This window comes from Haematobia irritans, chromosome 1, assembly GCF_050003625.1.
Source record: "Haematobia irritans isolate KBUSLIRL chromosome 1, ASM5000362v1, whole genome shotgun sequence".
Taxonomy (NCBI): domain Eukaryota; kingdom Metazoa; phylum Arthropoda; class Insecta; order Diptera; family Muscidae; genus Haematobia; species Haematobia irritans.
The window spans coordinates 254,444,261-254,516,349 of NC_134397.1; the positions used below are offsets into that span (position 1 = coordinate 254,444,261).

General features: G+C 26.4%; 3 protein-coding genes across 3 annotated transcripts; all 3 read left to right on the forward strand.

Moving 5' to 3' along the window:
* Nucleotides 1-543: 543 nt before the first annotated feature.
* On the forward strand, nt 544-40,748 carry LOC142220744 (estradiol 17-beta-dehydrogenase 11). The gene is made up of 7 exons (XM_075290044.1): nt 544-1,125; nt 20,174-20,329; nt 28,428-28,604; nt 28,875-28,947; nt 29,258-29,435; nt 37,099-37,224; nt 40,234-40,748. The coding sequence occupies exons 1-7, from the start codon at nt 826-828 to the stop codon at nt 40,319-40,321; spliced, it is 1,098 nt and encodes a 365-aa protein (XP_075146159.1). The 5' UTR covers nt 544-825; the 3' UTR covers nt 40,322-40,748.
* A 9,446-nt stretch (nt 40,749-50,194) lies between these two features.
* Nucleotides 50,195-57,817, forward strand: LOC142235807 (17-beta-hydroxysteroid dehydrogenase 13). The gene is made up of 3 exons (XM_075307067.1): nt 50,195-50,500; nt 56,575-57,131; nt 57,558-57,817. Exons 1-3 carry the CDS (start codon nt 50,195-50,197, stop codon nt 57,643-57,645), a joined length of 951 nt encoding a protein of 316 aa, XP_075163182.1. The 3' UTR covers nt 57,646-57,817.
* A 5,484-nt stretch (nt 57,818-63,301) lies between these two features.
* On the forward strand, nt 63,302-67,553 carry LOC142219652 (peritrophin-44). Its single transcript, XM_075288536.1, has 2 exons — nt 63,302-64,049; nt 67,088-67,553. The coding sequence occupies exons 1-2, from the start codon at nt 63,411-63,413 to the stop codon at nt 67,337-67,339; spliced, it is 891 nt and encodes a 296-aa protein (XP_075144651.1). The 5' UTR covers nt 63,302-63,410; the 3' UTR covers nt 67,340-67,553.
* The last annotated feature ends 4,536 nt before the right edge of the window (nt 67,554-72,089 follow it).

Here is a 72,089-nt window from a genome sequence, read left to right on the forward strand (position 1 = left end):
CCCATATTCAGCCAGGCTGAATTAAAGTTGTCCTATAGAAAACCCTATTCAGCTAGGCTGACTTAAAGTTTTCCTATAGGAAACATTATTCAGCCAGGCTGAATTAAAGTTGTCCTATAGAAAACCTTATTCAGCCAGGCTGACTTAAAGTTTTTCTATAGAAAACCTTATTCAGTCATGCTAACCTTATTCAGCAAGAATGAATACTTTTACTTTTATATTTTTCCGCGATGCAACGGTGGCTTCCTTTAAAAAATCACTGTGCACTGCAATGCAATTTAGCCAATACGTACTGCCACTTACGCCAATGATCATTCATGATCATCATTGTTAAGTGTGCGAGCGAGTATCTGAGATAGCGCTCTACACCACCCCGACGTATGAGTATTTCTTTTGAAAACAAAAAAAAAACTTTTGAGTTAAAAACAAAACTACCTCTTCGCACACAAGCAACAACAACAACAAATAGAAACTTGGAAGTATTCGATTTCACGACGACAATAATAACAACACTCGTGTGCTACCATCAATGATCAACAGAGGAATGGAGAAATGAACAGCAAACGCGTTTAAAGCGTCGTTAGGAGTGGAAGTAAAAAATAACGAAAGGTCCAAGCCAAGTCTATTGCAAAGATTGTAAAGAAAGGAGAGCACGCGCGCGATTTTTGAAAAGTGAATTTTTTGTTGAAATAGAAAAAAAAGAAGGGAAGAAATTGTTTTTTTAAGTGAAATTTTATAGAAAGAAATATTTTTGAAAAAAAAGAAAATATTTTTGAAAAACAAAATTCAGTGAAAAGTAAAAAAAGAAAATAAAATTGCAAAAAAATGGTAGATCACTCAGTTACTGTAATGACACGATCCTCATCAGATGTGCCTGCAACAACTACAACGACTGTTACCCCACCCGTACGCAGCAGCACAACAACAACACGGGTGACCACATCGACCGCCTCCGCATCACCTCGTCAAAATGATGAAGTTACCCGGGGCATTTATAACTTGAAAATCGTAATTTTCCTACTCTTACTGCCCTTGATTCTATTTGCTGTCTTCTTAAAGCATCTTTTGGATTACCTTTTTGGGTTGGGGCTCAAGGAAAAAGATGTTATGGGCAAAGTAGCTGTGGTAAGTTATGATGACAAGACACCTATATAATACCTTAAATGGGAATAGGCCTAAATGTTAATGGTGATGATTTCTGGTTTGATGACAGGTATCCCATGAGCAAGTGTTGTTGTTTTTTTTTTGTTTTGTTTCATAATGCATTTCGGTTTCTTATCTTAATAGTATGGACGGAGGGGGAGTTGAGGTAATTTATGGGTAAACTACCAAAGTCATCGCCTACATTCATTCAAATTCAGTTAACACATATCTTCATTGCAAGGGAGAGTGTTGGAAGGGGGATGCTAAGAGAGGATCTTTTAAAAACATGATTTGTGATCGAAATCAAAACAAAATTTTTAAGCAAACGCCTACAAACTACAGAGGGTTCCAAAAATATTTTGCTCTAATCAATGTTTTGCTCACGTTGTTGTTGCTATTGTTTTATATGTTTTATCTCTCCCACTCTTCTCTCAATCTCCTCATTTTATCAATAACGTCATCAACAAACATCAACACCAAGAACAAGTTTTCTCTGACTGACTGTGTGTTTCTTTCTGAACCTAACTCATAGTGGTGAGCATATAAATAGCACTATTACAGTGAGGTGATGAGTATACCTACACACATACATGGAGTGGTGAATCATTTGTTTTGTTTTGTTGTTGGTTTTTATTGATTGAGAAGTGGTGATTAATTTAAATTCCATACATGCTAATGAAGAAATTTTATACGTGAAAGTATCTCAGTTTTTATTCGTTAGTTTTGAATGTTTAAAATATGCAAAATAAATTTTGAAAATTTATGCATATGGGTCTATTCTTTTTTGTATATCTGTATTCAAACTAAAATTATAGCAGGCATTAAAAGGGTGATTTATTTAAAAAAAATATGTACTCGTATGTATATAGAACAGAATTAAATAGGAGTGAATCCAAGGGAACAGATAAACAGCTAAATTCAGCCGGAGATATTTCACCACACCATTTACCTCACCAAAATTGCGATGTATGGTAAATTTGGAGTATTTTGTGGCAAAATTGAAATTGTAATTTTAAATTTAATTGAAAATTTAAATTTAATTGAAATGAAAATTTAAATTTAATTAAATGCAATATTTTAAATTTAATTAAAATGAAAATTTAAATTTAATTAAATTGAAAATTTAAATTTAACTCATTGATATTTTATCGAATGAATTTATATGGTAAAAATAGGCTTCAAATTTTCTTTAACTTGTTTGTATATTGCTTAGTACTAAGCTCGTTTCTGCGAAAAACGAATATTTTTTCGTGCGAAAAAACCCAGGGTTGTATAAATAAGTGTTTGAAAATGCTCAAAACAAAGATTTCGCATTTATTCTGCGCTAACGTTTTTTTATATAGAGTATAACAGTTTTTCGTGCGAAAACTAGATCTTAGTACTAGGCTTATGGGAGAAAAATTTTACAAATCGACAATCGGTGGCAACACTATGTCAAGTTGCACGGTTGCCACAGTTGGTAGAATTCTACCAAAAATGATAGGTTTTGTACGGTTTAGTAGATTGGTACAATTTTTGATGATTTGGTAGATTTTGCAAAATATTATTCTTCGCAAATTTTCTATAGAAATAAAATTTTGACAAAATTTTCTATAGAAATAAAATTTTGACAAAATTTTATATAGAAATAGAATTTTGGCAAAATTTCCTATAGAAATAAAATTTTGGCAAAATTTTCTATAGAAATAAAATTTTGATAAAATTTTCTATAGAAATGACATTTTGATAAAATTTTCTATAGAAATAAAATTTTGATAAAACTTTCTATAGAAATAAAATTTTACAAAATTTTCTATAGGAATAAAATTTTGACAAAATTTTCGATAGTAATCAAATTTTGACAAAATTTTTTATAGAAATAAAATTTTAACAAAATTTTCTATAGAAATAAAATTTTGACAAAATTTTTTATAGAAATAAAATTTTGACAAAATTTCTATAGAAATAAAATTTTGGCAAAAATTTTTATAGAAATCAAATTTTGACAAAATTTTCGATAGAAATGAAATTTTGATAAAATTTTCTATCGAATTTAAATTTTGACAAAATTTTCTATAGAAATAAAATTTTGACAAAATTTTCTATAGAAATAAAATATTTTCAAAATCTTCTATAGAAATAAAATTTTGACTAAATTTGCTATAGGAATAAAATTTTGGCAAAATTTTCGATAGAAATCAAATTTTGACAAACGTTTCTATAGAAATAAAATTTTGACAAAATTTTCTATAGAGATAAAATTTTACAAAATTTTTTATAGAAATAAAATGTTGACAAAATTTTCTATAGAAATAAAATTTCGATAAAATGTTTTATAGAAATAAAATTTTAACAAAATTTTCTATAGAAATAAAATTTTGACAAAACTTTCTATAGAAATAAAATTTTGACAAAATTGTTGATAGAAATCAAATTTTGATAAAATTTTCTATAGAAATACAATTTTGACAAAATTTTCTATAGAAATAAAATTTTGGCAAAATTTTTTATAGAAATAAAATTTTAACAAAATTTTCTATAGAAATAAAATTTTGACAATATTTTCTATAGAAATAAAATTTTGACAATATTTTCTATAGAAATAACATTTTGACAAAATTTTCTATAGAAATAAAATTTTGACAAAATTTTCTGTAGAAATAAGATTTTGACAAAATTTTCTATAGAAATAAAATTTTGACAAAATTTTCTATAGAAATAAAATTTTGACAAAATTTTCTATAGAAATAAAATTTTGACAAAATTTTCTATAGAAATAAAATTTTGACTAAATTTTCTATAGGAATAAAATTTTGGCAAAATTTTCTATAGAAATAAAATTTTGACAACATTTTCTAAAGGAATAAACTAAATTTTCTATAGGAATAAAATTTTGGCAAAATTTTCGATAGAAATAAAATTTTGATAAAATTTTCTATAGAAATAAAATTTTGGCAAAATTTTCTATAGAAATAAAATTTTGACAAAATTTTCTATAGAAATAAAATTTTGACAAAATTTTCTATAGAAATAAAATTTTAACAAAATTTTCTATAGAAATAAAATTTTGACAAAATTTTTTATAGAAATAAAATTTTGACAAAATTTTCTAAAGAAATAAAATTTTACAAATTTTTTATAGGAATAAAATGTTGACAAAATTTTCTATAGAAATAAAATTTTGATAAAATTTTTTATAGAAATAAAATTTTGACAAAAATTTTCTATAGAAATAAAATGTTGATAAAACTTTCTATAGAAATAAACTTTTGATCAAATTTTCTATAGAAATAAAATTTGACAAAATTTTCTATTGAAGTAAAATGTTGATAAAATTGTTTATAGAAATAAATCTTAAAATAAGATTTTTAGTTTTGTAGTTTTTTAGTAAACTTTTCTCCAATTTTCGTAGATTATTGTTAGCTCGACTGGCAAATGTGGTTACTAGCCGTAGCAAATCGAAGGCAATGTTGTACGAAATTCAAATTTCAAAATCGCAAAATGCTAAGAATTCCAACACTGCTGCTCTCCCAATTGCCGAATATTTAAATTGGGATATAATTACAAATATTTATCTAAAATTTTATTATGAAATGTTATCTCTTTAAAGATCGCATGTGTTTCGACTTGGAATATGGGATGCTTGTGAAAATAAAACCTTAAAGCGCTGTGTATATTGTTAATGGAAGTTTTGTTGCGTGACCCTGATGGGGTGAACTTTTTGACAACACACAACTTAGAATTTTTTTGCAGTTTCAAGGCTTCTCCCTAGTATTGGGTGCGGTTTGAGTAAAGACATCATTCATGGATTTCTCATTATTTTCAGTTGCTTTTAATATTATTGGTGTTTTTTTTGTTTTGTTTGTCGCTTAATCTTACACAAATACTACTGTATTTTGCTTCAAGATGAAGTGTTTATTTACTTAAGAAACAAAAAAACTATTTTATTTATTTTAAGTTTGTCACATTTTTCCACAATGGAACACGAGTCACATATATACACGAAAAAAACTGAATTCAAAATTCTGGATAAATATTAAACTGAAAATTTTACTTTTTATAAAATTTTGAAGGAATTTTATTTCTTTAGAGAAATTTTTAAAATTTTATTTTATAGAGAAATTTTCAAAATTTTATTTCTATAGAAAATATTATCAAAATTTTATTTCTGTAGAAAATTTTGTCAAAATTTTATTGCTATTTAATTGCATTCTATTTGTAGGAAATTTTTTTTTTAAATTTTATTCCTCTTGAAAATTGTGTAAAAATTTAGCTTCTATAGAAAATTCGCTCAAAGAATTTTTGTATAGAAAATTTTGTAAAAACTTTATTTCTACAGAAAATTTTCTCAAAATTTAATTTCTACAGAAAATGTTCATAAAATTTTATTTCTATAGAAAACTTGGTCAAAAATTTTATATCTATAGAAAAAGTTGTCAAAATTGTATTTCTATAGAAAGATTTCACAACTATTTATTTATTTAGAAAATTTTGTCGAAATTTTATATCTATAGAAAATTTTGTCAAAATTTTATTTCTATAGAAAATTTTGTCGAAATTTTATATTTATAGAAAATTTTGTCAAAATTTGATTTCCATAGAAAATTTTGTCATAATTTCTATAGAAAATTTTGTCAGAATTTTACTTTTATAGCAAATTTTGTTATTCCTATTGAAAATTTTGTCAAAATTGTGCTTCTATAGAAAATTCTCAAAAAAATTTTTTGTACAGAAAATTTTGTCAAAATTTTATTTCTGCGGAAAATGTTCATAAAATTTTATTTCTATAGAAAACTTGCTCAAAAATTGTATTTCTATAGCAAATGTTTTCAAAATTGCAGTTCTATAAAAAGATTTCTCAAAATTTTATTCCTATAGAACAGTTTGTGAAATTTTGTCATATAGAAAATTTTGTTAAAATTGTATTTCTTTAGAAAATTTTATTTTTTTGTCGAAATTTTATATGTATAGAAAATTTTGTCATAACTGCTATAAAAAAAAATTCTCAGAATTTGATTTCTATTGAAAATTTTGTCAAAATGTTATTCATATAGAAAATTTTCTCAAAATTTAATTTCTGTAGAATATTTTGTCAAAATTTTATTTCTATAGAAAATCTTCTCAAAATTTTATTTCCATAAATTCTTTCTTCAGAATTGTATATTCATTGAAAATTTTCTCAAAATTTTATTTTTATAGAATTTTGTCAAAATTTTATTTTTATAGAAAATTTTGCCAAAATTTGATTTCTTTAGAAAATTTTGTCATAATTTCTATAAAAATATTTCGCAAAAATTTATTTCTATAGAAAATTGTGTCAACATTTAATTTCTATAAGAAATTTTATCAAAATTTTATTTCTGTAGAAAATTTTGTCAAAATGTTATTCATATAGAAAATTTACTCAAAATTTAATTTTTATAGAAAATTTTGTCAAAATTTTATTTCTATAAAAAATCTTCTCAAAATTTTATTTCCATAAATTCTTTCCTCAAAATCGTATATTCATAGAAATTTTTCTCAAAATTGTATTTCTATAGAATTTTGTCAAAATTTTATTTCTATAGAAAATTTTGTCAATATTTCTATAGAAAATTTTCTCAAAATTTCTATAGAAAATTTTCTCAAAATTTTATTTCTATAAAAATTTTGTCAACATTTAATTTGTATAGAAAATTTTGTCAAAATTGTATTTCTGTAGAAAATTTTGTCAAAATGTTATTCATATACAAAATTTTCTCAAAATTTAATTGTCAAAATTTTATTTCTATAGAAAATTTTGTCAAAATTGTATTTCTATAGAAAAATTTGTCAAAATTTTATTTATATAGAAAAGTTTCTTCAAAATTTTATTTCTTTATTTCCATACAAAATTTTGTCAAAATTTTATTTCTATGGAAAATTTTCTTCAAAATTTTTTTTTCTATAGAAAATTTAGTCAAAATTTTATTTCTATAGAAAATTTTGTCAAAATTTTATTTCTATAGAAATTTTTGGTAAAATTTTATTTCTATAGAAAATTTTATTTCCATACAAAATTTTGTCAAAATTTTATTTCTATAGAAAATTTTGTCAAAATTTTATTTCTATAGAAAATTTTGTCAAAATTTTATTTCTATAGAAAATTTTGTCAAAATTTTATTTCTATAGAAAATTTTGTCAAAATTCTATTTCTATAAAAAAATTTGTTAAAGTTTTATTTCTATAGAAAACTTTGTCAAAAAAATATTTCTGTAGATAATCTTGTCAAAAGTTTATTTCTATAGAAAATTTTGTCAAAATTTTATTTCTATAGAAAATTTTGTCAAAATTTTATTTCTATAGAAAATTTTCTTCAAAATTTTATTTCTATAGAAAATTTTGTCAAAATTTTATTTCTATAGAAATTTTTGGTAAAATTTTATTTCTATAGAAAATTTTATTTCCATACAAAATTTTGTCAAAATTTTATTTCTATAGAAAATTTTGTCAAAATTTTATTTCTACAGAAAATTTTGTCAAAATTTTATTTTTATAGAAAATTTTGTAAAAATTTTATTTCTATAGAAATTTTTGGTAAAATGTTATTTCTATAGAAAACTTTGTCAAAATGTAATTTCGATAGAAAATTTTGTTAAAATTTTATTTCTATAGAAAATTTTGTCAAAATTTTATTTGTACAGGACATTTTATTTCCATACAAAATTTTGTCAAAATTTTATTTCTATAATAAATTTTTGTCAAAATTGTATTTCTATAGAAAAAAAAATTTGTCAAAATTTTATTTATATAGAAAATTTTCTTCAAAATTTTATTTCCATACAAAATTTTGTCAAAATTTTATTATTTCAAAAAAATATTTCTGTAGATAATTTTGTCAAAAGTTTATTTCTATAGAAAATTTTGTCAAAATTTTATTTCTATAGAACATTTTGTCAAAATTTTATTTCTATAGAAAATTTTCTTCAAAATTTTATTTCTATAGAAAATTTAGTCAAAATTTTATTTCTATAGTAAAATTTGTCAAAATTTTATTTCTATAGAAAATTTTGTCAAATTTTTATTCCTATAGAAAAATTTTTCAAAATTTTATTTCCATACAAAATTTTGTCAAAATTTTATTTCTATAGAAAATTTTGTCAAAATTTTATTTATATAGAAAATTTTGTCAAAATTTTATTTATATAGAAAATTTTCTTCAAAATTTAATTTCCATACAAAATTTTGTCAAAATTTTATTTCTATAGAAAATTTTCTTCAAAATTTTATTTTTTTGGAAATTTTAGTCAAAATTTTATTTCTATAGAGAAATTTGTCAAAATTTTATTTCTATAGAAAATTTTGTCAAATTTTTTTTCTATAGACATTTTTGGTAAAATTTTATTTCTATAGAAAATTGTATTTCCATACAAAATTTTGTCAAAATTTTATTTCTATAGAAAATTTTGCCAAAATTTTATTTCTATAGAAAATTTTGTCAAAATTTTATTTTTATAGAAAATTTTGTAAAAATTTTATTTCTATAGAAATTTTTTGGTAAAATTTTATTTCTATAGAAAAATTTGTCAACATTTTGTTTCGATAGAAAATTTTGTTAAAATTTTATTTCTATAGAAAATTTTGTCAAAATTTTATTTGTACAGAAAATTTTATTTCCATTTCAAAATATTATATATATCCATGTCAAAATATTAGTTATATAGAAAATTTTGTCAAAATTTTATTTATATAGAAAATTTTGTCAAAATTTTATTTATATAGAAAATTTTGTCAAAATTTTATTTATATAGAAAATTTTGTCAAGATTTTATTTCTATAGAAAATTTTGTCAAATTTTTATTTCCATAGAAAATTTTGTCAAAATTTCATTTCTATAGAAAATTTTGTCAAAATTTTATTTCTATAAAAAATTTTGTCAAAATTTTATTTAGAAAATTTTGTCAAAATTTTATTTCTATAGAAAATTTTGTTAAAAGTTTATTTCTGTAGAAAATTTTGTAAAAATTTTCTTTCTATGGAACATTTTGTCAAAATTTAATTTTGATAGAAAATTTTGTTAAAATTTTATTTCTATAAAAATTTTTTGTCAGTTAAATTGGCTACAAAAATTTCTTTATGTTTTTCTGGGATTATAATGAGAACCAAAAGTCAAATAGTCGATTTTTGCTCCTTTTTTCAAATTTTGTCGAGTTTCCAACCAACCAAAATTCTAATTTTTATTATACCCTGCGCCATACTATGGAACATGGTATTATATAGTTATAGTTAGTGCATATGTTTGCACCACCCAGAAGGAGACGAGATAGACGTATGGTGTCTTTGGCAATATTGCTCAGAGCCGGCCCCTGAGTCGATCTAGCCATGTCCGTCTGTATGTGAACATTTTTTGTTATGTTTTTTATTTTATTTTTACAGAAAATTTCTAGAGAAATTTCATTTCTGTAGAAAATTTTGTCAGAATTTTATTGCTTTAGAAAATTTTGGCCAAAATTTTCTTTCTATAGGAAATTTTCTTAAAATTTTATTTCTATAGAAACTTTTGTCAATATATTATTTCTATAGGAAATTTTGTCAAAATTTTATTTGTTATAGAAATTTTGTCAAAATTGTATTGCTATAAATTTTTATTTTCCAAATTTTATTACCATAGCAAATTGTGCCAAAATTTTATTTCCGTAGATTTTGTCAAAATTTTATTTCCGTAGATAATTTTGTCAAAATTGTATTTCTATAGAAAATTTTGTCAAAATTTTATTTTTATTGAAAATTATGTCAAAATTTTATTTCTATAGAAAATTTTGTCAAAATTTTATTTGTATAGAAAAATTTGTCAAAATTTTATTTATATAGAAAATTTTCTTCAAAATTTTATTTCCATACAAAATTTTGTCAAAATTTTATTTATATAGAAATTTTCTTCAAAATTTTATTTCTATAGAAATTTTTGGTAAAATTTTATTTCTATTGAAAAGTTTGTCAACATTTTATTTCGATAGAAAATTTTGTTAAAATTGTATTTCTATCATTCGTTTTGTTTTTGTTGTTCTTTAATCAGCTTAAAACCATACATTGACCAAACTACAAGTGTAGCTTAACCAACAGAGGAAAAGAATGTTTGTCAAATTTATGTGGGCAAAGCCCTATAGACTGCAAGATGGTTGGATGGACGCACGTTTCGGAATTACCACATTCTTCATCAGCATCCTCTACTTACAGCAAAACTATCAACAAATTATCAGAATAAATTCAGGCAGTTCATTAAACCCAACAATAAACCACACTTGAACCTTCTGAAAAAAGGCTTTACATTGATAGCCGGCTTATTCCGAAATAAATTCGTACAAACATCTCTCTTTTCCTTTGCCACCATCAAATCATCGACTTGAGTGAAATTGGCTGGGCTTTATTTTGAGCGTGCTTCCTCTTCTTTTCTTTGTCAAAATTTTATTTGTACAGAAAATTTTATTTCTATAGAAAATTTTGTCAAAATTTTATTTCTATAGAAAATTTTGTCAAAATTTTATTTCTATAGAAAATTTTATCGAAATTTTATTTCTATAGAAAATTTTGTCAAATGTTGATTTCTATAGAAAATTTTTTCAAAATTTTGTTTCTATAGAAAATTTTGTTAAAAGTTTATTTCTATAGAAATTTTTGTCAAAAGTTTATTTCTATCACTATCTATCAATTATCAGAATAAATTCAGGCAGTTCATTAACCCAACAATAAACCACACTTGAACCTTCTGAAAAAATGCTTTACATTGATAGCCGGCTTATGCCGAAATAAATTCGTACAAACATCTCTCTTTTCCTTTGCCACCATCAAATCATCGACTTGAGTGAAATTGGCTGGGTTTTATTTTGAGCGTGCTTCATCTTCTTTTCTTTGTCAAAATTTTATTTGTACAAAAAATTTTATTTCCATACAAAATTTTGTCAAAATTTTATTTCTATAGAAAATTTTCTTCAAAGTTTTATTTCTATAGAAAATTTTGTCAAAATTTTATTTCTATAGAAAATGTTGTCAAAATTTTATTTCTATAGAAAATTTTGTCGAAATTTAATTTCTATAGAAAATTTTGTCAAATGTTGATTTCTATAGAAAATGTTGTCAATATTTTATTTCTATAGAAATTTTTTTCAAAATTTTGTTTCTATAGAAAATTTTGTTAAAAGTTTATTTCTATAGAAATTTTTGTCAAAAGTTTATTTCTATAGAATTTTTTTGAAAATTTTATTTCTATTTTATTTCTATAGGAAATTTTGTCAAACTTTTATTTGTTATAGAAATTTTGTCAAAATTATACTTCTATAATTTTTTTCCAAATTTTATTCCTATAGAAAATTGTGCCAAAATTTTATATCTTTAGATTTTTTTTTTATTTCTATAGAACATGTTGTCAAAATATTTATTCTATAGAAAATTTTGTCAAAATTTTTATTTTATAGAAAATTTTGTAAAAATTTTGTCATATTTTTTTGTAGAAAATTTTGTCAAAATTTGTTTTCCTATAGAAAATGTTGGTTCTCTAAAAAATTTGGGCAAAATTGTGTTTTTTCTAGAAAATTTTGGTCAATATATTCTTTTTATAGAAAATTTTTGTCAATATTTTATTTTTATAGAAAATTTCGTCAAAATTTAATATCTATAGAAAATTTTGTCAAATTTTGATTTCTATAGAAAATGTTGTCAACATTTTATATCTATACAAATTTTTTTCAAAATTTTATATTTATGTAAAATATTGTCAAAATTTTATTTCTTTAGAAGTTTTTGTCAAAATTTTGTTTCTATAGAAAATTCTGTCAAAATTTAATTCTATAGAAAATTTTGTAAAAATTTTATTTCTATAGAGAATTTTGTAAAAATTTTATTTCTCTGGAAAATTTTGTCAACTTTTTATTTGTATAGAAAATTTTGTCAAAATTTTATTTCTGTATAGAAAATTTTGTAAAAATAATATTTCTATAGAAAATTTTGTAAAAATTTTATTTCACTGGAAATTTTGTCAAAATTTTATTTCTCTAGAAAAATTTGGCAAAATTCTTTTGCTAGAAATTTTGTCAAAACTGTATTCCAATAGAAAATTTTGTCAAAATTTTATTTCTGTAGGCAATTTTGTCAGAATTTTATTTCTATTTTATTTGTTAAAATTTTATTTCTATTTTATTTGTTAAAAATTTATTTCTTGTTTAAGGATTATGTTCTTATATAACAACATTCTTTGGGTGTAATATTTATGCCTTTATTATTAAGATTTTTATGCTGCATTTGGTAAAATTATTGCCTTATGGTATGGCATCCCCCACAAAAATAGTGATACTTTGTTGCAACCACATTAGGGCCAACGATTTACAATAAGAAGTTGATTTTCTGTTAATGTCCAATAAATGTTGTAATTAATTTATAATGGTTCAGTGGGTCATCATTCCATAGTTGAGATCGGTTGCAATGAATTCAAGATTTGCTAGGGGGAATATTAAAACACAGAGATCTGAGACTGTCTGGCTGGCTGCCTTACTAACTTGCTTGCTGGCTGGCTGTCTTGGCTATCACTTGTCCGCCTCTATATCTCAAAAAAATTATACTACGATGGGGTTACTAATGTCGTTAACATTTAATTAAGTTTTTGTTTATTATTGTTGTTGTTGTTATTATTAATTCGCCGCCAAATGAATAAATGAATGGTTGAGTCCGTATGGTTTTTAGTTTTTGTTTTTTTTGGAACAAGGGGAATTGTTTACTTTTTGGCTTTGGAATGCACTCATTCAACAATTCCAAGCTAACCATTATTGACTCGATAAAGACCGGTTCAATATCCAATGACCATATGCCAAAATGAGGGGGATAATGGGGTGTGATTCCAAAGATGTGATATTGAGTGTTTGTTGTATTTTGTGTTTTTTTTTTTACTTCAGTCCATTTGGAATGTTGGCAGACGTGTATGATCTGCTGTCGATTCTGTGATGTAATCCTCTATTCAAAACTAACCGCGTAGATATATATAGAAGCCTTATTATATGCGAAACACTTGTGGGGAACACATTTCGCTATTATTATTTTTTGTTGATTTTTTTTTTAATTTTTTGTTTTAGCATTGTTATTTATTAGAAATTTATTTAAATTATTTTAGTTTTGGTACAAAGTTTTTTCCTTTTGTTTTATAGTGTGGCAACAAAATTTTTGTGTGAATTAATTATGGGATGAATGAAAAATAGTAGTAAATATGAAAATTAAGTGAACTTCGGTAGCCAATTAACAAGGTACCCAATAAGTGTATAGTGTGACTTACAATAGAAAGAGGGGTCAATTTGCAATAAGCATGCATGATGCTTTTCCTTCCTGAAAAGATTGTATTATTATTCAGAAACGTTATTGTTTTTTTTTTTTTTTTTTTGATCTCAGCTTAAAGCCATGAATTGACTAAACTACAAGTGTAGCTTAACCAACAGAGGAAAAGTATGCTTGTCAAATTTATTTGGGCAAAGCCCTATAGACTGCAAGATGGTTGGATGTACAGCTGTTTCGGAATTACCACATTCCTCATCAGCATCCTCTACTTGCAGCAAAACCTAAAACACTATATATACATGAAATAACAAAAAAAATTCTCTCTTACCAAACAAATTTATAGACCGACGAATATAACCCGATTTCTTTACCGAAAAGCCCCATTTATCCACCTACTAATTTTAGCGGAAAACAACTGAAAAATATGTAAATTAAAATAAAAAACAAACTACGATTTTTTAACTCATGTTCCCACTTTGGGGATTTTGGGGATTTTTGATACGAATTTTAGGAATGGTATAATCAGCAATATTTCTTAGAACAATTTTTCCTGCAAAAATCAATAAAAACCATAATGTAATATCTTTCCGTTGAGCACTTCAAAGTAAAGTCTTGGCTTCTGGGGCCATATGAGTGCATATCGGGCGAAAGATAATATGGACGCTATTGAACCGATTTCAACCAAATTCAGTATGCGCTGCTAGAACATTAATTCTATTATCTGTGGTGGACATATGAGTCTAACTCGGGCGGATGATTTATATGAGAGCTATATCATCTTAACCGATGTTCTTTACATTCAGCACACTAGACTATATTACTAATTGTAATTCTTGTGAAAAATTTGAAATAAATCAAAGTGAAAAAACGGACCTTCTATGTCCAAAATACTGACACCACTTTGTTAAAATTAAAAAAAGTAAATAAATTGTGGGTCCAATACTCACGAACTTTAAGAGACATACGCACAAGCACGTAACCTTTTTTGTAGAGTTTAACAAGTTCTATCCAACAAAGAAAAAAAATCATCGAAATTAGTTAATAATTGCGAATTTGACAGCTAAAACAAAATTTCATACTACCAAGGTGATCAAATTTCAACCAGAGTTGGTAGAATTCTACCAAAAATGGTAGATTTTTTACTGGTTGGTAGAATCTTTGAAGTTTTGGTATTTTTAGAATTTATAGAAATAAAATTTTGACAAAATTTTCAATATAAATAAAATTTTGACAAAATTTTCAATAGAAATAAAATTTTGACAAAATTTTCAATAGAAATAAAATTTTGACAAAATTTTCTATAGAAATAAAATTTTGACAAAGTATTCTACAGAAATAAAATTTTGACAAAATTTTCTATAGAAATAAAATTTTGACAATATTATGTATAGAAATAAAATGTTGACAAAATTTTCTATAGAAATAAAATTTTGACAAAATTTTCTAACAAAATAAATGTTGACAAAATCTTCTATAGAAATAAAATGTTGACAAAACTTGTAGAGAAAACTAGTTTGACAAAATTTTCTATAGATTTAAAATTTTGACAAAATTTTCTATAGAAATAAAATTTTGAAAAAATTTTCTATAGAAAAAAATTTGGACAATATTTCTATAGTAATAAAATTTTAACAAAAGTTTCTATGGAAAAAAACATTTTCCAAAATTCTCTATTGAAATAAAATGTTGACAACATTTTCTAGAGATTTAAAATTTTTACAAATTTTTCTATAGAAATAAAGTTTTGACAAAAATTTCTATGGATACAATATTTTGACAAAATTTTCTATACAAATAAAATTTTGACAAAATTTTCTATAGAAATAAAATTTTCTATAGAAATATAATTTTAACAAAATTTTCTATAGAAATAAAATTTTGATCAAATTTCCTTTTGAAATAAAATTTTGACAAAATTTTCTAGAGATTTAAAATTTTGACAAAATTTTCTACAGAAATAAAATTTTGCAAAAATTTCTATACAAATAAAATTTTGACAAAATTTCTATACAAATAAAATTTTGACAAAATTTTCTATAGAAATACAATTTTGACAATATTATATATAGAAATAAAATGTTGACAAAATTTTCTATAGAAATAAAATTTTGACAAAATTTTCTAACAAAATAAAAGCTTGACAAAATCTTCTATAGAAATAAAATGTTGACAAAACTTGTAGAGAAAACTAGTTTGACAAAATTTTCTTTAGATTTAACATTTTGACAAAATTTTCTATAGAAAAAAAATTTGGACAATATTTCTATAGCAATAAAATTTTAACAAAAGTTTGTATGGAAAAAACATTTTCCCAAATTCTCTACTGAACTAAAATTTTGACAAAATTTTCTAGAGATTTAAAATTTTTACAAAATTTTCTGGAGATTGAAAATTTTGGCAAAATTTTCTAGAGAAATAAAATTTTCACAAAATTTTCTAACAAAATAAAATTTTGACAAAATCTTCTATGGAAATAAAATGTTGATAAAGCTTGTAGAGAAAACTAGTTTGACAAAATTTTCTATAGATTTAAAATTTTGACAAAATTTTCTATAGAAATAAAATTTTGAAAAAATTTTCTATAGGAAAAATTTGGACAATATTTCTGTAGTAATACAATTTTAACAAAAGTTTCTATGGAAAAAACATTTTCCAAAATTCTCTATTGAAATAAAATGTTGACAAAATTTTCTAGAGATTTAAAATTTTTACAAATTTTTCTATAGAAATAAAGTTTTGACAAAAATTGCTATGGATACAATATTTTGACAAAATTTTCTATACAAATAAAATTTTAACAAAATTTTCTATAGAAATAAAATTTTTTCTATAGAAATAAAATTTTCTATAGAAATATAATTTTGACAAAATTTTCTATAGAAATAAAATTTTGATCAAATTTCCTTTTGAAATAAAATTTTGATCAAATTTCCTTTTGAAATAAAATTTTGACAAAATTTTCTAGAGATTTAAAATTTTGACAAAATTTTCTATAGAAATAAAATTTTGCAAAAATTTCTATACAAATAAAATTTTGACAAAATTTTCTATAGAAATAAAATTTTTTCTATAGAAATAAAATTTTTCTATAGAAATAAAATTTTGACAAAATTTTCTATAGAAATAAAATGTTGATCAAATTTCCTTTTGAAATAAAATTTTGACAAATTTTTCTGTAGAAATAAAATGTTGATCAAATTTCCTTGAAATAAAATTTTGACAAAATTTTCTAAAGAAATAAAATTTTGACAAATTTTTCTAAAGAAATAAAAATTTGACAAAATTTCCTTGAAATAAAATGTTGACAAAATTTTCTAAAGAAATAAAAATTTGACAAAATTTTCTACAGAAATAAAATTTTGACAAAAATTTCTATGGATACAATATTTTGACAAAATTTTCTATACAAATAAAATGTTGACAATATTTTCTACAGAAATAACAATTTGATCAAATTTCCTTTTGAAATAAAATTTTGAAAATTTTTCTATAGCAATAAAATTTTAACAAAAGTTTATATAGAAAAAACATTTTCCAAAATTCTCTATTGAAATAAAATTTTGACAAAAGTTTACAAATAAAATTTTGACAACATTTTCTATAGAAATACAATTTTGTTCAAATTTTCTATAGAAATAAAAATTTGATCAAATTTCCTTTCGAAATAAAATTTTGATCAATATTTTATTTCTATAGAAAAATTTTGATCAATATTTTATTTCTATAGAAAAATTTGTCAAACTTTAATTTCAAAAAGAAATTTGATTAAAATTTTATTTCTATAGAAAATTTTGTCAAAATTTTATTTCTATGGAAAATTTGATCAAAATTTTATTTCTACAGAAAAAATGTGATCAAAATTTTATTTCTATGGAAAAATTTGTCAAAATTTTATTTCAATAGAGAATTTTGTCAAAATTTTTTGAAATAAAGTTTTGACAAACATTTCTATAGAAATAAAAGTTTTACAAAATTTTCTATAGAAATAAAATGTTGACAAAAATTTCTATGGATACAATATTTTGATAAAATTTACTATACAAATACAATTTTGACAAAATTTTGTATAGAAATAAAATGTTTTGAAATTTTGATCAAATTTTCTATAGAAATAAAATTTTGACAAAATTTTCGATAGAAATAAAATTTTGATCAAATTTTCTTTTGAATTAAAATTTTGACAAATTTTTCTATAGAAATAAAATTTTGATCAAATTTTGACAAAATTTTCTATAGAAATAAAATTTTCTAAATAAATAAAATTTTGACAATGTTATCTATAGAAATAAAATTTTGACAAAATTTTCTATACAAATAAAAATTTGACAATTTTTCTATATAAATAAAAGTTTGACAAAAATTTCTATAGGAATAAAATTTTGAAAAAATTTTCTATAGATATAAAATTGTGACAAAATTTTCTATGGAAATAAAATTTTGACAAAATATTCGATAAACATAAAATTTTGGCAACATTTTCTATAGAAATAAAATTTTATTTGTTGTTTTGATATCAGCTTAAAAACAATTGCGTTGACTAAACTACAAGAGTAGCTTAACCAACAGAGGAAAAGAATATTTGTCAAATTTATTTGGGCAAAGCCCTATAGACTGCAAGATGGTGAACGCACGTTTCGGAATTACCACATTTCTCGTCAGCATCCTCTACTTGCAGCAAAACTATCAACCAATTATCAGAACAAATTCTGGTGTTTCACCAAACCCAAAGTGAACCACACTTGAACCTTCCGAAAAAAAAATGTTTATGGTAGTCGGCTCTTGCCGAAATCAATTTTTTTACAAACATTTCTCTTTTCCTTTGCCAATTTCAAATCATCGATTTGAGTGCTTCTTCTTACTTCTTAAGAAGGATTTTGCCCAAATAAATTTGACAAACTTTCTTTTCCTGTGTTGGTTAAGCTACTCTTGTAGTTTAGTCAACGCAATGGTTTTTAAGCTGAGATCAAAACAACAAACATGAAATAAAATTTTGACAAAATTTTCTATAGAAATAAAATTTTCGATAGAAATAAAATTTTGATAAAATTTTCGATAGAAATAAAATTTGAACAAAATTTTCTATAGAAATAAATTTTTGTAGAAACTTTCTATAGAAATAAAATTTCGAAAAAATTTTCTATAGAAACAAATTTTTGTTAAAACTTTCTATAGAAATAAAATTTTGACAAAATGTCCCATAGAAATAAATTTTTGTAAAAACTCTCTGTAGAAATAAAATTTTTACAAGATTATCTGTAGAAATAAAATTTTAACAAAAATTTCTATAGAAATAACATTTTTAACAAAATTTTCTACAGAAATAAAATTTTGGTAAAATTATCTATAGAAATAAAATTTTAACAAAAATTTCTATAGAAATAAGATTTTGACAAAATTTTCTATAGAAATAAAATATTAGAAAAATTTTCTATAGAAATTAAAATTTTAACAAAAATTTCTATAGAAATAACATTTTGACAAAATTTTCTGTAGAAATAAAATTTTAGCAAAATTTTCTATAGAAATTAAAATTTTGACAAAATTTTCTATAGAAATAAAGTTTTGACAAAATTGACAATTGTGTCCGTTCAAAAGTTGCAGATTTGGAACCACAGTGCTTCGGCTCACTTTTGTGGCCCTGTTTCATTTGGGTTTTGGGTTCATTTTCCTGTTAAAAGACGTTTCGAACAATACTAGCAAATACCAAGTACGCCGAGAAATCAATCGGTACACTTTTCAATTATTTTTTTTTTTTGTAATTTCCATTTTTTCGTTGTCCTTGCTGTGTTTTGTACCCGGTAAACTTCAGAAAATCAAAGGATTTGTATACAACACCACGAATTTTTTATTTAAATTTATATATTTTGAATAACTTCACGCTGCGAAGAAACATGGTCACCCCAAATATGCTTCAAGAGTAAAATGTTATTTTTGGACGGTGAACTTGAAACATTTTTGTCGCAAAAAGTACAACATGTACAATTTAGTTAAATTTTGACTCGCGTTAGTTTATATTCCTATAAAACAGTTTAGTTTTTTTTCGGCGAAATTAAGGAAACGTTTAGATTTTTAAAATGCAATTTATTTTTTTATGAATACTTATGATATATCAAAAAAAAGGAAAACGAAAATTCCATAAATGAGATCTATATCCTAATTTGAAAATTGTATAGCCTAGATTTAAGGATAGATAGATCCCTAAAAAGTGTCTTCATTCGAAGAAGCAGCATCTTTGGCTTGGCATCACTACCAAAATCCCTAAAAGAAAGATAAAAATCTTTGACTACAAGTAAAGTTTTTTTTGAGTGTAAATAACTCATTGGATGCTACTGTTTAGTCCCTGTTGTTTTTTTCTTCTTTTCTTCTCTGTAAATGATGGACATGCTGATGAGAGGCGCATGCTAAATTGCCATTGTTTTCAAATTTGTGACAAATTGAATAACAAAAGCAATGTTGTTCACTCGCCTCGGCTACTTTAACATTCGAATAAATTTAACTCTAACCGTGTGAAAGGGGTCATCATTGGTGGGTCAGTCGATGGGTTGGAAAACAAAGCTTCGATGACAAAGTCACTATGAATTTTATTTGAATTTTCGGGAAATATTAATTCTATTATGAATTCATAACTAGCGTAGAAATTTGATTTCCCCTCCAAAGTAATATTATTGTATATTGGGCAGAATTATATTAACAAATACTTAATAATTTTTTTTTACAAAAAATATTAATTATGTAAATTTACATTCATTAAAAAATATTGTTTTTTTTTAAATTTTAGGTTACTGGTGGTGGCAGTGGTTTAGGTAGAGAAATTGCCCTCGAGTTGGCTCGTAAAGGTTGCAAACTTGCTGTGGTTGATGTCAATTCCAAAGGATGCTATGAAACCGTGGATATGATATCCAAAATTCCCCAAAGCATTGCCAAAGCTTATAAGGTAAGAACAATTTTTACATGATATTGGTATTATTATAAACAAGATACAGTGAAAAAAATATTTACTTGATATTAAAGATTGCGCAACCTTGAGTTTAGGATGGACAATATTAAGGACAAATTTCGTTAAAATAATGAAATATTAATTAAAATAAAGTTTATGATCTTTGCTTCAAAAAAAAAAAAATTGTTTATACCCTGCGCCACACTGTGGAACAGGGTATTATAAGTTAGTGCATATGTTTGCAACACCCAGAAGGAGACGAGATAGACACATGGTGTCTTTGGCAAAAATGCTCTGGGTGGGCTCCTGAGTCGATATAGCGATGTCCGTCTGTCTGTGAACACATTTTTGTAATCAAAGTCTAGGTCGCAGTTTTAGTCCAATCGACTTCAAATTTGGCACAAGTATGCGTTTTGGCTCAGAATAGGACCCTATTGATTGTGGAAGAAATCGGTTCAGATTTAGATATAGCTCCCACATATATCTTTCGCCCGATATTGTCTTATATGGCCCCAGAAGCCAGAGTTTTACCCTAATTTGCTTGAAATTTCACACAAGAAGAACAATTAGTACTATAGTCAAGTGTGCCAAATTTTATTGAAATCGGTTCAGATTTAGATATAGCTCCCATATATAGCTTTCGCCCGATTTACACTCATACGACCACAGAGGCCAACTTTTTGCTCCGATTTAGTTGAAATTTTAAACAGGGAGTAGCATTAGCATTGTAGCTATGCGTGCCAAATTTGGTTGGAATCGGTTCAGATTTAGATATAGCTCCCATATATATGTTTTTCTGACAAAAATGGTCGAAATATCAACATTTTCCTTGTAAAATCGCCACTGCTTAGTCGAAAAGTTGTAAAAATGACTCTAATTTTCCTAAACTTCTAATACATATATATCGAGCGATAAATCATAAATAAACTTTTGCGAAGTTTCCTTAAAATTGCTTCAGATTTAAATGTTTCCCATATTTTTTTACTAACATTGTGTTCCACCCTAGTGCATTAGCCGACTTAAATTTTGAGTCTACACAAAAAAAAAAAAAATTCTGATTCAATCACGAAATTAATTGATCCAATTAATTTTTAATTGAAATGTCTTCAATTAAAGAAATGATAGTATCAATTAAAAAATTAATTGAAGGTCATAAAAAATTAATTGATTCAATTAAAAAATTAATTGATACTATTAATTGTCGTGATTGATTTCTGTTTCAATTAAAAAATTTGTTGATTCAATTAAATTTTTAATTGAATATTTTTTAAAACTCAATTAAAATTTTAATTGGAAAATTTTTCGTGAAATTTTTTTCTGTGTATAGATTTTGTAGAAGTCTATCAAATTCTGTCCAGATCGAGTGATATTTAAATGTATGTATTTGGAACAACCTTTATATATAGCCCCCAACACATTTAACGGATGTGATATGGTATCGAAAATTTAGGTCTAAAAAGTGGTGCGGGGTATAATATAGTCGTCCCAGCCCGACTTTAGACTTTCCTTACTTGTTTTGTATTACATTTAGGACACAAAATTTGGAAATTTACGTCCCTTCGTTACAGTCGTATGTCTTTCAACTAAGGCAAATATTCATTAAAATAAAGAAACACATTTTTGATTTAAAGAAATCGTTTTTAAATTAATCGAAATATTGAATCTTTAGATTTAAATGTAAAACGTTTCAAATATGGGTTTATATTGAGGATTTAGCATCTTTGGTTTAATTTTTTTTTTTGAACCATTTCTTATTTTGAAGCATATAGTTTGGAGTTTTATACCCTAAACGCCATTGTGGTCAGGGTATAATAATTTTGATTTGCCATAAAAAGTGCTTACTCGATCGACTCACACTGAAAAAAATATTGTCGTGAGGTCAAAGAATTCATGTCTTTAAAATACGAATGCAAATTTTGCTTAGCATTGAAGACTCATTTCTCTAATATAAAGCTTTGTTCCTTGTCCAAAATCGATAAACTTTTCAATGAAGTTGTATTGTCTTTATAATTAAGTGATTTGACTTAACATGAAAGAAAAAATTTTGGGGCTAAGGTCAACTTGACTTTAATAACTCAGAGAATTTCTTTAAAATTAATGCACTTTTCTTTGAATTTGTTGTCTTTTTGCATCTTGACTACAAAGCAAAAAAATTTTAAAAAATAGGATATGTTTTTCAACACTTTATTTTATAGAGGTTTTTACTTGAAACTTAGCATAATTTCTACTGGAAGTCGAGTCTGAATATGGAAAATAAAGTTATCGTTAACTCGTTTTTAAAATGAACCGACTTTTTTTTTCATATGTTATATATGAAAAAAAAAGAAGAAAGAACGAAAAATTAAAATTTGCTTCCTAGAAGCAAGTACGCAAAACCCAAATTTAAAAGGCAATTGGGTCTTAAAAGTATCCTTACTTGTATTCTCAGCTTCTTTGGCTAGGAATCAATACCAACATTTTTAAAGTAAATCTTTGGAACCGGGCATGCTTTTTTTCAGTGCAGAATCATCAGACAGATCCAGACACTATCTGCAAATGCCTATTTTGATCTTTAAGGCCTATTTGTACCGATCCGATCGGACCAAAATTGTTCCAAAAAATTATTAAATTTTAAATATAGTCCGATGGTCGGACCAAATGGAATTTGGTTGATTTTGGTCAATTTTCGTCAAATCGTTAATTTGTCCAAATTTTTTTAAATTTTGACAAAATTTTCTGTAGAAATAAAATGTAAAATGGCAAAAATTTCTATAGAAATAAAATTTTAACAAAATTTTCTATAAAAATCAAATTTTGCCCGAAATAAAATTTAAAAAAAAAAAAATAGATACAACATGATGCAACAATTTTGTGTAGAAAGAAAATTTTTTAAAAAATTATATAGAAAAAAAATTTTGCGATAACTTTCTATAGAAATAAAAGTCTGACAAAATATTCTATAGAAAGGGAATTTTGACAAAATTTCCTTAAGAAATAAAATTTTGACAATATTTCTGTAGAAATAAAATTTTGACGAAAATTTTTATAGAAATAAAATTTTTACAAAATTTTCTATAGAAATTTCCTTAAGAAATTAAATTTTGACAAAAATTTCTGTAGAAATAAAATTTTGACTAAATTTTCTGTAGAAATAAAATTTTTACAAAATTTTCTGTAGAAATAAATTTTTGACAAAATTTTCTGTAGAAATAAAATTTTGACAAAATTTTCTATAGAAATAAAATTTTGACAAAATTTTCTATAGAAATAAAATTTTGACAAAATTTTCTATAGAAATAAAATTTTGACAAAATTTTCTATAGAAATAAAATTTTGACAAAATTTTTTATATAAATAAAAATTTGGCTAAATTTTCAATAGAAATAAAAATTTGGCAAAATTTTCAATAGAAATAAAATTTTGACAAAATTTTCTATAGAAATAAAATTTTGGCAAAATTATCTTTAGAAATAAAATTTTGACAAAATTTTCAATAGAAATAAAAATTTGGCAAAATTTTCAATAGAAATAAAATTTTGACAAAATTTTCTATAGAAATAAAATTTTGACAAAATTATCTTTAGAAATAAAATTTTGACAAAATTTTCTATAGAAATAAAATTTTGACAAAATTTTCTGTAGAAATAAAATTTTGACAAAATTTTCTATAGAAATAAAATTTTGTTATAGAGATAAAATTTTGACAAAATTTTCTTTAGAAATTAAATTTTGACAAAATTTTCTGTAGAAAAAAAATTTACAAAATTTTCTATAGAAATAAAATTTTGCAAAATGAGATTTTTATACAAAGGTCTAATTTGTAATCCGATTTAGGTGAAATTTTGCACATCAAGTAGAATTAACAATGTTACTACCCAGCAAAAAAAGAGCTTCCAAAAAAGTAGTTTGGATCCCCAATCTGTGATCCGGAAGTAGTGCAAACTTGGATCATTTCCAATGAATTTTACATGGGCTTGTCATAGGACGGAAGTACTCCCTTTTTGGATCCATTGCATTGCTTTAGAAGTTGTGCCCTGGAAGTTAAATAAAAGCGAAAAAAAAATTTTTTTCAACCAATTTTACTTTTTTTCATCAATATGTTTTATTACACAATTATTTTCATATTATCTAATTTTTACAATTTGAAAAACTTTTTCGCTCCGACCAGGTGTTGAACCTGGGTTTGCTGGCACCATAACAGAACGCCTTAGCACACTCAGCCACAAACGCCATTGAACATAAAGCGTCGAAAGGTCAATTCAAATGTTTGTGATATGATCGTAATACGACACCAAGGAATAACATTCTAATTGCTTCTCGAGATGTTCTTTATTAGTATGAACGAAAAAATAAGAAACGCAGGTTCAAATCTCACCAGCGGAAATTTTTTTATCAAACAATTTTCTAAAAAATTATTTTTTTACGTCATGCATCGTTTTTATTTTTTATTTTCGGTATATATTTTCGTATAAATATATTTTTCCCATTAAAAATCAACAAAAAAAAATAAAAATTCTCGTAATTTGCAAAAAACTTCCCAAAAGAATTTCCATGGAAGCGAAAAAGTCAAACGGCACAGGTTCAAATCCCAGAGGGGATGAAATTTATTTTTTTTTATTATTTTTTTTACTTTTTTTTATTAATTTATATTTTTTTAGTTTTTTATTAGTTTTCTTTTTTTTTTTGTAAAATTTAATTGTACAAAATTTGCACTTAAAATAGCCTGATTGCGTTCTTTCAAATACTTGTCCACAAGGACTGCATCGGAAGTAAACAAAAATTATTGGGGGATCCTAAGATGCGCTTTAGAAGAAATGTTTGTGGACTTGTCCAAAAGGACTGCATCGGAAGTGGAAAAAAATTATTGGGGGATCCCACGATGCGCTTTAGAAGAAATGTTTGTGGACTTGTCCAAAAGGACTGCATCGGAAGTTGAAAAAAATCGATAGGGGATTCTGCGATTGGCTTTTAAAGAAATGTTTGTGGAACAATTTCCAATTTTTTTTCCAATGCATGCCAAATTTGGTTGAAATCGGTTCAGATTGAGATATAGCGCCCATGTATATATTTTTCTGATTTCGACAAAAAATGGGCAAAATACCAACATTTTCTTTGTAAAATCGCCACTACTAAGTCGATCTATTGCGAAGTTGCCTAAAAATTGTTTCAGATTTAAGTGTTTTTTAAGGGATAAAAACCTTTATATATAGCACCCACATCATTTGACGGATTTGATATGGTATAGAAAAAGTTGATCTACTTAACTGGTGCAGGCAGTGTTGCCAGCATTGGGGATTTTCCCCCAAACTGGGGATATTTTTTCGTGAATGGGGACGAAATTTTTGAGTTGGGGACTTGGGGATTTGATGGGGAATTTCCGTAAATTTGAGAAATTTTGTGGGGATTTTTTCGAGAAATCGGTTTAATCTTTTTTAACAAAATGTTTTTCCTATAGCAAATTTTGACAAAATTCTATTTCTATGGACAGTTTTGCCAACATTTTATTTCTATAGAAAATTTTGTCAAAATTGTATTTCTATACAAAATTTTGTCAAAATTTTATTTCTGTAGATTTTTTATTGCAGCTTAAAACCATACATTGACTAAACTACAAGTGTAGCTTAACCAACAGAGGAAAAGAATGTTTGTCAAATTTATTTGGGCAAAGCCCTCTGTTGGTTAAGCTACACTTGTAGTTTAGTCAATGTATGGTTTTACAAAACCAACAATAACAAAACAAAACGAATGGAAAAATTTTAATTCTATAGAAAATTTTCTCAAAATTGTATTTCTATAGAAAATTTTATCAAAAATTTATTTCTATAGAATATTTAGCCAAATTTTTATTTCTATAGAAAATTTTGCCAAAATTTTATTTCTATAAATTTGGTCAAAATTTTATTTCTATAAAAAATGTTGTCAAAATTTTATTTCTATAGAAAAATTTGTCAAAATTTTATTTTTATAGAAAATTTTATTTCCATACAAAATTTTGTCAAAAATTTATTTCCATACAAAATTTTATTTCTATAGAAAATTTTGTCAAAATTTTATTTCTATAGAAAATTTTGGCAAAGTTTTATTTCTATAGAAAATTTTGTCAAAATTTTATTTCTATAGAAAATTTTGTCAAATTTTTATTTCTATAGAAAATTTTGCCAAAATTTTATTTCTATAGAAAATTTTGTCAAAATTTTATTTCTATAGAAAATTTTGTCAAAAATTTATTTTTATTGAAAATTTTGCCAAATTTTTATTTCTATTGAAAATTAGGCCAAATTTTTATTTCTATAAAAAATTTTGCCAAAATTTTATTTCTATAGAAAATTTGGTCAAAATTTTATTTCTATAAAAAATTTTGTCAAAATTTTATTTCTATAGAAAAATTTGTCAAAATTTTATTTCTATAGAAAATTTTATTTCCATACAAAATTTTGTCAAAATTTTATTTCTATAGAAAATTTTGTCAACATTTTATTTCTATAGAAAATTTTATTTCCATACAAAATTTTGTCAAAATTGTATTTCTATAGAAAATTTTGTCAAAATTTTATTTCTATAGAAAATGTTGTCAAAATTTTATTTCCATAGAAAATTTTGTCAACATTTTATTTCTATAGAAAATTTTGTCAAAATTTTATTTCCATAGAAAATTCTGTCAACATTTTATTTCTATAGAAAATTTTGTCAAAATTTAGAAAATTTTGTCAAAATTGTATTGTAGAATATTTAGCCAAATTTTTATTTCTATAGAAAATTTTGCCAAAATTTTATTTCTATAGAAAAATTTGTCAAAATTTTATTTTTATAGAAAATTTTATTTCCATACAAAATTTTGTCAAAAATTTATTTCCATACAAAATTTTATTTCTATAGAAAATTTTGTCAAAATTTTATTTCTATAGAAAAGTTTGGCAAAGTTTTATTTCTATAGAAAATTTTGTCAAAATTTTATTTCTATAGAAAATTTTGGCAAATTTTTATTTCTATAGAAAATTTTGCCAAAATTTTATTTCTATAGAAAATTTTGTCAAAATTTTATTTCTATTGAAAATTTTGCCAAATTTTTATTTCTATTGAAAATTTAGCCAAATTTTTATTTATATAAAAAATTTTGCCAAAATTTTATTTCTATAGAAAATTTGGTCAAAATTTTATTTCTATAAAAAATTTTGTCAAAATTTTATTTCTATAGAAAAATTTGTCAAAATTTTATTTCTATAAAAAATTTTGTCAAAATTTTATTTCTATAGAAAAATTTGTCAAAATTTTATTTCTATAGAAAAATTTGTCAAAATTTTATTTCTATAGAAAAATTTGTCAACATTTTATTTCTATAGAAAATTTTATTTCCATATAAAATTTTGTCAAAATTTTATTTCTATAGAAAATTTTGTCAACATTTTATTTCTATAGAAAATTTGATTTCCATACAAAATTTTGTCAAAATTGTATTTCTATAGAAAATTTTGTCAAAATTTTATTTCTATAGAAAATTGTATAAAAATTTTATTTCCATAGAAAATTCTGTCAAAATTTTATTTCTATAGAAAATTTTGTCAAAATTTATTTCTGTACAGAATTTTTCGAAATTTTATTTCTATATAGAACATTTAGTCAAATTTAGACAATTTTCTCAAATTTTGTTTTCTATATTCATTCATAAATACAAGGAACTCAAAACTCGCATTTTCATGTTGCCAACATTTGGAAGACGATCACCAGTCCCTTGGTGTTGTGGTTCGAAATATTGATCTTATTGCAGCTTGCTGCATTATTATTACTGATTGTCTACAGCACAGCCTTTTGCTTTATTTCTGTTTTTAAAAAATTGTCAAAATAGTATTGGGGATTTTTGTGAGGAATTTCAATTTAAATTTGGGTTTTTGGGGACGAAAACATCATAATTTGGGGACAAGGGCCAGAGCGAAATACTGGCAACACTGGGTGCAGGGTATAATATAGTCGGCCCTGCCCGACTTTGGACTTTTCTTACTTTTTCTTTTTTTCTCTGTGTATGGGGGCATTAAATAGTACCTCATTAGCATTTCACAATTTCGTTTCGTGCTATTAACAGTGTGTGTGTGTGTTTTACGTTTTCTTTCATTGACAACAGACTGATGTTTCATCGCCTCGTGAACTGCAATTAATGGCCGTTAAAATTGAAAAGGAATTGGGACCTGTGGACATTCTAGTTAACAATGCCTCATTGATGCCAATGACATCGACACCTCAATTGAAAAGTGACGAGATCGAAAAAATCATCACCGTTAATTTGGGTTCTTACATTATGGTACGTATGAACTACGAAACGAAAGAGCGTTGAAATGAATGAACGTGATTTTTATGAAATTTTTTTGGGGCCACCTGTAATGGCAAATGCAAATGAACGCATTTGCCCAGAGGAGGATTCGCATTGTTTTTTATAATGAGATATCTGTCTGTCTGTCTGTCTGTCAATTTTTCCCCATTGATTTTCATATTCTTTTTCATATCTTTACCTGTGTGCTGCCATATAATTGTCGTCGACTTGGGGCTGTATTTTGTTCTTAATCGATTGCAGACTACCAAGGAATTTCTACCAAAAATGGTACAACGTCAATCTGGTCATGTGGTTGCTGTGGCAGCATTGTCCGGTAAGTATGGAAACTGAATGAGTTCTCTTATGTTACTTCCATATAAATGAGGGGAAAACTTTGGTCAAGGGCCCTTGAATGAATGAGAAGAGAGGAAACAAAAAATTAAATCCTCTAAAATGATTCAATTCTTATTGAATCAATTAAAAAAATAGTCCAGGGGATATATTCCCCTCAAACAGGGAAGGCATCTCAAATTTGTATTAATTATCTCAAATTCAATTCACAATCATGTTCCCTTGGTCAAAGTCCCATTTGAAAGTTTTAAATTTAATTTTTTTTCTTTTCTCCCTTTTGCTACCCTTTGTAGGTCTGGTGGCTTTACCAGGTGCTGGCATTTATACAGCTACTAAATATGGTATTCTCGGTTTTATGGAAGCTTTAAGATGTGAATTACGTGAATCGAATTGTGATTTTATACGAACCACAGTGGCCAATACGTATTTCATGAAAACCAGCGGTGATTTACATTTACTCAGTGATGCCGGGTAAGTTTACAAGGGACAAGAATTGACTTCGACCTTGCCACATGTCTATATGTGTGTGTGTGTGTGTTTTTTTTTTTGATTTGGGAAAACAAGTAGTAGTCGTTTTCAGATGGTTCCGGGGGTGAAGGAAAATATATTTTATTTATTATCTTGAGGAAGTGATTGGGGTGACCAGATTCAGTGTTGCACCCACAAAGTTGAGATGCATTAATTAGTTTAATTCAATTTATTAATTTAATTAAGTTTAATACCAATTTTAATATTGCGTAGTATTTTCATTTTTTCAATAAATGTCGTTGGAGTCAGTCGTCTATCTCAGCGCTACCGATCACATAGTGGCTACGCTCAAAAAACAGTGAATCGAGCAGGAAGGAAAATTTTCGTTAATTTTAGAAAATTTTAATTAAACTCTATTTATAAGTAAATATTTTTCGAAAAAATTCAGGAAAAAATTCAAATCTATCTAATAAATTAAATTTAAATAATTAATTTTTTTCGCTTATAGAAATTTTCGTAGTTTGAAGGGAAAAAATTGGAGTTCTAAATTGCAAAAATGTCTATAGTGCCATACGAAGTTCAAGATGGGCACATTATTGGTACAAATTTAAAAATTTTAAGAAATTCTGAACTATTTTGTGTATAATTTTCCACTTTTTTAGTTCATTTAACCCTTTAATGCCCAAATAATTAATTTTTGTTTCACTTAAAGAAATTTTCGTAGTTTGAAGGGAAAAAATTGGAGTTCAAAATTGCAAGAATGTCTTTCGTGCCATACGAAGTTCAAGATGGACACATTCTTGGTACAAATTTAAAATTTTTAAGAAATTCTGAACTATTTTGTGTATAATTTTCCCCTTTTTTAGTTCATTTAACCCTTTAATGCCCAATCCCGCCTTTAGACGGGCTTCGTAGAAAATTTTACCAAAAAACTACCAAACAAAAAATGTTATTTTGCAAAATTTTATTTCAATTTATTTCTATAGAAAATTTTCTCAAAATTTTATTTCTGTAGAAAATTTTCTCAAAATTTTATTTCTGTAGAACATTTTGTTAAAATTGTATTTATATAGAACATTTTCTCAAAATATTTCTATAGAAAGGACGGACGGGCAGACGGCTATATCGACTCAGGGACACGGTTGCCACTCTACCAAAATTAGGAGAAAATTATTATTTCCTAAAAACTACCGAACAAAAAATCTTATTTCAATAGACAATTTGTCAAAATTTTATTTCTATATACAATTTTCTTAAAATTTTATTTCTGTAGAAAAATTTCTAAACAATTTTTTTCTATAGAAACTTTTCTCAAGATTTTATTTCTATAGAAATTTTTCTCAAAATTGTATTTCTATAGAAAATTTTCTCAAAATTTTATTTATATAGAACATTTTCTCAACATATTTTTTCTATAGAAAGGACGGACGGGCAGATGGCTATATCGACTCAGGGACACGGTTGCCACTCTACCAAAATTAGGAGAAAATTATTATTTCAATAGAAAATTTTCTTAAAATTTTATTTCTGTAGAAAATTTTCTCTAAATTTTATTTCTATAAAAAATTTTCTCTAAATTTTATATTTCTATAGAAAATTTTCTCAATATTGTATTTCTATAGAAAATTTGTCAAAATTTTATTTCTATAGAAATTTTTCTCAAAATTTTATTTTTTTGAAAATTTAGTCAAAATTTTATTTCTATAGAAAATTTTCTCAAAATTTTATTTCTATAGAAAATGTTCTCAAAATTTTATTTCTATAGAAAATTTTCTCAAAATTTTATTTCTATAGAAAATTTTCTCAAAATTTTATTTCTGTAGAAAATTTTCTCAAAATTTTATTTCTATAAAAAATTTTCTCAAAATTTTATTTCTATAGAAAATTTTCTCAAAATTTTATTTCTATAGAAAATTTTCTCAATATTGTGTTTCTATAGAAAATTTAGTCAAAATTTTATTTCTATAGGAAATTTTGGCAAAATTTTATTTCTATAGGAAATTTTTACAAAATATTTTTTCTATAGAAAGGACGGACGGACAGACGGCTATATCAACTCAGGGACACGGTTGCCATTCTACCAAAATTAGGAGAACATTTTATCAAAAAACTACCGAACAAAAAATTTTATTTTTATAGACAAGTATCCACAATCGAATTACTTGGACTGCGATAACACTTACCGATGACAACGTGTCCTAAAATTTCTTAACACCGTCTTCTCAATTGTAAGTTAGTCCATACGGGAATATATTAAACAAAAAAGGCCGATTAAATACGTATATAATTCAGTTTGACAAAATTAAAATAAAATGTTCACAAAATTTTCTATAGAAATAAAATTTTGACAACATTTTCTATAGAAGTAAAATTTGGAAAAAATTTTCTATAGAAATAAAATTTGGAAAAAAATTTCTATAGAAATAAAATTTTGACAAAATTTTCTATAGAAATAAAATTTTGACAAAATTTTCTATAGAAATAAAATTTTTACAAGATTTTCTATAGAAATAACATTTTGACAATGTTTTCCATAAAAATAAAATTTTGGTAGATTATTTTTGGCTCGAGTGGCAACCATGAATATGAACCGATATGGACCAAATTTTGTGTGATTGGGGATCGGCTATATATAACTATAGACCGATATGGACCAATTTTGGCATGGATAGTAGCGGCCTTATACTAACACCACCCCAGCAAAAAAAGCGTCGCCAAAAAAGTAATGAAAATGTTCTTTTTGGATCCGGAAGTGGTGCAAAATTGACGCAGAAGCGATGAATTTAACATGGGCTTGTCATAGGACGGAAATCCTCCATTTCAACAGCCGTTGCACTGAATTTGCATCACTTCTTTAGCTGTGATCCGATGTAAATTAAAAAATTCTGTGATATTTTGTCATATAAATAATTTTTATAATGTTTTATAATTTTAATGGATTCTAACGCCTGTCGAAAACGTTTTACCTCAAATATTTAGCATTTTTTTCGACAAAATTTAAATGATTTGTATCATTTTATGAATTCTTACTCTATTTTTAACATATTTGAAACAAAAAAAAGTTAAAATTACACATTAAAAGTATGAAAAAACCAAGTTATAAAAATTTGAATTATAGGGACTTCATGGGTAGTTTAAATAAAGAACATCATTGGGAGTGCATCTTCTGGAAGTGCTTTTAAAGTTGTGGCTTTTGAAGAACTTAAAAAATTTTTTGCTGGGTAATTATGGATCGATTTCGACCAATTTTTGCATGGGTGTTTGAGGCCATATATTAACACCACGTAGCAAATTTCAACTGAATCAGATGAATTTTGGTCTTCCAAGAGGCTCCGGAGGTCAAATATGGTGTTCGGTTTATATGGGGGCTATATATAATTATGGACCGATGTGGACCAATTTTTGCATGGTTGTTAGAGACCTTATCTCTTAGATAATCGGCAAGCCAAATTTTGGGGGTCCGTTTATATGTGGGCTATATATAATTATGGCTATATATAATTATTGAGGCCATATATTAACACCACGTACCAAATTTCAACTGAATCAGATGAATTTTGGTCTTCCAAGAGGCTCCGGAGATCAAATCGGGGGATCGGTTTATATGGGGTCTATATATAATTGGTCCGATGTGGACCAATTTTTGCATGGTCATTAGGGACCATATACTAACACCATGTACCAAATTTCAGCCGGATCGGATGAAATTTGCTTCTCTTAGAGGCTCCGCAAGCCAAATCGGGGGATCGGTTTATATGGGGGCTATATATAATTATGGACCGATGTAGACCAATGTTTTCATGGTTATTAGAGATCATATGCTGACACCATCAACCAAATTTCAGCTGGATCGAATGCAATTTGCTTCTGTTAGTGTCCCCGCAAGCCAAATTTGGGGGTCCGTTTATATGGGAGCTATACGTAAAGATGGACCGATATGGCCCATTTGCAATACCATCCGACCTACATCAATAACAACTACTTGTGCCAAGTTTTAAGTCGATAGCTTGTTTCGTTCGGAAGTTAGCGTGATTTCAACAGACCGACGGACGGACGCACATGCTCACATCGACTCAGAATTTCACCACGACTCAGAATACATATACTTTACAAACGGAATGACAAAGTTAATATATCCTATGGTGGAGGGTATAAAAATTGGAGTTCAAAATTGCCAAAATGTCTTTAGTGCCATACGAAATTCAAGATGGACACATTCTTTGTACAAATTTAAAAATTTTAAGAAATTCTGAACTATTTTGTGTATAATTTTCCCCTTTTGTAGTTCATTTAACCCTCTAATGCCCAATCCCGCCTTTAGGCGGGCTTCGTAGAAAATTTTACCAAAAAACTACCACATACAAAAATCTTATTTTGCAAAATTTTATTTCAATTTATTTCTATAGAAAATTTTCTCAAAATTTTATTTCTATAGAAAATTTTCTCAATATTTTATTTCTATAAAAAAATTTTCTCAAAATTTTATTTCTATAAAAACTTATCTCAAAATTTTATTTCTATAGAAAATTTTCTCAATATTGTATTTCTATAGAAAAGTTTTCAAAATTTTATTTCTGTAGAAAATTTTCTCAAAATTTTATTTCTATAGAAAATTTTCTGAAAATATTTTTTCTATAGAAAGGACGGACGGACATACGACTATATCGACTCAGGGACACGGTTGCCACTCTACCAAAATTAGGAGAACATTTTACCAAAAAACTACCGAACAAAAAATCTTATTTCAATAGAAAATTTGTCAACATTTTATTTCTATATAAAAATTTTCTTAAAAATTTATTTCTGTAGAAAATCTTCTCAAAATTTTATTTCTGTAGAAAATTTTCGCAAAATTTTATTTCTATAGAAATTTTTCTCAAAATTTTATTTCTATAGAAAATTTTCTCAAAATTTTATTTTTATAGAAAATTTTATTCCTATAGAAAGTTTTCTCAAAATTTTATTTCTGTAGAAAGGACGGCCGGGCAGACTCTACCAAAATTAGGAAAAAAATTTACCAAAAAACTACTGAACAAAAAATCTTATTTCAATAGAAAATTTGTCAACATTTCATTCCTATACAAAATTTTCTTAAAATTTTATTTCTGTAGAAAATTTTCTAAAAATTTTATTTCTATAGAAAATTTTCTCAAAATTTTATTTCTATAGAAAATTTTCTCAAAATTTTATTTCTATAGAAAATTTTCTCAAAATATTTTTTCTATAGAAATGACGGACGGACATAGGACTATATCGACTCAGGGACACGGTTGCCACTCTACCAAAATTAGGAGAACATTTTACCAAAAAACTACAAACAAAAAATCTTATTTCAATAGAAAATTTGTCAACATTTTATTTCTATAGAAATTTTTCTTAAAAATTTATTTCTGTAGAAAATCTTCTCAAAATTTTATTTCTATATGAATTTTTCTCTAATGCCCAATCTAGCCTTTAGGCGGACTTCGTAGAAAATTTTACCAAAAAAACTACCAAATAAAAAATCTTATTTTGCGAATTTTATTTCAATTTATTTCTAAAGAAAATTTTCTCAATATTTTATTTCTGTAGAAAATTTTCTCAAAATTTTATTTATATAGAAAATTATCTCAAAATTTTATTTCTATAGAAAATTTTCTCAAAATTTTATTTCTGTAGAAAATTTTGTCAAAATTTTATTTTTATAGAAAGGACGGACGGACAGACGGCTATATCGACTCAGGGGTGCGGTTACCACTCTACCAAAATTAGGAGAAAATTTTACCAAAAAACTACCGAACAAAAAATCTTATTTCAATAGAAGATTTGTCAAAATTTTATTTCTATAGAAAATGTTCTTCAAATTTTATTTCTATAGAAATTTTTCTCAAAATTTTATTTCTATAGAAAATTTTCTTAAAATTTTATTTCTGTAGAAAATTTTCTCAAAATGTTATTTCTATAGACAATTTTCTTAAAATTGTATTTCTGTAGAAAATTTTGTCAAAATTTAATTTCTATAGAACATTTTCTCAAAATTTTTTTTTCTATAGAAGTTTTTCTCAAAATTTTATTTCTATAGAAAAATTTCTCAAAATTTTATTTCTATAGAAAATTTTCTCAAAATTTTATTTCTATAGAAAGTTTTCTCAAAATTTTATTTCTGTAGAAAATTTTGTCAAAATAGAAAGGACGGACGGACAGACGGCTATATCGACTCAGGGACACGATTGCCACTCTACCAAAATTATGCAAAATTTTTACCAAACAAAAATATTATTTCAATAGAAACTCTTCGCAAATATCGGTATACTTGCAAAAAGTATATCTTGTATGGATGACAAGATTCCAATGGAATATGCCAAACTGAGTCGTTTACATAGCATAGTTGCTATATTTTGTATTCCAGCAAACGGGGAAAGGGGGACATTTATAAATGTGTATATGTAAGTTTAGTAGGTTAAAAGTAGTATTATGTATTAAATTTGTTTATTTCTATAGAAAGCCTTCTCAAAATTTTATTTCTCTACAAAATTTTGTCAAGATTTTATTTCTATAGAGAATTTTGTCAAAATTTTATTTTGCAATACTTGCAAAAAGTATATCTTGTATGGATGACAAGATTCCAATGGAATATGCCAAACTGAGTCGTTTACATAGCATAGTAGCTATATTTTGTATTCCAGCAAACGGGGAAAGGGGGACATTTATAAATGTGTATATGTAAGTTTAGTAGGTTAAAAGTAGTATTATGTATTAAATTTGTTTATTTCTATAGAAAGCCTTCTCAAAATTTTATTTCTCTACAAAATTTTGTCAAGATTTTATTTCTATAGAGAATTTTGTCAAAATTTTATTTCTATGAAAATTAAAAGAATATATATATATATATATATATATATATATATATATATATATATATATATATATATATATATATATATATATATATATATATATATATATATATATATATATATATATATATATATATATATATATATATATATATATATATATATATATATATATATATATATATATATATATATATATATATATATATATATATATATATATATATATATATAGATATATATATATATATATATATATGTATATATATATATATATTTTTTTTTTTTTTTTTGGTACTGTGGCAACCGTGCTCGAGGACCCGCCCAGATCATATTGGAAAAGACACCATATGTCTATCTCGTCTCCTCTGGGTATTGGAAAAGTATGCACCAATATGTATCTAGCGGTTAAACCAATAAGAATAATTCGTTTGTGTATGGCCATCTTTAGTAGATTTTTTTCAATTCAATCAAGTTTAATTGTAACGTCATTTAATTTCTATCGATTTAATAGAACTGATGAGGATACGACAATGCGATACTTTTTTTGTAAATTAATCCCACCCTATATCATACCAATCTGGCTACCTTTAATCGTAATGCTATGGATATTTTGCTGCAGACGAAAAGTATTAACATCAACTTACCGGATTGGGGGAAACATTAAATATTCCCCATAAGCTTTGGTGTAATTGATATGTTAATGATTTTTTATAACTTTGATATGCTTTACACTATTACACATTGTCTATCTGTTCTCACAGTTCCCCTTCTTCTTTTTATACTCATTTAAATTCTTTTTATTGTTTTTTTTTTTCTCTTTTCCACAGTATCTCGAGTAGCTATCCTGGTTTACCGGCAGCATATGTGGCAGAGAAAATTGTTCGTGGTATGCTACTCAATGAGCGTATGGTGTACGTGCCAAAAATATTTGCATTAAGTGTCTGGTTGCTCAGGTAAATATAAGAAAACAATACGCACACATACACATCCGCACTCAAAACACTTTAATATTAAATACAATGTATGTGAGTGGTGTGAAAGGGTGTAGATAAGAGTATGTAATGTGTGGTGAATGAATTTTATTAAACTCTGTGGTCTTTCGACGATGCTTATGGCAAAATTTGCTCTATACGCTGAGACGTAAAGTGTAGTAAACGTTGCGTATTCGTCTGTGGTGTGCATGACTGTGCGGTGTAAAGAGAACACTTGTTACTCACTGCACTCAAAAAAAAGTGAACTCTCTATTTCACTAAAGCCATATTAACTTTATATTAGTTCATATAATCATTATGTTTGGAAAAATTTTATTTTAGTCAAATAATTTTTTGCGTATGTTAGTTAAATGAACTAAAAAACGGGAAAAAGTTATACACAAATAAAGCATAAAGATTTCCTAATTTCGTATTTCTTACAAAATAGTTCATTATTTCTTTAAATTTGTAAATTTTACCAAAAATGTGTCCATCATGAACTTCGTATATCACTAAAGACATTCTTGCAATTTTGAACTCCAAGATTTCTCTTAAAACTACAAAATTTTCTTCAACTACTGAAAAAATTTAGTTATGTCTAATAAATTTTCTTGAATTTGTCGAAAAATATTTACTTATTTTTGCCATATCGGAGTGATGCCAGCGCTTGTAATACCGTTTAGTTAAAATTTTCTAAAAAAGTTCAAAATTTTCTAAAATTAATCGAAAGTTATCTTTCCTGGTGGGTTCACTGTTTTTTCAGTGTGCATTCTAGAGGACGAGAAGATCCACAAAAGTCCTCACATAAAATTAATATAGGAGCGTATACGAAATGTGTCATTAAAATTGAGCCAACGAAACAAATCCGTAAATAAAACGAAATTTTACGTTATTATTACGAATATTCTGTCAAACAACGAAATGTTTCATAGTATCTACGATCATTTTCAAAGTCTTAATGAAAGTTTTTCGTTATATCAATCAACTTATCATTAGATCAATTTTAATGAAATTTTCTTTGTATGGCGACTTCTTGCGACAATTTCTGTCATCTCAGTTGAGCGTAGGGAAAGCGGCAGTGAAAATATGGCAAAATCCCGGAAACTCTTGGCATCCTGTTTCCGGAAAAAAACCCTACTTCAGCACCATCAAGTAGCAGTTTTGTTAAAGATATTTGCATAAAATTTAAAAATTTTTCTTCTTTTTGGTAGTGAGCCACCATTGTTTGCCTAAATTTTCCAGAACATTGACTGTGTTGTTTGAGAAGATCAGATAACTATCAATTTTGATACCATGATAGTTCACTGTTTTGGTTTCTAGTGATTCAACGTTCTTTCTTCTTTGTATTTTAGTCGGTCGAAGTCGTCCATTTAAAATTGTGAGAAGCCTTGAAGTGTTCGCTTCTTTTAGTAATGTTTCGAGAGCATGACACAATACATCGTTATATACTGAAGAAATAAATCAGTCGATTTTTTAACGTCCGTTTTTTCCGATCTTGGGCTAGGTGTTAGGGTTTTAAGGTAATAGGCTATATTGTCGTGAGAAATTTTATGTTGAAAAGTCCTCCTGGGTGCGGTCATGATTGGTTTAGGATTTCTGGATGCGGTGAGAGCGAGACCTAACGGTCCTCAACTTAAAGTGGCAGCCCGATTATGTTTCAGGCTCACTTAGTCTATTAAGTCCATTATGACTCAAATCTTGCCAGACGACCTGCGGCTCTCCTCAGCTATGGTTGTGCTGTCGTATGCGAGTGGGGAGGTGAATACTACTCTCGTGATTTGGTTGCGGTCGGAGAAGGTCAGAGTCGGGTGACAGGAGTGGATACAAGAAAACCCGGTACCCTTACTTGCGCTGAGTGATAAGGAAAGTCACTAATGATTCGTGTCGATGGAGTTCGCACTACCCTAGATAGTGGTCAAGTGTGAGTCTTTGTCGGTGTTAGACGGAAGGATATGGTGGTACAGGAAAAGTCGGATTTCGGTCAAAGTGTGGCTCGAGTGATCAACACACCCCTAGCGGAGAAATAGGAGAGGATGAGAAAATGTAGGAACTCGTGGCTAGAGTGATCGCACACCTCTGAGGAATAAGAGAGAGTCAGGAAAAAGGAGAAGACGTGGCTAGAGTGATTGCACACTTCTAACTTTGGAATATGGGAGAATGAGGAAAACTGGTGGGAGCCGCCGTGGTGCTATAGTTGGATTCTCTAAGTGGTTTCACTACCACGTGAAACGTCGTTCGGACATCGGCTATAAAAAGGAGGACCCTTATCATTGAAGTAAACATGGAATAGAGCAGCATTCAGTGATAAGAGAGAAGTTCACCACTGAGGTATCACAATTGACTTAAAAGTCTATGTGAGCCTGAAATATCGGATTGAGATCAAAATATAATAAAATAAAAAGATAACACAAATGCGAAATTCTCGACTAACATTGTGGGTGGAAACGAGGGTATTCGACTTCCAGCCTTACAATTTTTGCAAGAGCTCTATATTACGAGTCTTGTTTCGTTCCGAATCGAACTATGAACGATTCACCAAATGGAATGACCGGTACTAGTTCCGATACTTTCGCTACTATAATTCCATAGTCCCGTATTTATTCATTATCTCGCTTCACTTTGGTCAACTGTTTGACACTATCAGTTACAAAGGCACTCTCTGAGAAAAGTTTAGAGAGAAAAAAATTTGCTAATAAAATGCTAATAAGATGAATGATTTAAACTGAATTTTAATTATGAATAATGCAATTAGTAGAAAATTTTAATTTAAGTTTTCACGTTGTTTGGGTGTGTATCAAAGTATTGCCTAATTTTTAAAATGCAAAAAAAAAAAAAAACAAATGCAAATATTTATTAAATATTTTCCACTAAACTACAAACATATATTTAAGCATTATTTTTAATTCTTCGTATTCTGATTTTGAGGTTTCTGTCATTTTTTATACTAATTTTCTATTTATAATTATCTTTATTTTTTTTTTATTCTTTCAGATTGTTGCCTACTAAATGGCAAGATTATATGCTGTTGCGCTTTTATAAATTCGATGTTCGCAGTACGCATTTGTTCCTCTGGAAGTGATTCCATCCATGGCAACGTGATTTCTGGACCCATTGTAAGGCATTCTACGACCTGCAAATTGTGTCCATGTGAATTTAGTGGACCAACTTACAAAATTTAATAACCTGTGGCAATTATTTACCAGCATGGAAAGGTACAATATCGATGCAAAATGCCATTTTTCAATCCAGCATTATATATTTTTTTTGTTTTTGGAAAAAGTCTCATACGTTTCCCTCTTATAAATTCCATACTTAGGTTAGATTTATAGACAGTATCTACATTTATTCACATCTATGTACTCGATTATTCATATAAGCATGTTTTATATTTTAGTATTTATTTGTAATATTTGTTAAATGTTAAGATGTGAGTGTGTTTTATTATATTTTAAATAAATAATAAATAAAATAAATAAAAAATAAGTAAATAAATAAATAAATAAAAATTATTATTTGTTAAGAAGTTATTGAAAATGGATTAGAAGTTCATTATTATCAAACGAATGGACATCGTTTAGCTGCCACCTACAGACGGTCTACGATTTCTAAGTTTTACAAACGAATCATGATGATGATGATGAAATAACAAAACCAGAATGAAACAAATTTTAATTTATGTTAAATTATTTGTATCAAATATTATTTCTTCACAATATAGAATCGATGAAGAGTATTATAAACGCGATTTCGCATTGAAAATTTTGCTCAAATTGATCATGTGCAAAAATTTATACGACTAGTTTTCATACACTGCACTATAAGATGGGGGGGCTATACTAACTTTGTCATTGCGTTTGTAACACATCGACATATTTGTATCAGACTACATAAAATGTATATATTATGGGTCGTGGTGAAATTTTAATACGATCTAGCAATGTTTATTTCTATAGAAATTTTTGTCAAAATTTTATTTCTATAGTAAATTTTGTTAAATTTTTTTCCTATAGAAAATTTTGCGAAATATTTTTTTTTATGGAAAATTTTGTGAAAATTTTATTTCTACAGAAAATTTTGTCAAAATGTTATCTCTATAGCAAATATTGTGAAAACTTTTTTTCTATAGAAAATTTTGCCAAAATATTATTTCTATAGAAAATTTTGTCAAAATTTTATATCTATAGAAAATATTATGAACACATTTTTTTATCGAAAATTTTGTCAAAATGTTATTTCTCCAGAAAATTTTGTCAAAATTTTATAGAAAATTTTGTGAAAATTTTATTTCTATAGAAAATTTTGTTAAAACTTTTTTTTCTATAGAAAATTTTGTAAAAATGTTATTTCTATAGAAAATTTTGTCAAAACTTTTTTTCTATATAATTTTATTTTTCTGGACGTTTTTTTCTAAGTTTTATTTCTATAGAAAATTTTGTGAATTTTTTTTTTATAAAAAAATTTTTCAAATTTTTTTTATAAATTTTTTTTAAAAATTTTATTTATATAAAAAATTTTGTTAAAATTTTATTTCCATAGAAAATTTTGTCAAAATTTTATTTTTATCAAAAATCATTGCAATGCTTGTCAAAAATATTTTTTTTTGTCAAAAGAAAAATATTTCAAAACAAATAGCGTTTGTCTTAAATTTCTGGAGGAAAGTTTTTTTGGAGCAACTCTGTTTTAGTTAGACCACTCAAAAAAGTGTTCGCGTTTTATTTATTTCTATAGAAAATTTTGTCAACATTTTATTTTTATAGAAAATTTTGTCAAAATTTTATGTCTGTAGAAATTTTTGTCAACATTTTATTTCTATAGAAAATTTTGTTAATTTTTTTTTTCTATAGAAAATTTTGTGAAATATTTATTTTTATTTCTATAGAAAATTTTGTTAAATTTTTTTTTCTATAGAAAATTTTGTGAAATATTTATTTTTATGGAAAATTTTGTAAAAATTTTATTTCTATAGAAAAATTTGTCAAAATTCCATCTCTATCGAAAATTTTGTCAAAACCTTTTTTCTATAGAAAATTTTGTCAAAATTTTATTGCTATAGAAAATTTTGTCAAAATTTTATTTCTATAGAAAATTTTGTCAAAACTTTTTTTCTATAGAAAATTTTGTCAAAATATTATTTCTATAGAAAATATTATGAAAATTTTATTTTTTGGAAAATTTTGTCAAAATTTTATTTCCATAGAAGATTTTGTCAAAATTTTATTTCTATAGAAAATTTTGTCAAAACTTTATTTAGAAAATTTTTTCAAACCCCCTTGTTCCGAAATTCGGATTTGCAAATCGCAAATTTTTCGTTTGGCCATAATTTATTATTCTTGAAACTTTAAAACTTATATCTTTATAGTTCTATTTAATGAGAAGTTCAAATTAAAAATGTGTTGAAGAGTATCTTTATTTTTTCGTTAGAAGAAAAATTAATTCTTGTCATTTGTGATTCCGAATTACGGAACATGTGGAAAATGTTATTTCTATAGAAAATTTTGTCAAAATTTTTTTTTCTATAGAAGTTGTCAAAACTTTTTTCTATAGAAAATTTTGTCAAAATCTTATTTCTATAGAATTTTATTTTTTTGGACGTTTTATTTCTATAAAAAATTTTGTTTAAATTTTATTTCTATAGAAAATTTTGTCAAAATTTTATTTTTATCGAAAATCATTGCAATTCTTGTCAAAAATATTTTTTTTTGTGAAAAGAAAAATATTTCAAAACAAATAGGGTTTGTCTTAAATTTCTGGAGGAAAGTTTTTTGGAGCATCTCTGTTTTAGTTAGACCACTCAAAAAAAATTTTCGAGTTTTATTTATTTCTATAGAAAATTTTGTCAACATTTTATTTCTATAGAAAATTTTGTCAAAATTCCATCTCTATAGAAAATTTTGTCAAAACCTTTTTTCTAAAAAAAATTTTGTCAACATTCCACCTCTATAGAAAATTTTGTCAAAATCTTATTTCTATAGAAAAATTTGTCAAAATCTTATTTCTATTGAAAATTTTGTCAAAATTTTATTTCTATAGAAAATTTTGTCAAAACTTTTTTTATAGAAAATTTTGTCAAAATCTTATTTCTATAGAATTTTATTTATCTGAGCATTTTATTTCGAACGTTTTATTCCTATAAAAAATTTGTCAAAATTTTATATCTATAGAAAATTTTGTCAAAATTTTATTTTTATCAAAAATCATTGTAATGTTTGTCAAAAATATTTTTTTTTGTGAAAAGAAAAATATTTCAAAACAAATAGCGTTTGTCTTAAATTTCTGGAGGAAAGTTTTTTGGAGCATCTCTGTTTTAGTTAGACCACTCAAAAAAAAAATGTTCGTGTTTTATTTATTTCTATAGAAAATTTTGTCAACATTTTATTTCTATAGAAAATGTTGTCAAAATTTTATGTCTGTAGAAATTTTTGTCAACATTTTATTTCTATAGAAAATTATGTTAATTTTTTTTTCTATAGAAAATTTTTTGAAATATTTATTTTTATGGAAAATTTTGTGAAAATTTTATTTCTATAGAAAATTTTGTCAAAATTCCATCTCTATAGAAAATTGTGTCAAAACCTTTTTTTTTATACAAACTTTTGTCAAAATTCCACCTCTATAGAAAATTTTGTCAAAATTGCATCTCTATAGAAAATTTTGTCAAAATTTTATTTCTATAGAAAATTTTGTCAAAATCTTATTACTACTGAAAATTTTGTCAAAATTTTATTTCTATAGAAAATTTTGTCAAAATTTTTTTCTATAGAAAATTTTGTCAAAATCTTATTTCTATAGAAAATTTTTTCAGAAACTTATTTCTATAGAATTTTATTTTCCTGGACGTTTTATTTCTAACGTTTTATTCCTATAAAAAATTTTGTCAACATTTTATTTCTGTAGAAAATTTTGTCAAAATTTTATTTCTATAGAAATTTTTGTCAAACTTTTATTTCTATAGAAATTTTTGTCAAAATTTTATTTCTATAGAAAATTTTGTTAAATTTTTATTTCTATCGAAAATCATTGCAATGTTTGTCAAAAATATTTTTTGTCAAAACAAAGATATTTTAAAATTATACCCTGTACCACAGTAGTGGTGAAGGGTATAACAAATAGCGTTTGTCTCAAATTTCTGGGGGAAAGTATTTTTGGAGCAACTCTGTTTTGGTTATACCACTCAAAAAAATTGTTCGTTTTTTTATTTATTTCTATAGAAAATTTTTCAAAATTTTATTTCTATAGATAATTTTGTCAAAATTTTATTTCTATAGAAAATTTTGTCAATATTTTATTTCTATAGAAAATTTTGTCAATATTTTATTTCTATTGAAAATTTGGTTAACAGTTTATTTTTATAGGATGGGGGTATACCAACTTAGTCATTGCGTTTGTAACACATCGAAATATTGGTGTCAGACTACATAAAATGTATATATTATGGGTCGTGGTGAAATTCTGGGTCGATCTGGCAATGTCCGTCCGTCCATCAGTCTGTTGAAAGCACGCTAACTTCCGAACAAATGAAGCTATCGGCTTGAAACTTGGCACAAGTAATTGTTATTGATATAGGTCAGATCGTATTACAAATGGGCCTTATTGTATCACTTTTAGGTACGTGTTTCATATTTTGAAGGAAAAAACTGGAAAATTATTAAAATTTTTTTTAAGATAGACACAAATCACTTAGTTTTGACTTAAGAAAAAATTGACTTAGTTTAGAAAAATTTTAATTTTTATCTCATTTCATGTTAAACAAAAAATAATAAAAATTGAATCACATTTTGCAAAATTTAACTAAAACAATTTTCATGAATTAAATTAAATTTAATGCGGCTATAGAAATGGTCGTTGACTTTTTTTCAGAAGGTATGCTACGAACTACGACTTTATCATTAGGCCAAAAAAGATACAAAGAGGATTTTATGTAGATATGGCCATGTTTATTGCTTTAAACAATAAATTTACATGAATAAGTTAATTAGTATGTAAATATTTGCCAAATTCATATATTCGATCACAATGAATACACCTACCATAAGCTGACGAAATTGAGAGTAATATTTAACATTTTGCTACTATTACACTATGTTACGAGTTTCTTTTGAACAAGGCAAAGTGGGATCCCTTACTTGTCCTAGGTTTTGAAAAGTCGGCTTAAGTCTACAAATTTCATGGACATGAAACGTTTATCCAAAAAAATTTTACCCACAATTAGCCACTACAACCAAAAATAATTTACCTAAAATTATAAAAAAAAAAACAAACAAACAAATATTTTGCAAAATTTTATTTCTATAGAAAATTTGGTCAAAATTTTATTTCCATAAAATTTTTTTTCAAATTTTTGTTTCTATAGAAAATTTTGCAAAATTTTATTTCTATAGAAAATTTTGTCAAAATTTTATTTCTATTGGAAATTTTTTTAAAATGTTATTTCTATAGAAAATTTTGTCGAAATTTTATTTCTATAGAAAATTTTGTTAAAATTTTATTTCTATAGAAAATTTTGTCAAAATTTTATTTCTATAGAAAATTTTGTCAAAATTTTATTTCTATAGAAAATTTTGTCAAAATTTTCTTTCTTTAGAATATTTTTTAAAATTTTATCTCTATAGAAAATTTTGTCAAAATTTTATTTCTGTAGAAATTTTTATCAACCTTTAAAATTTTATTTCTTTAGAAAATTTTGTCAACATTGTATTTCTATAGAATATTTTGTCAACATTTTATTTCTGTAGTAAGTTTTGTCAACATTTTATTTTAAAAGAAAATTTTGTCAAAATGTTATTTCAATAGAAAATTTGATAAAATTTTTATTTCTATAGAAAATTTTGTCAACATTTTATAGAAATTTTTGTTATATAATTATCCATAGAAAATGTTATTAAAATTTTATATATAAACAATTTGTCAAAATTTTATTTCTATAGAAAATTTTGTCAAAATTTTATATCTACAAAAAAATTGTCAAAATTTAATTTCTATAGAAAATTTTGTTAAAATTTTATTTCTGTAGAAATTTTTGTCAACTTTTAATTTCTATGGAAATTTTTGTCAAAATTTTATTTCTATAGAAAATCTTGACAAAATTTCATTTCTATTGAAAACTTTGTTAAAATTTTATTTCTATAGAAAATTTTGTCAAAATTTTATTTCTATAGAAAATTTTGTTAAAATTTTATTTCTATAGAAAATTTTGTCAAAATTTTAATTCTATAGAAAATTTTATTTCTATAGAAAATTTTTGTCAACATTTTATTTCTATAGAAAATTTTGTCAAAATTTTCTTTTTTAGAATATTTTTTAAAATTTTATTTCTATAGAAAATTTTATCAAACTTTGATTTCTATAGAACATTTTGTCAAAATTTTATTTCTTTAGAAAATTTTGTCAACATTGTATTTCTATAGAATATTTTGCCAAAATTTATTTCTGTAGTAAGTTTTGTCAACCTTTTATTTGTATAGAATATTTTGTTAAAATTTTATTTCTATAGAAATTTTTGTTATATTATTATCCATAGAAAATGTTATCAAAATTTTATATATATAAAAAATTTGTCAACATTTTAGTTTTTATAGAACATTTTGTCAAAATTTTATTTCTATTGAAAATTTTGTTAAAATTTTATTTCTATTGCAAATTTTGTCAAAAATTTATTTCTATATAAAATTTTGTTAAAATTTTATTTCTATAGAAAAATTTTGTCAACATTTTATTTCTATAGAAAATTTTGTCAAAATTTTCTTTCTTTGGAATATTTTTTAAAATCTTATTTCTATAGAAAATTTTATCAAAATTTTATTTCTATAGAGAATGTTGTCAAAATTTTATTTCTTTAGAATTTTTTTCAACATTGTATTTATATAGAATATTTTGTCAAAATTTTATTTCTGTAGTAAGCTTTGTCAACATTTTATTTTAAAAGAAAATTTTGTCAAAATGTTATTTCAATAGAAAATTTGATAAACTTTTATTTCTATGGAAATTTTTGTCAAAATTTTATTTCTATAGAAAATGTTGTCAAAATTTTATTTCTATAGAAAATTTTGTTAAAATTTTATTTCTATAGAAAATTTTTCCAAAATTTTATTTCTATGGAAATTTTGTCAAAATTTTATTTCTATAGAAAATGTTGTCAAAATTTTATTTCTATAGAAAATTTTGTTAAAAGTTTATTTCTATAGAAAATTTTGTTAAACTTTTATTTCTATAGAAAAATTTTGTCAACATTTTATTTCTATAGAAAATTTTGTCAAAATTTTCTTTTTTAGATTATTTTTTAAAATTTTATTTCTATAGAAAATTTTGTCAAACATTTATTTCTATAGAACATTTTGTCAAAATTTTATTTCTTTAGAAAATTTTGTCAACATTGTATTTCTATAGAATATTTTGCCAAAATTTATTTCTGTAGTAAGTTTTGTCAACCTTTTATTTGTATAGAATATTTTGTTAAAATTTTATTTCTATAGAAATTTTTGTTATATTCCATAGAAAATATTGTCAAAATTTTATTTCTATTGAAAATTTTGTAAAAATTTTATTTCTATAGAAAATTTTGTTAAAAATTTTATATCTACAAAAAAATTGTCAAAATTTAATTTCTATAGAAATTCTTGTCAAAATTTTATTTCTATAGAAAATGTTGTCAAAATTTTATTTCTATAGAAAATTTTGTTAAAAGTTTATTTCTATAGAAGGTTAGTTTAAGTTAGGTTAGGTGGCAGCCCGATGTATCAGGCTCACTTAGACTATTAGACTATCACTGTGTGCTGCCCGATTCCATGTTAAGCTCAATGACAAGGGACCTCCTTTTTATAGCCGAGTCCGAACGGCGTTCCACATTGCAGTGAAACCACTTAGAGAAGCTTTGAAATCCTCAGAAATGTCACCAGCATTATTGAGGTGGGATAATCCACCGCTGAAAAACTTTTTGGTGTTCGGTCGAAGCTGAAATCGAACCCACGACCTGGTGTAGACAAGGCGGACATGCTAACCATTGCACCACGTTGGCTCCCATTATTTCTATATACAATTTTATCAACATTTTATAATTATGGAAAATTTTGTGAAAATTAAATTTTTTGGAAAATTTTGCCAACATATGAGTTCTTTAGAAAATTTTGTCAAAACATTATTTCTATAGAAATTTTTTTACATAGAAAATTTTGTCAAAATTTTATTTCTATAGAAAAATTTGTCAAAATTATATCTATAGAACTCTTTATCAACATTTCATAATTAAAAAAATTTTGTGAAAATTAAATTTTTTGGAAAATTTTGTCAACATTTGAGTTCTTTAGAAAATTTTGTCAAAATTTTATTTCTATAGAAATTTTTTTCCATAGAAAATTTTGTCAAAATTTTATTTCTATAGAAAAATTTGTCAACATTTCATTTCTATAGAAAATTTTGTCAAAATTTTATTTTTTTATTTAAAATATAGAAAATTACAATATTAATTCATTACAAAATAAAAATATGCCTCAGCGCAAACAAAAAAAAAAAAAAACAGACTTGTAGGGGCTATTATTTCTTGTAGAGGCCATTATTTCTATAGAAAATTTTATCAACATTTTATTTTTATGGAAAATTTTGTGAAAATTCAATTTTTTGGAAAATTTTGTCAACATTTTATTTCTTTAGAAAATTTTGTCAAAATTTTATTTCTATAGAAAATTTTGTCAAAATTTTATTTCCATAGAAAATGTTGTCAAAATTTTATTACTATAGAAAATTTTATCAAAATTTCATTTCTATAGAAAATTTTGTCAAAATTTTATATTTTTATTTAAAATATAGAAAATTACAATATTAATTCATAACAATATAAATATATGCCTCGGCGCAAAAAAAAAAACAGACTTGTAGAGGCTAGTAGTAGGCATTTATAACATTTACAATTGAATATTATTTATTTTAAGATCAATAACTAAGTATTAATAGTAAAATAATAACTATCGAAAGTTAAAATAATAAGACTATTTCAGTTTGTGAGAAGTTTTCCATATTATGTATCAAATATCTTTTCAAATCTTGTTTGAACTTGGACAGTGAAAATTCCTGCCTAAGATATATTGGGAGACTATTAAAATCATGAGGGCCAGAGAAAGAAATCCATTTTTTAGTGACTTCTAGACGGCATCTCACATATGTCAGGTTCATCGCCTGCCTTGTGTGCCTATGAGTATTGTGCGGAATTGTGAAGTCTGCGGAACCAAAGTCCCAAATGTATTATAAACATGCATGTTAAGTTGACGTCTGTATAAACCCCTTATAGGAAGGATACCTTTCGAATATTCCTTATAGAGTCTTATGGTGGAGAATCTCCTGGGAAAATTAAATGCGATTTTAAGCGCCTTATTCTGAGCCGCTTGTAATGATTGCAGAGAATTACTCCATCTAAAAGCATACACCATTGGAAGGTAGCTTAGATGTACGATTTTGTATGAACATCTATTTTATTTTTAAACTTATATAGTATCCCTATACTGGCTGATAACTTTGACTTCAGGGAGCTAATGTGATTATCCCATTGCAAATTATGACTGAATTCCATTCCTAGGTAGCGAACGTTCAAAGTCTCCTCTACTAGATCTCCATCAATATAAACGCTCATCTTCTCCTCGTCCTTATGAGCATACATAATTTTGCAAAAAAATTATTTTTCTGGAAAATTTTGTCAAAATCAAAACAGCAAACACTATTAGCACGTAGTGAATATGGTAGCAGCATTTTCCAAAAGTTCTAAAATATTTTTTTTTTGAAAAAATTAAATAAATCGTATTTTTTGTAGCCTAGTGTAAACCATTGAATTTATATTTTTTTGGCAAGCATAAAGATTCCTATTCCCAAATAAATATGTTCTCCTAAAACTAAAAATTATACAACAGTTCATCTTAAGTTGTGATTGAGCAGGGGTCGAAGAAAAATAATTTAAAAAATCTCAATTGCTATGGCTAGCAATGAATTGTTTGTATCTTTGAAATATTCATCCCATTTATTGTGTTCGATTATTTTGTTTCCATTATTTTTAATCATTACGGTAATTGGTGAGTTATTTTTTCAACGAAATGAGACAAATATTCATGGAGAAGTGGCAGTGGTAACCGGTGGTGCCCAAGGTTTAGGCCGACAATTAGCCATAGAGTTAGCCAAAAGAGGTTGTGATATTGCTGTGGTCGATATACTCGAAGATAAAGCCAAGGATACGGCGAAATATTTGAATGAAGTGTTCAATGTTAAGGCCAAATCTTATAAGGTAAGAATAGTTTTTGTTTTTGTGCCACAGAAACAAAATAATTTGATGTGATTATATCAGAAAAAAGAACTAAAAAATTGTTTATAATGGGCGAATTTTTATGAACTATGGGAAAATTTAAAAACAACAAGTATATACGGCCGTAAGTTCAGCCAGGCCGAATCTTATGTACCCTCCACCATGGATTGCATAGAAACTTTTACTAAAGACTGTCATCCACAATCGAATTACTTGGGTTGCGGCAACACTTGTCGATGGCAAGGTATCGTAAAACTCCTTAGCACCGTGTTCTCAATTGTAAGTTAGTCCATACGGGGTATACATTAAACAAAAAAGGCCGATTATATACGTAAATAATTCAGTTTGACAAAATTTTCTATAGAAAAAAAATTTTGGCAAAATTTTCTATAGAAATAAAGTTTTGACAAAATTTTCTATAGAAATAAAGTTTTGACAAAATTTTCTATAGAAATAAAATTCTGACAAAATTTTCTATAGAAATAAAATTTTGACAAAATTTTCTATAGCAATAAAATGTTGACAAAATTTTCTATAGAAATAAATTTTGAGAAAATTTTATTTAGAAATAAAATTATGACAAAATTTTATATAGAAATAAAATTTTGACAAAATTTTCTATAAAAATAAAATTTTGACGAAATATTCTATAAAAATAATATTTTGAGAGAACTTTCTATAGAAATAAAATTTTGATAAAATTTTCTATAGAAGTAAAATTTTGACAAAATTTTCTATAGCAATAAAATTTTGACAAAATTTTCTATAGCAATAAAATTTTGACAACATTTTCTATAGCAATAAAATTTTGACAAAATTTTCTATAGAAATAAAATTTTGACAAAATTTTATATAGAAATAAAATTTTGACAAAATTTTATATAGAAATAAAATTTTCGCAAATTTTATATAGAAATAAAATTTTCACAAAATTTTCTAAAGAAATGAATTTCTGACAAAATTTTCTATAAAAATAAAACTTTGACAAAATTTTCTATAGAAATAAAATTTTGACGAAATATTCTATAAAAATAATATTTTGACAGAACTTTCTATAGAAATAAAATTTTGACACAATTTTCTAAAGAAATAAATTTTTAACAAAATTTTATATAGAAATAAAATTTTGATAAAATTTTCTATAGAAAAAAAAAATTGACAAAATTTTCTATGGCAATAAAATTTTGACACAATTTTCTAAAGAAATAAATTTTTGACAAAATTTTCTATAGAAATATAATTTGACACAATTTTCTATAGAAATAAAATTTTGACATAATTTTCTATAGCAATAAAATTTTGACAAAATTTTCTATAGAAATAAAATTTTGACACATTTTTCTAAAGAAATAATTTTTGACAAAATTTTCTATAAAAATAAAACTTTGACAAAATTTTCTATAGAAATAAAATTTTGACAAAGCTTTCTATAGAAATAAAATTTTGATAATATTTTCTGTAGAAGTAACATTTTGACAAAATTTTCAATAAAAATAAAATTTTGACAAAATTTTCTATAGAAATAAAATTTTGACAAAATTTTCCATAGTAATAAAATTTTAACCAACATTTATACAGCATTAAATTTTGACGAAATATTCTATAAAAATAACATTATATATAAAAATAAAATTTTCACAAAATTTTCTATAAAAATAAAATTTTTACAAAATTTTCTATAGAAATGAAATTTTGAGAAAATTTTCTATAGAAATAAAATTTTGAGAAAATTTCCAAAAAAAGTACAATTTTGACAAAATTTTCTATAGAAATAACATTTTGACAAAATTTTCTATAGAAATAAAATTTTAAGAAAATTTTCTATAGCAATAAAATTTAGACAAAATTTTCTATAGAAATAAAATTACGACAAAATTTTATATAGAAATAAAATTTTGACAAAATTTTCTATAGAAATAAAATTTTCTATAGAAATAAAGTTTTGGCAAAATTTTCTATAGAAACAAAATTTTGACAAAATTTTCTATAAAAATAAAATTTTGACAAAATTTTCTATAGAAATAAAATTTTGAAGAAATATTCTATAAAAATAATATTTTGACAGAACTTTCTATAGAAATAAAATATTGATAAAATTTTCTATAGAAGTAACATTTTGACAAAATTTTCTATAGAAATAAAATTTTAAGAAAATTTTCTATAGCAATAAAATTTTAACAACATTTTCTATAGAAATAAAATTTTGACAAAATTTTCTATATAAATAAAATTATGACAAAATTTTATATAGAAATAAAATTTTCACAAATTTTATATAGAAATAAAATTTTCACAAAACTTTCTATAGAAATAAAATTTTGACACAATGACAGAACTTTCTATAGAAATAAAATTTTGATAAAATTTTTCTATAGAAGTAACATTTTGACAAAATTTTCTATAGCAATAAAATTTTGACAAAATTTTCTTAGCAATAAAATTTTAACAAACTTTTCTATAGAAAAAAAATTTTGGCAAAATTTTCTATAGAAATAAAGTTTTGACAAAATTTTCTATAGAAATAAAGTTTTGACAAAATTTTCTATAGAAATAAAATTCGGACAAAATTTTCTATAGAAATAAAATTTTGACAAAATTTTCTATAGCAATAAAATGTTGACAAAATTTTCTATAGAAATAAATTTTGAGAAAATTTTATTTAGAAATAAAATTATGACAAAATTTTATATAGAAATAAAATTTTTACAAAATTTTCTATAAAAATAAAATTTTGACGAAATATTCTATAAAAATAATATTTTGAGAGAACTTTCTATAGAAATAAAATTTTGATAAAATTTTCTATAGAAGTAAAATTTTGACAAAATTTTCTATAGCAATAAAATTTTGACAAAATTTTCTATAGCAATAAAATTTTGACAACATTTTCTATAGCAATAAAATTTTGACAAAATTTTCTATAGAAATAAAATTTTGACAAAATTTTATATAGAAATAAAATTTTGACAAAATTTTATATAGAAATAAAATTTTCGCAAATTTTATATAGAAATAAAATTTTCACAAAATTTTCTAAAGAAATGAATTTCTGACAAAATTTTCTATAAAAATAAAACTTTGACAAAATTTTCTATAGAAATAAAATTTTGACGAAATATTCTATAAAAATAATATTTTGACAGAACTTTCTATAGAAATAAAATTTTGACACAATTTTCTAAAGAAATAAATTTTTAACAAAATTTTATATAGAAATAAAATTTTGATAAAATTTTCTATAGAAAAAAAAAATTGACAAAATTTTCTATGGCAATAAAATTTTGACACAATTTTCTAAAGAAATAAATTTTTGACAAAATTTTCTATAGAAATATAATTTGACAAAATTTTCTATAGAAATAAAATTTTGACAAAATTTTCTATAGCAATAAAATTTTGACAAAATTTTCTATAGAAATAAAATTTTGACACATTTTTCTAAAGAAATAATTTTTGACAAAATTTTCTATAAAAATAAAACTTTGACAAAATTTTCTATAGAAATAAAATTTTGACAAAGCTTTCTATAGAAATAAAATTTTGACAAAGCTTTCTATAGAAATAAAATTTTGATAATATTTTCTGTAGAAGTAACATTTTGACAAAATTTTCAATAAAAATAAAATTTTGACAAAATTTTCTATAGAAATAAAATTTTGACAAAATTTTCCATAGTAATAAAATTTTAACCAAAATTTATACAGCATTAAATTTTGACGAAATATTCTATAAAAATAACATTATATATAAAAATAAAATTTTCACAAAATTTTCTATAAAAATAAAATTTTTACAAAATTTTCTATAGAAATGAAATTTTGAGAAAATTTTCTATAGAAATAAAATTTTGAGAAAATTTCCAAAAAAAGTACAATTTTGACAAAATTTTCTATAGAAATAACATTTTGACAAAATTTTCTATAGAAATAAAATTTTAAGAAAATTTTCTATAGCAATAAAATTTAGACAAAATTTTCTATAGAAATAAAATTACGACAAAATTTTATATAGAAATAAAATTTTGACAAAATTTTCTATAGAAATAAAATTTTCTATAGAAATAAAGTTTTGGCAAAATTTTCTATAGAAACAAAATTTTGACAAAATTTTCTATAAAAATAAAATTTTGACAAAATTTTCTATAGAAATAAAATTTTGAAGAAATATTCTATAAAAATAATATTTTGACAGAACTTTCTATAGAAATAAAATATTGATAAAATTTTCTATAGAAGTAACATTTTGACAAAATTTTCTATAGAAATAAAATTTTAAGAAAATTTTCTATAGCAATAAAATTTTAACAACATTTTCTATAGAAATAAAATTTTTACAAAATTTTCTATATAAATAAAATTATGACAAAATTTTATATAGAAATAAAATTTTCACAAATTTTATATAGAAATAAAATTTTCACAAAACTTTCTATAGAAATAAAATTTTGACACAATGACAGAACTTTCTATAGAAATAAAATTTTGATAAAATTTTTCTATAGAAGTAACATTTTGACAAAATTTTCTATAGCAATAAAATTTTGACAAAATTTTCTTAGCAATAAAATTTTAACAAACTTTTCTATAGAAATAAAATTTTGACAAAATTTTCTATAAAAAAATTTTGACAAAATTTTCTAAAGAAATAAAATTTTGAGAAAATTTTCTATAGAAATAAAATTTTGACAACATTTTCTATAGAAAAAAAGTTTTGACAAAATTTTCTATAAAAAAAATTTTGACAAAATTTTCTATAGAAATAAAATTTTGAGAAAATTTTCTATACATTTTTTTTTGACAAAATTTTCTATAGAAATAAAATTTTGACAAAATTTTCTATAGAAATAAAATTTTGACAAAATTTTCTATAGAAATAAAATTTTGACAAAATTTTCTATAGAAATAAAATTTTGACAAAATTTTCGATAGAAATAAAATTTTGACAAAATTTTCTATAGAAATAAAATTTTGACAAAATTTTCTATAGAAATAAAATTTTGACAAAATTTTCTATAGAAATAAAATTTTGACAAAATTTTCTATAGAAATAAAATTTTGACAAAATTTTCTATAGAAATAAAATTTTGACAAAATTTTCTATAGAAATAAAATTTTGACAAAATTTTCTATAGAAATAAAATTTTGATACAAAAATAATACAGAAATAAAATTTTGACGAAATATTCATAAAAAAAATATTTTGCCAGAACTTTCTATAGAAATCAAATTTTGATTAAATTTTCTATAGAAGTAACCTTTTGACAAAATTTTCTATAGCAATAAAATTTTGACAAAATTTTCTATAGCAATAAAATTTTGACAAAATTTTCTATAGCAATAAAATTATGACAAAATTTTATATAGAAATAAAATTTTGTCAAAATTTTCTATAGAAATAAAATTTTGACAACATTTTCTACAGAAATGAAGTTTTGACAAAATTTTCTATAAAAAAATGTTGACAAAATTTTCTATAGAAATAAAATTTTGACACAATTTTCTATAAAAATAAAATTTTCTATAGAAATTTTATATATTTTTTCTATATTTTCTATATATATTCTATAGAATTTTTACTAAAATTTCTATAGAAATAAAATTTTGACAACATCTTCTATAGCAATAAAATTTTGAGAAAATGTTCTATAGAAATAAAATTTTGATAAAAATTTCTATAGAAATAGAATTTTCAGAAATTTTTCTATAAAAAAATTTTTAACAAAATTTTCTATAGAAATAAAATGTTGACAAAATTTTCTATAGAAATAAAGTTTTGACAAAATTTTCTATAGCAATAAAATTTTGACAAAATTTTCTATAGAAATAAAATTTTCACAAAATTTTCTATAGAAATTAAATTTTGACACAATTTTCTAAAGAAATACATTTTTGACAAAATTTTCTATAGAAATAAAATTTTCATACATTTTATATAGAAATAAATTTTCACAAAATTGTCTATAGAAATGTATAAAGGGATATTTACATACAACATAAACTAATGAATAAACTTCTCAAATAAGATAATTACAATTAATTTGTTTTCTCATATTTTAGGTTGACATATCCAACTATCATCAATTGGTTGATTTTCATTCACAAGTTGTAAGAGATTTTGATGACATCACCATTGTTGTCAACAATGCTGGTCTAATTCGTTTCACCGATAGTTCATCGCCCATGACATTTGGGGAAATTCAAATGTTGGTCAATGTCAATTTTACCTCTCATCTATGGATTAATCAATTATTTTTGCCTCGTATGAAACAATTGAAACGTGGTCATATAATGGCCGTTAGTTCATTGAGTGCCCTATTCCCAACACCGATTGTCCAACATTATGGCTCCACTAAAAGTGCTATAAGATCGTACATGGCCTCATTGAGAGCTGATTTGGGCAGTGAAAATTATGGCATACAAATAACTACGATTATGCCAACGTATTTGACAACACATGAGGCAACCAAGAATTTCCTTACAACATGTGGCCTTAGCGAAAAGGCGCCACTTTTGGATGGTGCTTATGTTGCTGGTCAAGCAGTTTCCGGTATGCTGCGTGGTCTGGATGAGATGGCATTACCACAAGCCTGTAGTATAATCTATAAATTGCTAGAGTAAGTACCAAAATGAAAATATAAACGGGACGTTCTAAAACGATTCACTTCATTGAGCGAAATATTCTTCTCCAAAAATGTTGTATAGAAATAAAATTTTGACATAATTTTCTTTAGAAATAAAATTTTCATAGAATTTTCTATGGAATTAAAATGTTGACAAAATTTTCGATAGAAATAGAAGAATTTTAACAAAATTTTCGATAGAAATTAAGTTTTAACAACATTTTCTATAGAAATTAAATTTTAACAAAAATTTCTATAGAAAGAAAATTTAGTTTTAGTCCAACAGTCAATTTCTTTATGTCTAAAATGAACACCTTCGGCTAAATTGTATATTTGGTTGTCCAATAGAACTTCATCAGAAGTACTCGTAGGTTGAGTAAGACATGGTGTAATTATATTTCTATTTTTTTTATCTTGCAGATTATTACCCACGTGGATGCGTGATAGACTTTTTCGACTAATACAACCCAAAATTGATGTCAAGTCATTTCAATACAACTCCAAATGAATATTATGTTTCTATAGAGTGTTGCCAGTATTTTTCGGGATCTTGACCCCAAATTCAATTTTATTATTTTAATATTTGTAGAATATTTTTGCTCTCCTAAATGTACACTATATATTCTGTTGTTACAAAAATATTGTTAATGCCAAATTATAAATAAATAAATATATATAAATTGTGTTTTTTTCTTTTAGAAAAATAAAACATTTTTCTTGCTACTTCTTAGATCCAAAATGAAATTACAAACGATTTTATATCGGAAATAAACCATTTTTTTGTGTGTACAAAATTACATATAATATGACAATAATTAACTGTAGAAACACAAAAACGTCTGAAGTTATTATCTACCTTCCCGAAATCGGCCAATTACCGATCACCTACAAAGCGACAAATAAACAAGTTCCCAATCAACTACAAATTGACGACCACACAATTTTCCAATGACCAATGAACCGAACTACTCAGCTACGACCAATCATCCACCTATCAACGAATGTTACAGTATCCGATCACCTACAAACCGAAGTTTTCATAAATTATCGATCACCTGCGAACCGAAGTCCTCATCAACAAATCGAAGTCCTACCGATCATCGAAGAGTCAACGGTATCATCCACTACTTGTCATAAACGACCCAACTTACACTCTGAGATCCACGGATCTACAGTCCCACCACTGAGGCCTTTGGGCCTACCGTTTGTTCGTTGACTAGTTACTAGAATAGTTTCCATAATAGTAGTCAGTAATAGAGGCGTGCACGTGACACGAAATTGTCGTGACTCATGAAAATTTTCGTGACTAACGCGTGAGTTGTGATTCACGCTGACGGCAATGGCGTGAGTGTGTGTGATTAACCAACCGAATGTCATGCGTGACCGTGAGTCACGAAAATAATATGTTCTTGAGTGTGCGTGAGTAACGAATTTCGGAAAAACACGCTCACGAAAATAATTCCGCTGACGAACAGAAAATGCTTTCATTTATAATTTTATTGACATCCTAGGTGGTAAGATTTTAACCATACTCATGTTTTCAGTCAGGTTCTAAGGATAAATCACTCATACAATTATTCGTGAGTCACGACATTTTTCGTGAGTCACGATATTTTTCGTGAGTCAAGATTTTCGTGTGTGAGTACAAATTTTCTTTTCGTGAGCGTGCGTGAGCGTTAGTCCTACCAAAAAATATCGGGCGTGATTGTACGTGAATAAGATTTCTCCGTCGTGAGTGTGCGTGAGCTAAATATTACTCAAGTGCACACCTTTAGTCAGTAATACTATAACCGACCGTAGGCGATTACCGACCCAGGGACAACTATCACATCACTTACGATACCTAACTTGTCTCCTACAACAATCAATTGTAGCAACACAAAGACGTCCAATTCCGGACACCGAGGAATTAGTTACCGATCACCTAAAAATCGACCAATAAACAAGTTCCCAATCATCAACAAATCGAACTACTAGTTTCCGATCTCTTACAAACTGAATTCCCCATCAACAAATGGATGTGCTCATCAACTTCCGATCGTAAACGAACGTAATTTCTTATTGGAATCTTCATATCTAATGTTCCAGCACTGAGACCTTTGGATCTAGTGTTCGCTCGTAGACCATCTAGTAGAGTAGTTGCATTATCGACCCGAAGAATACCTCATCAACTACCGAACATCGATGAACCAACGTTTTCATCCAAGGAATCAGCGCACTCATCATTGAACCGATTTTTTCATAAAATGTCGATCATCAAGGAACCGAATTCTTATCGACGAACCTACGCACTTATCAACGAACCGAACTACTAGTCTCCGATCACCTACAAACTGAATTCCCCATCAACAAATGGATGTGCTCATCAACTTCCGATCGTAAACGAACGTAATTTCTTATTGGGATCTTCAAATCTAATGTTCCAGCACTGCGACCTTTGGATCTAGAGTTCGCTGGTAGACCATCCAGTAGAGTAGTTGCATTATCGATCTCTTACGAACCGAAGAATACCTCATCAACTACCGAACATCGATGAACCAACGTTTTCATCCAAAGAATCAGCGCACTCATCATTGAACCGAATTTTTCGTTAAATATCGATCATCAAGGAACCGAATTCTTATCGACGAACCTACGCACTTATCAAAAAACCAAATCTTCCACCAAATATCGATCAGCATGCAAACGACAAACCAAAGTATGTATAATCTACCAATTATCAGCGAACCGAATTCCTCTTTCCAAATAGCAGCTCATCCACTCATCTACAACCGAATATCGATAAACCAATGTTCTCATCCGTTCTCGATCATCAACAAACCGAATTCTCATCAACCACCTAACATCAAGGAATCGGAGCACTCATTAACGAACCGAATCTCGCATCAAATACCATTCTTCAACGAACCGAATTCGCATTACCACACCTTTCAACGAACCGAATCTCCCATGAAATATCGATCGTCATTCAACCGACGAACCAAAGTGCGTATAACCCACCGATTATCTACGAACCGGATTCATCCTTCACTACTTCATCAACTAACAAACATCGAGGAATCAACAGTCTCATCCTCTATCGACCATAATCGAAGAGAATTCTCAAAACTATCTATCATCAAGGAATCGGCCAAATCCTCAACGAACTTAATCTCTCATCAAATTCTAATCATCAACCACCGAATTCTCAGTATTGATCATCAAGCAACCGAAGCACTAAGCAACGAACCGAATATGTCATCAAAATCGATCATCAGCAAAAATTCTCATCAAGGAACCGAGGTAATTATCAACTAGTCGACACTTATCAACGAGTCGAATCTTCCATCAAATATCGATCATCATACAACCGACCAATCGGAGTACGTATAACCGATTATCTACGAACCGAATTCCTCCTTCCAAATACCTGCTCATCCACTACCAATCATAACCGAACCGAATTTCTCATCAACTACCAAATATCGATGAACCAAAGTTCTCATCCGCTACCGATCATAAAGGAACCGACGCACTCATCAACGAATCGAATCTACCGTCAAATATCGATCATAAACGAACCGAATTCTCATCCGCTACCGAACCGAATTCTTATGAACTACCGATCATAAAGGAACCGACGCACTTATCAACGAATCGAATCTACCGTCAAATATCGATCATAAACGAACCGAATTCTCATCAAGGAACCGAGGTAATTATCAACGAGTCGAATCTTCCATCAAATATCGATCATCATACAACCGACGAATCGGAGTACGTATAACCTACCGGTTATCTACGAACCGAATTCCTCCTTTCGAATACCAGCTCATCCACTACCGATCATAAACGAACCGAATTTCTCATCAACTACCAAATATATATGAACCAACGTTCTCATCCTCTACCGAACCGAATTCTCAACAACTACCGATCATAAAATAACCGACGCATTCATTAATGAACCGAATCTGCTATCAAATATCGATCATCAACGAACCAAATTCTCATTACCGACGCTTTTGTCAACGAACTGAATCTTCATCAACTATCGATCATCATGCAACCGACGAAGCGAAATCCTCTTTCCGAATGGCTGCTCTTTTCAGATTTTTATAATATCAGAGAGAGAGTGAGAGAGAGAGATTTTAAATCGAGAGAGATAAACACTTGTGTTCTTATTGTGGAAGGGAGCCACCGTGGTGCAATGGTTAGCATGCCCGCCTTGCATACACAAGGTCGTGGGTTCGATTCCTGCTTCGACCGAACACCAAAAAGTTGTTCAGCGGTGGATTATCCCACCTCAGTAATGCTGGTGACATTTCTGAGGGTTTCAAAGCTTCTCTAAGTGTTTTCAGTGCAATTTGGAACGCCGTTCGAACTCGGCTATAAAAAGGACGTCCCTTGTCAATGAGCTTAACATGAAATCGGGCAGCACTCAGTGATAAAGGGTGATACGGTCAAAATTTGATCAAGGGAAAACGCGTGTAAATCGGTGAAATCGTTTATTTAAAAAATCAAATTAAATTTCTTTTTCAAGTTCAATTAGTATAAAATTCAGGAAAAATATTCAGTTAGGCTTTCGCTTTTCCAAATCCGAATTGCCGGGCCTCACGCTTGACACCTGCCATCAGATTTTGTACAGCCACCTTGTCCACCTTCTTCGCCGCAGAAAGCCAGTTTGCCGTGAGCTGCTCGTCCGTAATGGCAAGATGCCAAATCCGGCCAAAACAGTACGGAACAACCGTGTTTCTTCAGGAAAGGCAGCAAACGTTTATTCAAACACTCTTTCACGTAAATTTCTTGGCTGACAGTCCCGGAAGCTATGAAAATGCTGCTTTTCATGCCACAGGTACAGATGGCTTGCCAAACCAGATATTTCTTTGCGAACTTTGACAGTTTTATGTGCTTGAAAATATCTGCTACCTTTCCCCTTCCTTTTGCCGTATAAAACTACTGTCCCGGAAGCTGCTTGTAGTCGGCTTTGACGTATGTTTCGTCGTCCATTACCACGCAGTCAAACTTCGTCAGCATCGTCGTGTACAGCCTCCGGGATCGCGCTTTGGCCGTCGTATTTTGTTTATCATCGCGATTTGGAATTACTACCTTCTCGATGCACGGTTGTAGACGATACACCCAGCTTATTTGCGGCATCTCGGAGAGAGAGGTTAGGGTTTCGCTTGAAACTACCGGCAACTCTCTTTGTCGTCTCAGCGGCTTCCGGTTTTCGATTTCCCCCCGATCCAGACTTCCTGGCTGTCGACAAACGTTCCCCAAACACTTTAATTATATTTGTAACGGTTGATTTGGCAACTTTTAGCGATTTTGCCAGCTTTGTGTGCGAGTAGCTCGGATTATCGCGATGCGCGAGCAAAATTTTGATACGCTGCTCTTCTTGCTTGGACGGCATTTTGACAACTGAAGAGTGAATTCCAAAATCAAAATAGGAGCAACATTCTACACACACACACACACACCTTCAAAATGAGGGGTGTTCAGGTTTTTTAAATGCAAAATTGAAAGAAATACGTCAAGTTTATATTGACCAAATGTTGATCGTATCACCCTTTAAGAGAGAAGTTCACCAATGGGGTATCACAATGGACTAAATAGTCTAAGTGAACCTGATACATCGGGCTGCCACCTAACCTAACCTAACCTAACCTATTGTGGAAGGTTTAGTGGGTCCTTATTGTGACCTTGTAGGAGACTGAACTTACCTCAGCCGAGAGAGAGAGAGAGTTAGAGATAGAGAATACATCTTATTTATTTTTTGTAAGATTTTTTTAACTATGATATTCACATAGAAATGAAATGAACTTCGATGTAGTTGTCACTGTGAGGCAATTGGATAAAATTAAAGTAGCTTAACTAACATTTTTAAAATGTTATATGGTGATTGTCGTATGTATACAAAAATTATGCCGTCGCATAAAACTTGCTTACCTGCTTTTCTAATATTTCTTCCCACTGTTCTAAACGACATTGCGTATCAATGTTTTTGGTATAACACATTTCCCCTCTTGGGAAATCAGATAAGATTCAATGACTGACACACCGACTGACTGATTGAACATGTCTTCTTGATTAGATTTCTTTTGGGAGGAAGAGTATCATTTTGATGAATAAATTAACAAAGCGCGAAGTTTCTTACCAGACGTGTGACGATATAGACCATTACTACGCCGATTCTGCAAAAACAAGAAAACCGCATTAGAAAAAAATTCCATCGAAAATTGCAAAAGGAATTTATTTGGGAGGATTGAAAAAAAAAATAACCTCAAGTGAAAGATGAACAAGAATTTTCGAAAATTATTAATGACGTTAGCAATATTGACCGCTCACATAGATGTCAATGCTCTTGAATTTCCAGAATGTTTTAATGTCAGTGAACCTGATACATTCGTTTCCAGTAAACGTAGTTGTTCGAAATATATTTTCTGTGATGGTGATGCCTCATTTGAGGGAGAATGTTTGGGGGGTAATTTCTTCAATGAGGTCGAAGGTATATGTGATGATCCCGAGAATGTCAAGTGCAATATTGTGGGGAGTGAAGGAGTTCAAAGTATTTTCGATGAGAAATTTCAAAAATCTGATATAGACGATGAGGCTAAAGCTCTGGGAGAGGATCAAAGTAATGGAGATGCTGATGATTTGATTGATGGCGATGATATTAACCAGGACTTGAATTTTAGTTCAGCTAATGAAATAAAAGGAAATGAACTCAATTCTATTGATATTGTTCAAATGTCGAATGCCCCAAAATGTTCAGATAATACACGAGCTATTCACCATATACCTCATCAGGAATCATGTTCGGCTTTCTTCACCTGCTACAATGGTTTGGCCATACCTATGTTATGCCCCAGGAATACCTATTTTAATGCCCAATCGGAAAAGTGTGATCAAGAAATGCCAACAAGTTGTAAGGTAAGAAATGTCTACATTTTTATGGAAAACCAGTAACGATCGTTTTTATAAAAATACGTTTTAGTCCAAATGTTTGAAAATTAGATCAAAATGATGATGTTTGAATTGCAGAGCGTTGTGAAACTTCCGTGACGTAAATCTTAGGCAAAACAATTTCGTACGCAGGGCTTTAATGCCCTAGGTGGTAAGGAACTCCAATATATCCATTAGAGTTCGAAAACTTAGATTCTAAATTGAACACTCAGTGATTAAAATATCGAGGCCGAAATTTCAATGGTTGAACTGAAGACCCAAGTCTGAGTGTTGGAATCATAGAACAAATTGCAAATATTTGTACAACAGGCGGAAACTTCAGTGACTTTATATTAAAGATTGCATTTCGCGAGTGACTACAGCAATAGGTCTCGTTGTAGCAGCTAATTGCAAAATGACATTAAGATAAACTGTATCTGTGTTACTTAATGCGTATCACAAAGATTCCAATTTCTAAAAAATCTGCTAAAATCGCCCATTTCATATCTATTTCTACGGAGAAAAAAGTATCGCTTATAGCTACACTGAAAAAAGGTATTGTCGTGAGGCCAAAGATTTCTTATCCTTAAAATACGAATGCGTTTTTTGCTTAGCATGGAAGAGGCATTTCTCTGATATAAAGTTTTTTCCTTGTCCAAAAGTCTGTAAACTTTTCAATAAAGTCGTTTTGTCTTCCTAATTAAGTGTTCACGTGACATGAAATTGTCGTGTCGAAAATTTTCGTGTCTCACACATGAGTCAAGCTGATGACAATGGCGTGAGTGTGCGAAAATTTAGAAAATTTAGTCAAAATTTTATTTCTATAGAAAATTTAGTCAAAATTTTATTTCTATAAAAAATGTTGTCTAAATTTTATTTTGTTGTAAAATTTAAATTTTGTAAAATTTTTATTTCTATACAAAATTATGTCAAAATTTTATTTCTATAAAAATTTTATCAACATTTTATTTCTATAGAAAATGTTGTCAAAATTTTATTTCTATGGAAAATTTCAACAAAATTTTATTTTTATAGAATTTTTTTTTTTAAATTTTATTTCTAAAGAAAATTTTGTCAACATTTTATTTCTATAGAAAATTTTGTCAAAATTTCATAGAAAATTTTTATAGAAAATTTTGTACAAATTTTATTTCTATTAACAATTTTGTTAAGATTTTATTTCTATACAAAATTTGTCAAATTTTTATTTCTATGGAAAATGTTGTCAAAATTTTATTTTTATGGAAAATTTTCACAAAATTTTATTTGTATTGAAAATTTTGACAAAATTTTATTTCTATATTAAATTTTGCCAAATTCTATTCTCTAGAAAATTTTGTCAAATTTTGTCAACATTTTATTTCTATAAAAATTTTATTTCTATAAAAATTTTGTCAAAATTTTATTTCTATAAACATTTTGTCAAAATTTTATTTCTATAGAAAATTTTGTCAAAATTTTATTTCTATAAAAATTTTGTCAAAATTTTATTTCTATAGAAAATTTTGTCAAAATTTTATTTCTATAGAAAATTTTGTCAAAATTGTATTTTCTTAGAAAATTTTCACAAAATTTTATTTTTATTGAAAATTCGACAAAATTTTATTTCTATAGGAAATGTTGCCAAATTCTATTCTCTAGAAAATTTTGTCAAAATTTTATTCTATAGAAAATTTTGTCAAAATTTTAGTTCTATAGAAAATTTTGTCAAAATTTTATTTCTATAGAAAATTTTGTCAAAATTTTATTTCTATAGAAAATTTCAACAAAATTTTTTTTCTAAAGAAAATTTTGTCAAAATTTTATTTCTATGGAAAATTTTGTACAAATTTTATTTCTATAAACAATTTTGTCAAGATTTTATTTCTATACACAATTTTGTCAAAATTTTATTTCTATAGAAGATTTAGACAAAATTTTATTTCGATAGAAAAGTTTGTCAAAATTTTATTTCTATAAAAAAATTTGTCAAAATATTATTTCTATAGAAAATTTTTGTCAAAATTTTTTTCTATAAAATTTTTTATGAAAATTGTAGTTCTATAAATATTTTGACAAGATTTTATTTCCTTTGGAGAATTTTGTCAAAATTTTATTTCCATAGAAAATGTTTTTTGCATTTTATTTCTATAAAAAAACTTTCTCAAAATTTTATTTCTATACAAATTTTGTCAAAACTTTATTTCTATAAAAATTTTGTCAAAATTTTATTTCTATAGAAAATTTTGTCAAAATTTTATTCGCAGAGAAAAATTTTGTCGACATTTTAGTTTTATAGCAAATTTCTCCAAAATTTTATTTTTATTGCAAATTTGCCCAAAATTTTATTTCTATAGAAAATTTTGACATCATCTAATATATAAAAATAATCAGCAACGATCGTTTTTATAAAAATACGTTTTACTCCAAATGTTTGAAAATTAGATCAAAACGAGGATTAAATTGCAGAGCGTTGTGAAACTTCCGTGACGTAAATTTTTATGAAAAAAGTATTGTCGTAAGACCAAAGATTTCTTATCCTTAAAATACAAAACGTGTTTTGCTTAGCACCGAAGACGCATTTCACCATAGAAAATGTTGTTAGCATTTTATTTCTATAAAAAATTTTGTCAAAATTTCATTTCTATTGGAAATTTTGTCAAAATTTTATTTCTATAGAAAATTTTGTCCAAATGTTATTTATATAGAAAATTTTGTCAAAATTTTACTTCTACATAAAATTTAGTCAAAATTTTATTTCTATAGAAAATTAATGTACGTACCTCTTAGTTGGAAAGATATATAATTTGGCAAAATCTATCAAAACATCAAGGATTCTACCAATCTACCAAACTTTAAAAAATCTACCATCTTTGGTAGAATTCTGCCAACCGTGACTAGGTTACTTCCAAGATTATTTGGTAATGAAAGGTTTAGCTGGGATACTTTGAGGAGATATCGAGCATAGTGTGAACGTATTATAACAGCTTTCATATTTTATTATTTATATTTGATTTTACTCTTTCCCCTTTCTTTTCTATTTGCAGTTACGTTCTTCGGTACGTTTGAGTTGCCGCAAAGGTGTTTACGATTATATGCCTCATCCACAGATATGTGAATATTATCATTATTGTCTCAATGGTTTCCTTATGATAATGAGTTGTCCTTATGATTTCACCTGGCATTATGAACGACGTACTTGTGTTCATAAATCACAATCAAAATGTTACGGGGAATCCTCAATATTGGATCAACAGCCGGTGGTCTATCGCAGTTATATACAGAGTGACAGTAGTTGAAAATCCCAACGATTTACAAACAACAAATAAACAATAACAAGATATCAGTGGATGTATTTATAAATTTATCATATTAACAGATTTGCCAATAAAAAAAATGTTTAATCTTAAAACACATTAAATTATGTTTTGATTGAATATAATAAAAACAATAAACTTTTTAATATAAAACACATATACATATTTGTGAAATTATATTAAAATACATATTAAACGTTTTATGAATTGCAATTATTTTTGGGTTTTTTTGGTGTTGGTATTTAAAAATTTAATGCTTGTTAACAGTGTATGCATTGTAATGTTATAGACTGTATAACAATATTTGATGGGAATTGTTATAAATGCAAATGCCTAAATGTATGCTACTGTTTTTTTCAGGTAATGGTCAATGAATATAATTGAACAAAAGGGACATGTAACCATTTCCTAATATCCAAATGAAATGTAATGAAACGAATGTATGTCATAATATATGATTTTATAAAAATGATTGGGTAGCTGGCACAAAATGTTACCAATTCAAAGGTTATAACTTGTAGATTCAAATATATTTTTTATTTATTCAAATAAAAAGTAAAATGCTATATTTTTGTTTATTATTTTGTTCAAAAGAATCATATTGTTCGTATTGCACAATATCAACCACGCCGATTTAAATTTATAAATAACCCCGATTTTAATGGGGTTATGTGAAATCCAATGCCGTTGAAATCCTAAAGCCGTTACTATTTTTTTTCTTACTATTTTTTTTATAATAATAATAATAATTTCCCTATACTTTGGTGCCAAGCTCAATGAAAACGATTCGAGAGCGGAATGTCACTAGTATGGACAACACTCTAAAGGATGCTACTACAGAAAGTCACTCATTAAAAAAAAAATTGTATTATATTAACTTTTAATTAACATAAATGTATATTTTTGTCTTTTTTTTTTTGCAATTTGTTGATGTTGTAATTTGTTTTTTAAGCTGATTGCAGTGAAACTTTCACCCTGTCATTTGTGGTGTGGCTCTTTACTGTTCTACTATTGTACTGTGGTTAAAGAAAACTGAAATAATGAAAATAATATAGAGTATTTCTAAGAATCTTTTTAACTACTTAGATTGTGGTAATAGATTTTGATCATAAAAAAAAATTAAATAAAGAGATAGCGTTAGAGGGCGATAGGATTTTCCACAAATTGGGGATATTTTTTCGTGAATAGGGGACGAAATTTCTGAGTGGGGGATATGGGGATTTTCCATAATTTTGGGGAGTTTTTTATACCCTCCACCATTGGATGGGGGTATATTAACTTTGTCATTCCGTTTGTAACACATCGAAATATTGCTCTAAGACCCCATAAAGTATATATATTCTGGGTCGTGGTGAAATTCTGAGTCGATCTGAGCATGTCCGTCCGTCCGCCCGTCTGTTGAAATCACGCTAACTTCCGAACGAAACAAGCTATCGACTTGAAACTTGGCACAAGTAGTTGTTATTGATGTAGGTCGGATGGTATTGCAAATGGGCCATATCGGTCCACTTTTACGTATAGCCCCCATATAAACGGACCCCCAAATTTGGCTTGCAGACGCTCTAAGAGAAGTAACTTACATCCGATCCAGCTGAAATTTAGTACATGGTGTTAGTATATGGTCTTTAACAACCATGCAAAAATTGGTCCACATCGGTCCATACTTATATATAGCCCCCATATAAACCGATCGCCATATTTGGCTTGCGGAGCCTCTAAGAGAAGAAAATTTCATCCGATCCGGCTGAAATTTGGTACATGGTGTTAGTTTATGGTCTTTAACAACCATGCAAAAATTGGTCCACATCGGTCCATATTTATATATGGCCCCCATATAAACCGACCACCAGATTTGGCTTGCGGAGCCTCTAAGAGAAGAAATTTTCATCCGATCCGGTTGAAATTTGGTACAGGGTATTAATATATGGCCTCAAACACCCATGCAGAAATTGGTCAAAATTGGTCTATAATTATATATAGCCCCCATATAAACCGATCCCCAGATTTGAACTCCGGAGCCCCTTGGAAGAGCAAAATTCATCCGATACGGTTGAAATTTGGTACGTGATGTTAGTATATTGTATCCAACAACCATGCAGGAATTGGTGCATATCAGTCCATAATTATATATAGCCCACATATAAACCGATCCCCAGATTTGACCTCCGATGCCTTTTGGAGAAGCAAAATTCATCAGATCTGGTTGAAATTTGGTACGTGGTGGTAGTATATGACATTTAACAACCATGCCAAAAGTGGTCCATATTAGTTCATAATCATATATAGCCCCCATATAAACCGATCCCGAGATTTGGTTTTGGAGCCTCTTGAAGGAGCAAATTTCATCTGAGTCAGTTGAAATTTGGTACATTGTGCTAGTAAAGGGTGATTTGTTAAGAGCTTGATAACTTTTTTTTAAAAAAAAACGCATAAAATTTGCAAAATCTCATCGGTTCTTTATTTGAAACGTTAGATTGGTCCATGACATTTACTTTTTGAAGATAATTTCATTTAAATGTTGACCGCGGCTGCGTCTTAGGTGGTCCATTCGGAAAGTCCAATTTTGGGCAACTTTTTCGAGCATTTCGGCCGGAATAGCCCGAATTTCTTCGGAAATGTTGTCTTCCAAAGCTGGAATAGTTGCTGGCTTATTTCTGTAGACTTTAGACTTGACGTAGCCCCACAAAAAATAGTCTAAAGGCGTCAAATCGCATGATCTTGGTGGCCAACTTACCGGTCCATTTCTTGAGATGAATTGTTCTCCGAAGTTTTCCCTCAAAATGGCCATAGAATCGCGAGCTGTGTGGCATGTAGCGCCATCTTGTTGAAACCACATGTCAACCAAGTTTCAGTTCTTCCATTTTTGGCAACAAAAAGTTTGTTAGCATCGAACGATAGCGATCGCCATTCACCGTAACGTTGCGTCCAACAGCATCTTTGAAAAAATACGGTCCAATGATTCCACCAGCGTACAAACCACACCAAACAGTGCATTTTTCGGGATGCATGGGCAGTTCTTGAACGGCTTCTGGTTGCTCTTCACTCCAAATGCGGCAATTTTGCTTATTTACGTAGCCATTCAACCAGAAATGAGCCTCATCGCTGAACAAAATTTGTCGATAAAAAAGCGGATTTTCTGCCAACTTTTCTAGGGCCCATTCACTGAAAATTCGACGTTGTGGCAGATCGTTCGGCTATTCATGATGAAATGTCAAAGCATACTGAGCATCTTTCTCTTTGACACCATGTCTGAAATCCCACGTGATCTGTCAAATACTAATGCATGAAAATCCTAACCTCAAAAGAATCACCCTTTATATGGCCGTTAATAACCATGCCTAACTAGGTCCATATCGGTCTATAGTTATATATAGCCCTCAGATAAATCGATCCCCGATCATACAAAAATTGGTCCATATCAAGTTCATAATTGTATATAGCCCTCATATAAGCGACCCCCATATTTCAATTCTGGCTCCCTACGTACCGTAGACTTACATAACTTTTTGTCTAATATATACCACGTGTGGACTAACTCACAATTTAGAAAACGATTTAAGATACCACAACCCAAGTAATTCGATTGTGTATAACAGTTTTTCGTAGAAGTTTCTACGCAATCCATGGTGGAGGGTACATAAGATTCGGCCTGGCCGAACTTACGGCCATTTATACTTGTTTTAAATTTTTTTATACTCTGCTCCACACTGTGGTACAGGGTATTATAAGTTAGTGCATATGTTTGCAACACCCAGAAGAAGACGAGATAGACACATGGTGTCTTTGGCAAAAATGCTCAGGGTGGGCTCCTGAGTCGATATAGCCATGTCCGTCTGTCCGTGAAAACATTTTGTAATCAAAGTCTAGGTCGCAGTTTTAGTCCAATCGATTTCAAATTTGGCACAAGTATGTGTTTTGGCTCAGAATAGATCTCTACTGATTTTGGAACACATCGGTTTAGATTTAGATATAGCTCCCATATATATATTTCGCCCGATATGGACTTATATGGCCCCAGAAGCCAGAGTTTTACCCTAAGTTATTTAAAATTTTGCCCAAGAAGAACAATTAGTACTATAGTCAAGTGTGCCAAATTTTATTGAAATCGGTTCAGATTTAGATATAGCTCCCATACATATCTTTCGCCCGATTAACACTCATATGACCACAGTGGCCAATATTTTACTCCGATTTAATTGAAATTTTGTACAGGGAGTAGAATTAGCATTGTAGCTATGCGTGCCAAATTTGGTTGAAATCGGTTCGGATTTAGATATATCTCCCATGTAAAGCTTTCGCCCGATTTACACTCATATGACCACAGAGGCCAATTTTTAACTCCGATTTAGTTGAAATTTTGCACAGGGAGTAGAATTAGCAATATTGCTATGCGTGCCAAATTTGGTTGAAATCGGTTCAGATTTAGATATAGCTCCCATATATATGTTTTCCCGATTTCGACAAAAATGGTCAAAATATCAATATTTTCCTTGTAAAATCGCTACTGCTTAGTCGAAAAGTTGTAAAAATGACTCTAATTTTTCTAAACTTCTAATACATATATATCGAGCGAAAAATCATAAATAAACTTTTGCGAAGTTTCCTTAAAATTGCTTCAGATTTAAATGTTTCCCATATTTATACCCTGCGCCACACTGTGCAACAGGGTATTATAAGTTAGTGCATATGTTTGTAACACCCAGAAGGAGACGAGATAGACACATGGTGTCTT

Coding starts and splice junctions, on each gene's coding strand:
- LOC142220744 (XM_075290044.1), top strand. CDS start 826: ATGGTAGATCACTCAGTTACTGTAATGACACGATCCTCATCAGATGTG. Junction 20,330..28,427: donor GCATTGCCAAAGCTTATAAG/GTAAGAACAATT, acceptor CATTGACAACAG/ACTGATGTTTCATCGCCTCG. Junction 29,436..37,098: donor CATTTACTCAGTGATGCCGG/GTAAGTTTACAA, acceptor TCTTTTCCACAG/TATCTCGAGTAGCTATCCTG.
- LOC142235807 (XM_075307067.1), top strand. CDS start 50,195: ATGGCTAGCAATGAATTGTTTGTATCTTTGAAATATTCATCCCATTTA. Junction 50,501..56,574: donor TTAAGGCCAAATCTTATAAG/GTAAGAATAGTT, acceptor CTCATATTTTAG/GTTGACATATCCAACTATCA. Junction 57,132..57,557: donor ATAATCTATAAATTGCTAGA/GTAAGTACCAAA, acceptor TTTATCTTGCAG/ATTATTACCCACGTGGATGC.
- LOC142219652 (XM_075288536.1), top strand. CDS start 63,411: ATGAACAAGAATTTTCGAAAATTATTAATGACGTTAGCAATATTGACC. Junction 64,050..67,087: donor AAATGCCAACAAGTTGTAAG/GTAAGAAATGTC, acceptor TTCTATTTGCAG/TTACGTTCTTCGGTACGTTT.